The following is a 69,600-nucleotide window of genomic DNA, read 5'->3' as shown; positions in this document are numbered from 1 at the left end:
ATGCGGGCCACTCGTTTGGATAAGAGCAAAGCTGAGGCTGTGAATACTAAAGAGCTACAAAGAATATACCTAATTCGATCCATCACATGATTCACATTTTTTTTTTGGTTAAACTCTCATTTTTGTTTTTCCAAATTATTGTTCGTTTGTTTTCACCTGTTCTTCCCCACGTGACACCGACAAGCTACCTTCGTTTTCTCCTTTTTTCTTATTCTCCTTCTAATTACAGAGTGGTGCATATTAATAATTTTAAAGAAACTGATTTGTCTATTTAGATCATCAAGCTGTTCTGGTGTTGGACCGGTTTTGATAGAGATTTTTGGTTTAAGAATAATGGTTGAGAATTCTTTACATATCTATGTACATAGGGTTTTCACACCTTGATATTACATGAATATATAATCCTATACTATTATTTGGGGAGTACAATTTATTAGAAACCCCTTACTAACCTTCTTTTTTGTAAAAAATTACATGAGAATGCCATTACAAAAAGCTCATTTTAGAACAAATTCATTAAGGTTATTATAGACAATTAGCACACTATCCATTTCACTAATCATGGGTCAACGGGTTTACAAACGGGTTTAAGAAGATTCACATAACAATAAGATCTTTCACGTTTTTCCCATAAACAACAACAACTACCAATTAATTCCTAATTACTTACATATATTACAAAACACCCTATCTCATAAAAGTTTTTAAAGGAAACGTGGAATATATTCCGTGCCTCTTCATATCGAGTCTTTGTAAACGTGAAAAGCTTTTCTTACATATATTCTATCACATTCGAATAATTGTATATTTTTACGTTGTATGTTATCGTATGTTTTTATATTTTTACATATTTTATGTCTTATAGACATGATTCGAATATTTGTATATTTTTGTTTAATTTATATGTTAAAGATTGACTATTTCATCAATGTAAATCAAAACAAAACTAATCCAGTATATATATATAATATATATATATATAATTTCATATTTAAAAGAGAGCTTTATATAAGTTTAAAATCAAAACAAAACTAATCCAAAACTATTAGGTATTCGGTTCATTTTCTAACTAATTTTAGATTGTATTTGATATTTGAAATGACATATACGATATGAGGATGAAGATCTAAATCTTATCAATACGGTTTCGATAGTGATAAGATTAAAAACCATTTATTTCTTTGATGTTAAGAATAATCCGAATTGAAACTAATAAAAATAAAAATTATCATTTATATTTTATAAACTAATATCTTTAGATTAGTTTCAGTCACAATATTCCACCTAATAGAGAATATACCTATATGGATTAAATTTCACAACTAATTTTAATTAGCTAAAAAAACATTTCGTAATATTTTTCGGAGATACTATATCTAACAAAGCCCTCCTTCAATGCTTTTAAATTGAATTAACTACGAGACTGCTTTAGTGCATTCTCACAAAATCACCTTAGTACACGAAACAAAACCCTTCAAAATGGCCATTGTCAGTCCCTACACTCCTATCAAAGACTTGAAACCTTTCAAGACTTCCTGGCGTATTCAAGCTAAGATTCTGCATACGTGGAATCATTATACTCAGGGTGCTGGGATGTCTTTTGAAATGGTCTTGGTTGATGCTGATGTAAGTAGGATTTTGTTTGTCAACAATGAATAAGTGTTTAGCAAACTGTTTTAAGTATTTATGTTAGTAGATTGGTTTACCATTTATTTCTTATAAACGCAGGGTAACAAGATTCAAGCAGGAATTAAGAAAGAACACCTCCAGAAGTTGCAAAGGAATATCACGAAAGGAGAGTGGAGAATATTTGACGAGTTTTCAGTGAAGAAGGCAACAGGAATGTATCGACCAACAACTCATAACTACAGAATTGTATTTGAGTACTCTACTGTCATCTCCCCCTCTGAGAAGATTTCAGAATCGATTTGGCTAGATTTAGTTCCTTTTAATTCAGTACTAAGTGGTACCTTAGATCAAAACAAGTTGGTTGGTGAGTTTTTTTAAAAGCTTACTTTTTTGTGAGTTTTTGTACATGTATATTGTACTAAATAATGTGTTTTACCTTTGCTATAGATATCATTGGCCAACTGGTGAATGTTGGGGAAATCCAAAGCGTGGATGTCAAAGGCAAGCCTACCAAGAAGATTGATTTCCAACTAAGAGACACTGAGTGAGTGTTTTATATAATATCTATAATAAGTCTTTCTTTAGAGTTTATTTTGATCATATTTACTTTTGATTTTGAATTTCTATCTTTAGCGATAACCGTCTACCATGTTCACTGTGGGGAAGATTTGCTGATCAAATTAGCAAAGTGTCAAAAGATTCTATTGGGGGACAGGTCATTTGTTTGATCCGGTGGGCTAAGTTGTGCCATTACAAAGGTATTGCATGACATATTTGTCGGATAACTCCATATATTACGTAAAATATTGTTACTGATTGAAAACCATTCTGTTTTTCAGAAATTAGAAGTATTTCAAACTCTTTTGATGCTTCTGACGTTTTGATCAACCCTGTCTTGACAGAGGTGGATGATTTTAGGCAAATGTGAGTGTTGTATTTTCATCTAACTGTCTCTTTATATATCTAAATATAAATTACGAAAACTAACTAATTCTGCGTTTCTCAGGCTTCCTTCTGATGGACTTGCATTGACAATAATGGAACCTAAACCTAGATTCCAGCCTCTTAAGGTGCGTGAAGAGAGATCCAAACAATTCCCAAGGAAGACTATTGCTGAGCTAAAGGCCTCTCTCGAGGTATCACAGATTTAATATTTGTTGTCTTTTATTATTTTTATCTTAGTTAGCTAATTTAGCTGACTCCTTCATCTGTTCTAAGGTTGAAAAGGTCAAGCTCATCTGTACCATTTTGTCAATTGACTTGGACTGGTCCTGGTATTATTTTGCCCACATCAAATGTAACAGAAAAGTTCTCAAAAGCAATAAACTTCTTAGCTCTGGTGCCAAGAAGATAATTTGGAGGTGTGATAAATGTAATACAAACGTATCTTCTGTTGAAGCAAGGTAATTGTTGCTATACTATTTGGTATCTGCCTTTACTTTTATCATATTCTACCATAAATTTTTATTTATATTGAATATAATTCTTAATTGCATAGGTACTGGCTGCATCTAGACGTTATGGATAACACAGGGGAGAGCAAACTTATGTTGTTTGATAGTTTTGTTGAACAAATCATAGGTATTCCAGCTTGTGATCTCGTGGATCCCACAACTGAAGAGGTATTTTCTAATTGTATTCATTACATTTCGTTTTATTTACTTTTTGGTAAATATATGCTACCCTTCCTGTATACTATTAAATGCAGCTTGATGATCCCCTGCCACTCCCTGATGTTGTGAAAAACATCATTGGTAAAACATACCAGTTTGCTCTTTGTGTTGAGCAAGATAATATCTCAAGAGGAAATGATGAATACAAAGTTTCTGAGGTTTTAACAAGTCAGAACCTTAATCACCCTGCCCTTGAACCTGAAGTTGATTATCCTGTTGATCTTTCATCCATGAGTTCCAGTGACCAGGTAATACATTTTCCTCATTTCAGTGTGATTTATATGATGTGATAATCTTTGTTGTTCCTTACTCGCCTAATTAAAAATTCATAATGTTTTTAGGTTTTGATGCTGACTAATAGTTCTCATCATGATGACACTACTAATACTTCACTGTCTACACCATCATCAAAGAGAAAAGAAGATACTTCGGATAGATCTGATCAAAACTCCACAAGCAAGAAACAATGCACTGGAACACAATCTGATGTGAAAGACAATGGTGTCATTGATTTAGACACTCCGGAGAAAAATGATCAGTCTACTGATGTTAAAGTCGATGGTGTCATTGCTGTAGACAATTCGAAGGAACATGATCAGCCTAAGTTCATACACAAACTTGATGAGGCAGGTCTAGAAGCCATCAACAAAGTAACTGAAGCAGAACAGAAGAAAGTTCTTTTGAAGAAGATTAAGGTTGAGAAGCTCGAAGGCCAGAAGGGAGCAAAGTGAGTTGAGGGAAGACTCAACTATTTAAAATAATGTTGATCTCATGGATTGTTTTTTTTGTTTTCTTTTTCTATTAGGTTTTTTTCTTACATTTCTATCCTATTTTTTATGTTCTGTTTTTTCAAACAACATCTTATCAAACATTTTTTCCTTATGTTTAAATTTCTATCTAAGAGTTTTATTTCAGAAGGTTTATCATTGTTGTGTTACTTATTTGATTATTTGTTCTATCCTCCTAACAATAACGATTCCAGAACCACTATTTAAGCCAAAACTTATAATAGAACTCTTTAGTATGGCCTAATTACATATGTTCATATCAGATTGGATCGTGGAGAAGAGACCAAGCCATAATCATATGCTTTCTCCGGTATATCTAACAAAAGACATATCTTATTTATTCTACTTTAGAAACTATCCATAATCCTAAAACCATTATAACTCAAATTAAACTATAGCATGATGACTTTAACAAGACTTACTTATTTTAATCGCTTTGTCCAGACTGATATTTATCCAATTTTTTTTAAGTGTTTTAGCATAATCCTGCAAATAAATCAACAAACAGTTAATTAATACACAATATCAGTTGAATTAGTTGTATGTAAGTTTAGATTCTTCATAAATTTGTTAATATAATTTTGTAATCTTAATAACAATAAAATATCTAAATTATATCCAAAATCTAAAACAAGTTCTACAACAGCTTCCTAATAATTTATCTTGAATCCGGATTCAATATTGAGTATCTTGAAGACCTAAATTTATGGAAACTGTGATTATATGCAATCATTTTTAATCATTATCTACCTCATATTTAAATAATCATAAATGAGATATATCAAACAAACACATCGAAACGATTCATATTTCCATATCTAATCCTAACTATATTCTTTGAATCTGTTCACTCATATTCGTTTATATATACCTATATTTTCTTCTCATATCATCACAGAAACCATCGACTCCTCTACATTCAATGCAAAGAAACAAACGTGTATATCCCATGGAGTTGGTTCACAATGTATCTGATTTGCATGTACACTCTACAACATGGAGGATTTATGTTAAGATTATGTGTATGTGGGAAGAGGATTTGGGTTCTGCTGGATCTGAAACAATCATGATGTTGGGAGATGAAAATGTATCAAGCTTTTACTTTCTATTTAGTTTTATCTTGCAATAAAACTATTTTTATGTTTATCATACAAGTACTTAAAATGTTTTTGGTTCTGTAGGGTAGAAGAATCGATGCAAGGATTCCATCTGGAACATACCTTTGGAATTTTCGACCATTACTGAAAGAAGGATTCTGGTTTCATCTGTCTGATTTCCAGGTTATCCAACCAGAGAACAGAATCAGATATACACCATCTCTATTTGAAATCAGGTTTATCTCGGAAACAGGAATGTGGCCTGTGAAACAGAGATCATGGAGTAACTTCTTTGAGTTTGTTTTTCCTATTGAAGTCCAGTATGCTATGGAATCGAATAAAGAATTTGTGACTGGTAAAGATTTCTAGAAATTTTTTTAATGTGGAATCCATATATTTTATATTACTGATTATAGTTGGTTTTTATTGTTCATTTTTTGAGTTTAGATGCTATTGGTGTGATTGCTGGTGTCAATATTGATCGAAGATTTCCTTATGTGTGTCCTCGGGGAGGGTCAGACAATGAGTCAAGATTTGTGGCTTTTAAGATAAAGGACAATATGTAAGTTTTTCTCTTAATATATTCTATTCTATATGTAAGATCAAAGATGTTTTTTGATATTTTCAGAGCATATAAGCATAATGCAATTCATGAAATATCATTTAGGGGTGGAATAATTGAGTGCATTGTTGTTGGTACGTGTTGTGATTTCTTTATGACCAACTGGTCTGCTAAGGTCGACTCGGTGATTTATAATTATGAACCAATCGTGGCTGTTCTTCGCAACTAGAGAATTACAGAGTTTGATGGTTAGTTCTAAAAATTCTTTGTTTCCTTTTGTTAATTAGACTATCTTATGTGTTTGAAATAGTTAATATTTCTAAATTATATATTTTATAATTGTTCTATAGGAAGAAATGTCTTGATGAGTGAATTTGGTTGTTCCCGTTTGTACCTTGATTCAACTTTTCATGACTTGGATATTCCACAATACGTGTAAGTGTCATTTTTACCAATTATACATTTGACTATTAATGTTACAAGGAGACACACTAATTTGGTCTATGTTATTTCACAGTCGTAGCTTCACTGATGAAGATGAACATGAAGATGATGATGACTAAGAGAATCTGATGATGGAAGTTCCCTTGATGTTTTATTTTCATTGGTTTTATCTATTTAGGTTGTTATGATTCAAATTTCGGCTTGATAATTTTTTTATTTATGTTTCAAACAATGTTATCCTACATTTGCTATCAAGTTAATCTCATGAATTGCTCTATAACATTTTAATTTCATAACTCTTTATAATCTCCTTAACTCTTTATATTCCATTGGTTTGATGTTTTCTAAATTATTATCATAAGAGCTACTAAACGACAAAGTATATAGATTTCTTTTGATTTAACAGTTCACTCAAAATCTTCTCAAAACCAATCAAAAGCCTTTTGGAAAAATGTAGGTTCCCCAATCTATAAAATATATTATTAGCTACTATCGAAATGATTTGTATTCATCTATATATAGAAATACTTCATTGGGAAGTAAAACTAATAAAATCCTATACTGTAAAACAACAGTCATCATTCAAAACCGGATTTTTGGCTTTTGATATACCCAATGTCTATCATTTCTAGCTGACATAAAACGTAAACAAAACACTTGAGTAGTTTTTTGAAAGGAATGTTATACTTATTAGTATTTGTTTAAATTATCAGAATCCAGCCTATAAAAATTTTTAACCAACTTATATTTATTTTGTTTGCTCTCTAATTCTCTTCTCTTCCATTAACAAGACAACCGTGAAGTTAAACTAAACCTAAATGTCAAACTCTTCCTATCCCATGGATTTTGTTTCTGATTTGAACAACGAGAGAATGAACTGGAAGGTTCATTTAAAGATCTTGAGTATTTGGAATCTTCATTCCACACCAAATTCGAGTATGGTTACAAGCATGATTTTGGTTGATGAGAAGGTATGTGTTACTTATGAGTTATAGTTTATTTTTAGTTTTATTTGTTTTATCACAGACTTAGTTGTGGACATCTTACAATATCACAACTCTTATAAAATCTCTTATGTAGGCAAACAAAATCGATGCTGTAATCCCAAATGGTCTCTACAGACACAATTTCAAAAAGAATCTCAAAGAAGGTGAATGGTACTTCATGTCTGATTTCAACGTTGTTCCCCAAAATCCCATTTCTAGATACTCTTGGCACCCTTTCATGATTCAATGTAAGTGGGAAACAAAAATGGTTCACATAACTCCTAGATCAATCAACAATTACATGGATTTCATTGATTATGATGAAATCAAATATGCTGGAACACAAGAAAAGGAGTATGTAACTGGTAAGTTCTATATACATAATTTAGATATATTGTCAAGAGTCATTAATCTGAATATATTTGTTTTCCTGTGTAGATGCTATTGGTTTGATAACAAGTGTGTCTCCCATTCGAACAGTGCCTTTTGTCTGTGGTATAGGACAAACTGATTATGAAGCAAGACATGTGATGTTCAAGATTAAGGACAATGAGTAAGTTTAGCTTCTCTGTTTATTATGTTTACTGTTACATTAGAATTTTAGGAAGCTAGATTGTATTAACCTGAATAATCTCTATGTTATTTATATTTTTAGTGGCAAAAAGATGATATGTGTTGCAGTTGGAGAGTCTTGTGAGATGTTTGTTAACAAATTGTCTACACGTTTAAGTTCTCTTAGATACAACAATGATCCTATCGTGGCTGTTATGCGATTCTGGAGGATCTCAGAAATAAAAGGTGCTTAACTATATTGAATTACATTATTTCTATTAATTTGATCAAAAACTATATATGCATATTTATTTAATCTAAAACTCTCTTTGTTAATTCCTCTATAGGGTCACCTTGCTTAATGAGTGTAGCTGGCTGTTCAAGGGTTTTTATTGATGAACAATTTTCAGATTTCGATAACTACAGATACATGTAATTTCATACTTTATGGTTTTCTTATATTTTAATTAATATGAGATTAAGATAACTAATATTTCCTCTTTGCTTTTTATAATTTAGTCGATCATTTGCAATCGCCGAGGCAAATGATGATCAGATGGAGGAAGTGGATTCTAACTAAGACAAAGCTAGGAGGATAAAATTGAATCATCTGTTTTATCAGTTTGTACTTTGATATATTCCTGTTATCTCTTTTTGTTTTTTGTTATTTGACTCTCTTTTAATTTTAAGATTTGCAGAGACTTTTAATTATGTTTAAATGTACTTTGCCAAAAATCATTTGCATTGTTATGAACTTATATCATTCGTGAATATGATGGACCTTTAATGTCAGTACGTTACAACTTAAATAAGTTACTGAATAGTTTTTTTTTTGTTAACCAAATAATCTTTCTCTTATAATCCGTTATGAACTATATTGGAAATGAAAATACTAAAAAAACTGTTTTCCAATGCAAAGATTTTAAAAAGTTGTAGCATTGTGATTCTATATATTCTATATTGAATGTATTATTTTGTTTCGTAAACCCCCCCTCTCACCCTCTCCCCCTCTCCCCCCATTCTTACAAGTTTTAAGCTTATTTGATATTGTATTTTAAGCTTATATTAAGTTTATGAGATGTCATAGAAAACATTAATTTTGAAAACCAAAAAAGCTGTTAACTTTTGCCAATACATCAATCATATGCAATGGTCAAGTTTTGCAAATTGGTTCTCACATATAATGTTTTGTTTTCTCTACTTTAGTAATATATAAAAATGATTTTTTTGGCTTTTCTATATTGTTGCTATTGGTCATGCAATAGGTTTGGCCTTTCCAAGATGTGTATAAATATATATATTGATTTCTACATATATCACACTCAAGTTCTCCCAAGAGTTTCCACAAACAAAAAAATCTCTAGCTTTCATCCTTTTCAGCCGATTACTCTAATCGTTTTCAAATGAAAAATTTTTTAACTGATTTAACTCTTCAGAAGAAGGCATGGTTTGTAGTTGTTAAGATCTTGACCATTTGGAATCATCCTCCCAAGCATCCTAATGATCACACTACCATGATTTTGGTAGATGAAAAGGTATATGTTATTTTCTCCTTTTTATATCATTTTTTATATAGATTTATTATAGATAATGAGGGAGACAAATCTTTTTAACGTTTTATATTTCAGGGTACCAGAATTGATGCTGTTGCTCCTCCAGATTCATACAAGAGGGATTTTCCTAGAAATCTCAAAGAAGGAAAGTGGTACTTTCTTTGGGATTTTGATGTGATCCCACCTTCATCCCATGAAAGGAACTCTAATCATCCTTACCAACTTTCTTTTAATAAGAAGACAACTATGGCTTACTACAAAAAGAAATACACTTCCGAATTCCTGCAGTGTCTTGATTTTCCAAGGATCAATAATCCATCAGAAGAAGAGAAGCAATTCGTTGTTGGTAAGATTCTGGATTAGAGTTTCAAATTTTTTATATTATTTTTTATTTACTCTTATATCCTAATTTTTGACTTATTCCCATATTTAGATGTTGTTGGAGTGGTTAGGAGTGTCTCTCCTATTGGAAGACTACTTGAAAGAGGGAGTGATTTGGATTCAAGCTATGTTACTTTTACATTAAAGGACCTTGCGTAAGTTTTATTGGAAAATCAATATAGTCTACGTCTATATGAGTTGTATTAGTTAACAGATTTTCAAAAGTGTCATTATATTTTTATTATGTATCATTACATGTAGTGGCCATTCCATTAATTGTGTTGCAACCGGAAGTTTCTGTGAAGAATTTGTTAGGAAGTATTCTAGCAGAATAAGTGATGTGAATTATCACAATCAACCAATCATGGTTGTTCTGCGTTTTTGGAGGATATCAGAGTTTGGAGGTGAAGTTCTCCAAACTAATTTTATGATTCCTAATCCATATTTGACTGTATTATGGATTATTGTATCCATATATAGCCAACAAATTTCAGTACATACTAATTATGGTATTTTTGTGTGTTTTTAGGTAAACCTTGCTTGATTACGAAAGGAGGTTGTCCAAGAATTTTCATTGATGAAAATTTCTCTGACATTAACAGAGACTGCTACATGTATTTCCACAGTCTATATGAAATTTAAATTGGTTTATTTATACATAAGTTTTTATATTCTTATGTTAGTTATATTTATTCTCGCAGCTGCTTTTTCACTGCTGGAAATACAGAAACAGCATCCTCAGATAATGACAATGTTTCTGATGAAGACGGTGATTCTAACTAAGATTTGCAGCTGTGTGGATGGCATCAAGAAAATTCCACCTATGTTATGATCTATCTTGGACTTCCTTTAATGCTTTGTTTTGTTAACTCTTTTAAGCAATGTGCTATTCCCGTATCTGTAAAATTAGACTCTTAGGTTCAGTTGTTTTTTATTTTGCTTATCTGTGTTTTACTTTTATTTTGCTTAATTCCTAAGCTTTCTGTGAAAAAAGCATTGCTTAAATCGATTATTAGCACAAGCTATGGAATATCCTTTTTTATGTTAATTATGTTTTTAAATTTCAGAGAACAGAAAGAATTTTTTATATTGAGCAAAATATACTATAAGCTGATCCTTCTGAATGACACTAACCTCAATAATAGGTTGATGATCCGAGATCCTTGCTCCCTATTGTTTGATATTCTTATCATAATATATCCTGTCAATCATGAAAGTATATAATTTAGTTAGTAACTACTTCTAAAAAAATTTAACTTACTCAAAAATTTAACTTACTCAACTATCAATCATTCTGAATGATGCTGACCTGAATAATAAGCCAGTGATGCTCCGAGATTATTGCTTCATGTTGTTTGATCTTCTCATTTAGTATATCCTGTCAATCATGATAGTATAGAATTTAGTTACTAATTACTTATAAAGAATCTTAAATTACTCAATTTTTAAAAAAGATAGTTTCAGATATTGAATATATCGACAGATCTAACAAGATTTTATTCTCATATCTGGTACAATAGTATTTATCCAAGCTTTAGTCATTCTCCAACTCAGATGCATAAATTCTCATACAGTAAAAAAACTCGCTTTGTTATATTCTTATACTACGGAACAAATTCAAGAGTTTGATAAGGTAAAACAGAGCATAGAAGTTATACTATCAAACATCTACAATTATATTCCTACAAATTTTGTATATCATCACATCTGTGTTACAATCTATCCTATTTTTTCCTCAGGAAATCACATTTTCATGAGGAAGAAGAAAGAAGCAAGGGGTCAAATTGATCCTCATGTCACTCAAACTCCTGTTAGAATAAGACCAACATCTACTGTAATCGATGAAAACAATGTTCCAGGTTCAGGAGAAAGTAATGTCAGCAATAATGTTGCAGTCAATTCAGTTTTTAGAAGAGTTTTGGGAGACATATCGAACTCACCACGCAATACCTCTGGACAATCACCATCTGACCAAAGAACACCGTTGTCGTCCACTGCAATAGACAATTTAAATCAGAGAAGCACTCCTTATCATAACCGTAATGCAAAGAGGCCAAGAAATATCTCACCTATTTCATGTAAGTAATAATATTGCTGTGAGAATTATGTTTAGAACCTATTTCATTTATTTGACATAATATAGAGAGCTAATTCTATAAACAGTATTTAAGGAGTCAGGTACTAAATCCAATACATCCCAGATTACCTCAACTCAAATCAATGATTCTCCTCTCTTGAGTCAATCTTCTTATACGCATAATGATGATTATGCTCATGCATCTTCTGCCAAAAAAAGAATCAAAGGAAATTTATCAGGTTATAAATCATTATTAGTACTATATCACATTATTTTTTTGTGGATGATGATGTCTTAATAGATACATGTTAATATCTATGACTAATACATATAGGGATTTATCATTTGGTATTTGTCTACATGTACTACAAGAGGATCCGGATCATCAATACAAAACAATCAGTTTTATGATGATCTCCTTCACTCTCATCAGAGTTATGTAGAAGATAATGGTAACAGTTCAGATACAGATGAAGATGCTGATTTTTCAAATTATGAAGCTTCCTCAGAAGGTAAGACCTTTGTCATGTTTTAAAAATCTTATAAAGAATCATATTTTTAAAATTTGTTTCCAATATTAACAGGAGACTATGAAGACAACAACCAAGAAGATTTCTTTTTTAGTAGTGAAGAAGATTATTCATCAAATGCATCCTCAGATGAAGATGACCGTGTTGACGACGTTTCTCAAATCGCAGATGACATTATTTATCAAGCTAAAGATAAATTTGACATACTTACTATGTTTGAAAAGGCTTTTGGAAAACCAAATCCTTTACCTACTAATCGTCAGAACAGAAAGAGTGGTACAATATACATATTAACTCAATCATGAGACTCAATTTTAAAAATTCAGTACAATACTATAACCTATATTAATTTTTTGGTTTTTTCCAGCTTATGTCGATGAAGGTGATCCAGTTCATAGTTGTGACAAATGTGGTGCTATTTTTTGGTATGGGGAACGCCTAAACAAGAGGAGGAATACCAACAATCCTAAATTTTCTTTGTGCTGTATGCAAGGTCAAATCGTATTACCATCCTTTTAGGATTCACCTGAATTATTATGGCATTTGCTTACCAGTAATGATGAACTCTCAAGACATTTTAGAGAAAACATCAGACCTTACAACATGATGTTCTCATTTACATCTATTGGAGGTAAAATAGATCATTGTCTTACTAAGGGTCGTGGGCCGAAGATGTTTGCAATTCAAGGTGAAAACTACCATCTCATAGGTGCTCTGAAGCCTAAAGCTGGTGACTATCCAAAGTTTCAACAGCTTTATATTGTAGATACTGAAAACGAGGTTGACAACAGATACAACATAATGAGGTATTTTCTCTCTTACTCACTCTTCTTTATAAGCTAATTTACTTTAGTTTATCACTAATATATCTGATAACCCAAACTATGTTTATTTAGTAAAGGGAAGGAATCTGAAAACGACCAGGGAAAGAACAGGTTCAAAAAGGAAATCATCGACAGTATCATCAAGCTTTTAGATCAAGTCAATCCTCATGTTCAGGCGTTTAGAACTGCAAGAGACAGATTTAATACAAACGCAGAAGAGCCTTTTCATATGAGAATTATTGCCGCTCACACCGGTGATGGCAGGAATTATAATATGCCATCAACATCTGAAGTTGCTGCCTTAATTCCAGGGGATTTTGATGAAAATATGGATAAACGTGATATTGTTCTACAGAAAACTTCTGGGAAGTTAAAAAGAATAAGTGAACTGCATAAATCCTACCTTGCTCTACAATATCCTCTGTTATTCGCACGCGGGGAAAATGGTTATACTCTTGGTATCAAGAAAGCTAAAACAAATGGCCGTGGCAGTGACAAGGAACAGAAAGATGTAAGTATGAGACAGTGGTTTGCATTCCGTCTTCAAGAAAGGAAACATGAGAAACATGTCTTACTTCGTTCCAAGCGCTTGCTTCAGCAGTTCATTGTTGATGCTTACACTATGATTGAGTCAAACAGGCTCAGATATATTAAGAAGAATCAACCAAAGTTTCGGAGTTCTAACTTAGAATCTATTCAGAATGCGTCTAATGCTGGAAACAATGATTTGGAAAATCAAGGTAAAGAATTTAGGATTCCAGCTTCTTTTACAGGGGGACCACGGTACATGACCAACAATTATCTGGATGCAATGGCTATTTGCAAACACTTTGGATTTCCAGATCTTTTCATAACATTTACTTGTAATTCAAAGTGGCCTGAAATAGTTAGATTCTGTAAAGAGAGGAATTTGAAGCCTGACGATAGACCAGACATCATTTCTAGGATATTCAAGATGAAGTTAGATAACCTAATGTATGATCTAACTACCAAGAAGCTACTTGGGAAGACAGTTTTAGGTATTTATTATTTGAATCTGTTATCTAAATTATTAGCACCTGTCATTTATATATCCTAAATGTTTAATGATTTATATGTTATGTTTTTTTTTTTCGCAGCAATGTACACAATTGAGTTTCAGAAAAGAGGCCTTCCACATGCGCACATATTGTTGTTCATGCATGCCACCAGTAAGTTTGCTACAGCAGAAGACATTGATAAAGTTATATCTGCTGAAATTCCAGATAAGGTGAAAAAACGAGAACTGTATGAGGTCGTTAAAGACTGTATGATTCATGGGCCATGTGGTGCTGGTTTTCCTAATTCACCATGTATGGTGAATGGTAAATGCTCTAAGTTTTTTCCAAAAAAGATTACCAACAATACTAGGGTTGATGATGATGGGTTTCCAGTTTATAGAAGACGTAACAATGGTATTTACATTGAGAAGAATGGTTTTCAGTGCGATAATCGTTACGTGATCCCATATAACGAGAAGCTATCCCTTCGTTATAATGCGCACATTAACGTTGAGTGGTGCAACCAATCAGGGTCAATAAAGTATCTGTTTAAGTATGTTCATAAAGGTCATGACCGTGTCACATTTGTTGTTGAGCCACGTGACAAGGATACTGCAAATGCTGATTCTAATCCAAATCCGGGAAAGACTACTGGTACCAAGGGAAAGGACGAAGTTCAAGATTTTTTTGATTGCAGGTTATTTCATTATTATCGTCATTACTTTAGAAGTCATATATATCATTCAGGCAACTATATGAATTGTAACTTATTTTGTTGTATATTTTTTACAGGTACGTATCTGCTTGCGAAGCTATGTGGAGAATTTTCAAATTTCCTATACACCATCGGACTACACCAGTTGTTAAACTTTTCTTCCATGAACAAGGAAAACAACCAATTTATTACAAGAAAGGTGAAACAACAGAGAGTGTTATGACTCGATTAAGTACTGAAGCTACACAGTTTTTGGCGTGGTTTCAGCTTAACAAGAAGATTCCAAATCCAATAGTCAATTCAAATCGGAAAAAAAAACCAAAGAAAGCTCCGGATCCAACAAACCTTTTATATGAAGAAATTCCAAATATGTTCACTTGGAATGGCAAAGAGAAAAAATTCTCACCAAGAGAAAGGGGATTTGCTATTGGAAGAATTAACTTTGTTCCACGTGCAATAGAGGATGCTTATTATTTGAGAATACTGTTAAACATCTGCAGAGGTGTTACATGTTATAATGATCTCAAAACTGTGAAATGTGTTATTCACGAAACCTTCAGGGATGCGGTTTTCGCTTTAGGTTTGCTAGATGATGACAAGGAGTACATAAAGGGTATTAAAGATGCCAATTTTTGGTGCTCTGCAAAATATGTTCGTAGGCTATTTGTCATCATGCTTCTTTCAGACAGCTTAAGCAAACCAGAGATGGTGTGGGAGACAACCTGGAGGATTCTATCAAAGGATATAGAACGCAGAAAAAAAAAAGAATGGAAACGACCAGGTCTCTCTCTTATATCATTTTTTTTTTCTATTGTTGTGTGATTGAATTGGATATCAATTTCCTTTTAAACCGTTAATTATTCGTATGATGGATTTCATATCTATTTCTAATTTATCTTATTGTTATGTTTTTATTAAATTTGCAGATCTTATTCTAAGTGATGAGGAAAAAAAGGAATTTTGTTTACAAGATATAGCCAGGCTGCTAACCAAAAATGGAACTTCACTTACAAGATGGAGACAGATGCCACAAGTTTCTTCGGAAGATGTACAAAAATGCAACCATTTTTTGTTGGATGAACGCAAGTACAACCGTGAATATTTGCAAGAAAAGCATGACAAATGGTTGGCTAAGGTGACTTCAGAGCAAAAGAAGATATATGATGAGATAATGGATGCTGTGACACATGACAAAGGCGGAGTGTTTTTTGTTTACGGTTTCGGAGGTACTGGGAAAACTTTTCTCTGGAAGTTACTCTCTGCTGCTATTAGATCAAAAGGAGACATATCTTTAAATGTCGCATCTAGCGGCATTGTTGCTCTGCTATTAGATGGCGGTCGAACTGCACACTCAAGGTTTGGAATTCCTTTAAATCCTAATGAGTCGTCTACATGTAACATTTCACGTGGAACAGATCTTGCTGAGTTAGTTACAGAGGCTAAACTTATTATTTGGGATGAAGCTCCTATGATGAGCAAGCATTGCTTTGAGTCTTTGGATAGAACTTTGAGAGATATTATAAATAATCCAGATGATAAGCCTTTTGGTGGGAAGGTTATCGTTTTTGGAGGTGATTTCAGACAGGTATTACCAGTGATCAATGGTGCTGGTAGGGAGGAAATTGTTTTTGCTGCATTAAATTCATCTTATATATGGGAGCATTGCAAAGTTTTGGAGCTAACAAAAAACATGAGACTTCTCGCAAACATTAGTGAGCATGAAAAGCGCAATATCGAGGAATTTTCAAAGTGGATATTAGATGTTGGGGATGGTAAAATTGCTCAGCCTAATGATGGAATTGCTCAGATTGATATCCCAGAAGAGTTTCTCATTACTCAGGATCATGATCCGGTCGAATCAATTATACAGGCTGTTTATGGAAATAATTTTATGGACGAGAATGATCCTAAGTTCTTTCAAGGAAGAGCTATTCTTTGTCCTACTAATGAAGATGTGAACTCCATAAATGAGCATATGTTGAACATGGTGAATGGTAACTACTTCCATCAACATCTGTTAGTATTTTTTAAGTTAGCTAATTAAATTTCAAAACAGCTTTATTAGTTATTTACAATTGTTTTCCTTCTGTCTGTAGGTGAAGAAAGAATCTACCTAAGCTCTGACAGTATAGACCCCGCTGATACAAGTTCTACAAATAATGAGGCTTATTCTCCTGATTTTCTAAACAGTATCAGAGTTTCTGGATTGCCTAACCATTGTTTGCGCCTTAAAATTGGTTGTCCAGTCATGTTGATCAGAAACATGGATCCTAACAAAGGTTTATGCAATGGGACAAGACTACAGATCACTCAAATGGCAGATACAGTTATCGAAGCTAGAGTTATTACATGTAATAAAGTTGGTAAGACTGTTCTTATTCATAGGATGCTCATAACACCATCAGATGCAAGACTGCCTTTCAAAATGAGACGTAGGCAATTTCCCCTATCTGTAGCTTTTGCCATGACCATAAACAAGAGTCAAGGACAGACACTAGACAATGTTGGACTTTATTTGCCTAGGCCGGTTTTTTCACATGGGCAACTATATGTGGCAATATCTAGAGTGACGTCAAAATCAGGTTTGAAGATTCTTATCACCGACAAGAAAGGTAAACCTCAGACCAAAACAATGAATGTTGTTTTTAAAGAAGTCTTCCAAAACCTTCGTTAAGCCAGTACTGAAAAAGAGAAGATTTGATAGCTTTTCATTCAGGTAACTTTCAACACTAATTATAACTTATTTCTGTATTTTAGTTAGTCTAATGTTTTTGTGCAGATTACAACTGACTAATTATGCATTTAGGAATTAAATTTTATTATTTCTATCATTTGCAGGTTTTGAACATCATAGCAGTGCTTAAACGATAACACAGAAGATGCAGTCATTAATCTTTTGTTGAATAAGAGTTGGAAACAAACTCATTTCAAATTTCTTTAATTCTTTAGATTTCAATTGAAACTCTGATGTTATATAAACTTTCCTATAACTCTGCTTAATTTTTAAATTCATTGAACATTTATTTCATTATTAATCAAATGCATCAAATCAACATGTTTTGAAAGACTTAATGAGTTATGTTTCTAAAAGCTTTATGAGTTAGGTAGCCGTACTAACCTTAATAGTCTGTTTCAACAGAGCTCATTGCATGCCGTCTCATAATTTTTGGTTAGATTGTCTTCATTAGATTGATTTACTCTTTCTCCATGTACATGTCTGTACCAAAAACCTGCACATAATTTCATATTCAGATTAGAGATGTAATTTATCAAGCTTGATCCTTAATTGATATCAATTGTTGAATCTGAAAAAAGTTAAGATTGCAAAGCATATGGTTTATAATCTATATTTGAACCAATGTAAAACACAGTCATAAGATTAGATCCAATCCAGATTTTCCATATTGAATTACATTATTTTGAATCCACGATAAACAAATTGTCTCTATAATTTGTTGAATTCCTTACAACTTTCATGATTCAATCACTAATCAATTGAAGAACAATATTCATCGACTTTTTTATAATAGATACGATTAAACCTGAGAATTCGATGTACCTTTAAGACGAATTTCTAATTCCACTGATCTGGAACATAATCGATGAACTATAGTTCTTGATTTCTTCAATTCCGAAATTGTTTCAGAGGAATGAAATTGCATGGATTTATCAATCTGGGAAGCTCAATTAAGAAGAATTAGAAATCAAAATCGTCGAAAGATGTTTATTACAAGGATGCCGACTTCTCTCCGTTATCAGAAATCGGAAACGAAGCAGTAGCGGTCCTTTTTTTGTTATTTCATTTTTTTGCTGTCTTTTTTTTTTTTCGAAAACATTATTTTATGTTTTTTAAATCATTTATGCTATTATTAAAACAAAACCAAAGTGGATTACTTAAAGATTGGGCCTATTTTTATTTTGCAACTTTAATATTTTGAACCCAACTTGGCCCAATTTTATATATATCTCTCAACATTTTTATATACTTTACAATATTATCTAATCTTTTATTAAGAAAATAATTTTCACACATAAATAAATATAATACAACATTTAATCCTATTAACAAATAAAATTACACATGCTATGATATAAATTTTATAATTTTGATTTTATTATATTATTTGCTTTTTAATACACCTTTATAATTTAATTTTAAAAAAAAAAATTCACACCCGTGCTATAGCACGGGTTATGATCTAGCTTATAGTTATATATGAGGTACATGAGCCAAAAACCCAAAAAAACATAAAAAGAAAAAAAAAACTTTGGAGGCAGCAGAAGCTTGGCTGTGAAGTTATGTCGATCCTTGTGGATGTCAATAGAGTAGTATCAGATATGGTAGCTCAAGATGAAAATCTCTGTGATAGTTTGAGTAGGAATGATAATATCTTAGAGAAACTAAAGAAGGCGGCTCAAGATGGGGATATAGAAAGTTGATTGAATGTTTACAATAATAATTTGCAATTTGTATGTTTTTTTTTGGGTATAATACGTAACTTGAGAAAATCAATGTATTCATAACTCATAAGTATACGCACATGCAATTAGGTCAAAAACGATAATGGGTTTATGGTAATTAGAGATTATTTGGTAGTTTCATTAAAGTGAGAATTTCAAACCATCTTCTTGTCATTGCTTTTCTCTTTGCAACATGATAAAAGACCAAGACTTTTAAAGGTCGGACAAAGAAAGCTAACCACATAAACCTTGACTAAGTAAACGTGATGCGACAGAAGATCAGGCCAATGACTAAAAGTTAATGGGATAATCATCACTTTTGTTGGCAAATTCGACTTAAGAAAAAACACCAAAAAAAATAAGTTACTTTAATTAATTAATTCCATCTGCACAAATGCATTTATATTTTAAATTATAAATTTTCACATAACAAATACAGAATTTTAACTAGAGGCGGTAAGCTAGTAGTTCTAGTATGGTAGAAGAGTGGCCATGTTGGCCTAGGGCAGGGATCGATTCTCTCCCGACGCAGAATTGTTCGGCTTTATCCTTTTGGCCACATGGGAGACGCAAAATTGTTCGGCTTTATCCCTTTGGCCACATGGGTATGTAATGTACCCATTGTTTACGGCCCATTTGAAAATCTGGGGGATCTTACCCGTAGGACACTCTCTCCCCAGAGATTAGTCCTAAACCCCTCCATAAGTATGGAGATTTGCCTTGAATTATATATAAAAAAAAACTAATACATAATTTTTTCTATTTTCGTGAGAGAACATCACAGATTTTGTCTCTTTCTCTGTTTAATTTAGAATTGTGAATGTAAACTAAGTAGTGGATAGAGTAATTCATCAAACATGCATTTATGTTTTTGTGATTTTTGGCTAAGCAGTTATGTACCAATATGGTAAAAACTCGTCTCAAAATTATTTAATAAAGACATTAAAAGGCATTTGTATTTTACATTTATACATTTTCACATAATTAGAAGAAAAACAACAAACGAGAATCCTCTCTATCCGCACAAATCCAACTTCCCAAGGCTTCTAAACAATTGCTTTCTACTTTTACTACATAAATATCAGTGTTAATGGTCATATATAAAGTGATAAATCAAAGTAAATCCACAAACTTACAGTTTATTCTCTTAACCAAATCCATATAGTTTCTCTAGCTAAACACTAACAACAATAGTAGAATAAAAGGTAAAGAACAAGTTCACAGAGTACTTCCTGAATTGGATAAAATTGACAACATCACATGTGAGATCCAATTTTGGTCTTTGCAGATCAAAATATGCATCAACTTGTTCATGCACCTTCTCGAGAAGCGTAGCTTTTTCAAATCCATGATTTTCTAAGATAAATTAGCTACGCTTCTTCGAGCTGGTGCTTGAACGAGTTGATGGAATCAATCAGTGAATTATACCAAAAGTAACTAAAGAAAGAACAAGCAAAGAAACAAACATGGTTAGATTATAAAACGTATATAATCTTGAAAACTAGAACTACAGAAGTCTACAAGCAAATGAAACTTCATTTGTTTTAATTGAGTGATGATGCTACAACTAGCTACTAAGGGATAGATTTTATAGAGGGGAAGATTTCAAGAGATAGATAGATAGATAGGGTTCACACTGATTTTCTGATTTTTCTCTACACCATTCACGTGTCACATGTCCCTCAATTTGGGCTTTCAGAGGATTCGAGGCCCAATATGAGCCACCGACACATCTTTCATCTTTCATCATATAGTTTTCTCGACGAAGACCACCTTGAAGACAAAGTTTGTGCGATTGTTGGAGACAACGAATCAAAAGAATTTTGCAAAGTATGGTGATATTAAGTATTAACAATGGTGCTCTTTGTTTCTGCATTCGGATGTTCGGTTGATGTAACACAAATAAAACATCGTATTAATTCAGACGCTGCATTTGGATGCAAAGCAAATTGAACAACTGTATATTTTTAGCTTGCCACAAAAGGAGAGTTTTTATGTCATAGCGAAAGAAGACATGGTTCAAAGATCACATAACATGAAAAATTGCACACAGAATGCAACTAAAGTTACAAGCAAACTCATTACAAATCTTTCCCTTATCTGAAAAAATGATTTGTACCTCTGTATGATGCCTGCTGTTAAGTGGACTTCATCTTTTCCCGCATCTTGTATTGCAGTGTTGCGGGTGCACAATCTAGCGGTGTTTCTCCTGGTGACGCATAACAATTTATATACTTTAGGCGAAACCAGAGAAGTTCCCATGTGAAAGGGAAGTATTCACAACTAACTACACTTGTTCTCGTCAAAATGTTATTTACAGGTCATTGATTAGACACATCATGAAAGGCAAGATTTGTGTAGCATGAGAATTACCTTGTGCATTCTTGTACTCGAGGCTTGCTCCATGATCCATCAACATCAATGCAATATCAGTTTGGTTGAAAAGGACAGCCTGAGGAAGTCAAAGTTTATGTTATTACTATATTTAAACTTACCTAAGCAAATCAATCACACATGAGGAGCGGTATGTTTACCAGATGAAGCACTGACATTCCCTGCTTGTCACGGTAATTTGCATCTACGCCCTGCAACTCCTACAGTTTTAGCCTCTCTATACACTTAATTAAGCGCAGCTTCTTAATTGGAGATTAAGTACCTCTTTTAGAAGCTTTTTCACACCAGCAATGTCACCATTCTTAATAGCTTCCCTTAATCCCTTTTCACAAACAAATTCCCCAAAATCAATGAATACTCTGTCAGGAAAAATAAACCATAGTTTATTTCTGTAATGAAATGTCAAGAGTTACCTCCCCACTGGCTTCATAGTCTCTTTGGGGGGTGTCTAGTCCAGGATTAAGAGCTGATCTGAGATTTTCAACAGCTTAATAACATATCAAAATACTAAAAAAGATGGCAGCGAGTGAATTTTAAATATCATTTGTCAGTTGCCACAAAAACGAATATCGAAAGCAAGTTTTCTACACAATTGCACGAAAAGCAGAACCAATTACACAAGAAACTTTGAGTGATTTGATCGGTCCAGTTGAAGTACAAGAGCACGCAAATTTCTCGTTGATACTTCCGTGCAATAATCAAGTAAATGAAATCTAATGTAGTTAAATCTAGACACAAACTTTTGCCTTGATACTACGACTAAATGCTAACATACCTAGCATTGCTGCTGGAAGTAGAACCTTTACTTTTTGCTGAAGTCTCTGACTTTAACTGAGGGAGAACCACAGGAGCAACGGTAGCCTGTTCCAAAAGCATCTTCAGAAAATATATATTGTAAGGAAAACATGTACCGAAATGAGTATTTACCGGTGGGTTTGGTTTATCCGTTGATTTGGAAGAAGCTACACAGATGCATAGGGGCATACCACACTTGCATTCCATTGTTTCACTACCTCCAAGGCCCATATCGTCGTCAATATCCAATCTCGAAACTTGTTCGATTAGAGAATTAACTTTATTGGAAAACAGCATGCAAATGACTCCTTTACCTCTGTGAATGCCACAAGTAGAAATAAAAAGAACGTAAACAGAATTATCAACTAGTTTCTAATAACCCTAACAATGATTAATCTACCAATATCTCCTTATATATCTGAAGTGAAATGAGTATAATTGATCAATTTGTGTGATAATAATCTCCCAAATCGGATTCCAAGTAAAATTGGAAACGTGTTTTCGCCTTGCCATAATCACAGCACTAAGACCAAGCCTCTCAATCACAAGACATATCATGATCTTTCACTATATGGATCTTATAAGGAAACCCTAATTCCTTCAACGGCTTAGCTAGATCCGCAACTTTGGTTGAAGTAAAAGCATCAAAATGCTCTTGACTAGGCTGAGACTGAGCGTTTGGATCTTCAATTTGAGTTCTGAGAGGAGGAGGGAGTGGTGGTGAGAGCGACGTGGAGACAGGATTAAATCTAAGCGCCATAGTTGAAGAAGGCGATTCACTAGATCTCCGGCGTCGGTGATTTTCTCGACTTCCTTCTTCCTGCAGCTTGAAGACGAGATCTCACTCAAGTTCTGATCTCTCTGTATAAATCGATCGAGGTTTCGTATGTTTCGTTTAGATCGGTGACTCAGATCAGAATTCACAAACCCTAAACAACACAAAAATTCATATGGAAAACCAACGAAAATGGACTATCATTCAATTCACCTCTAAAAGATGCCGACGCCAAGGAGAAACTAAATCGCCCAAGGAGAAGAAAAGATGATAATATTTAAAAACTCAGATAAATATTGGGAGAAGGAAAAAAAAAGAAATGAAAAATTATTATTTATTATTTGTTTTTATATTTTGAGAAGGGAATTTGGCTAAATGTACCATATTTTTCAAATCCATTAGCATCTCTACCACAATAGAGAATGGTTTACCACTTGTACCACATTCATGTGGTATTGTGATATGAAAAAGACAGTTTTGCCCTCGGTTGATGTGGTAGATAAAGTGTAACATTTAGGGACAAGTATCCGGGAGACAAAAAACCCTATTCGGAGACAATAATCAAACGAAATATAAACATCAAACAAAATGAAAATACCACAATTAGAGTTTACATACTAAAATCCAAGAACAATGAATTAAAATTGAGGGACAAAAATTAGCAAACATGCAAAAATAAGATGAAATTATGGAGAAACTCAAACTTCGGGGACAACTGTAAGTAACCTTCTTTTTGTGTGCTTAAACTATGAATTTTATCCCCGAAATTTGAACAAATAAAGGAAAGGGCAATTAACGTAAAATATATATATATTATTATTTTAGTCTACTAGAGTACAAGTTTCTTATTAAAAAAAAATTGGATTTATTGCGGATTTAGGCATTTTTTTGAACATATTTGCGTATTTAGACATTTAAGAAGTGCAATGCAGTTGACAAAAAAAAAAAAAAGTGCAATGCACTTTGGATAAGTTATTTGACACATTTGCCCTTTAACTACATCTCGTTTTCGTTACAATTTCTTTTGATTCTCTTATTCTCATATCCCTTCTCTCTCTCTGCAAAGAAGAAGGCCAAGTCCAGCTTCTTTCTTCTTCTTTCTTCATTCTTCAACAAATCATCAGCTTTCTAAAGAAAGAGAGATTGAACATTCAGATTCACCTTCTTAACTTCAAGGAGATTTTTTTCAGACCACCAACTTGAGAATCTGTCCGATCTGGCTGGTTTAGTTACCTGATTCGCTGAATCGGCTTTCTGTAAACTCGTGTCTCTCTTGGATGAGTTTAGTGGGAAAAGAGAGAGGATCTTTTGGAATAAAAGAACTGCCATGGTAGTATCATCACAGCCTCTTCGTTTTTTTCCCATTGGTTATTGTTTTTGCTCTTAAATGATTTATCTTTCGATTTTATCAAATTAAAGGATTGATTTTTAGACAATTGTTTTGTTTTATTTGGTTTGGGGCTCCCCCTTTTTTCGATCAATACTAATTTCGAAACGAAGAAACGTTAATAGAAAAATCGATTCTGGGAAATTTCTTAGCTCCATCATCCAATTTCACGAATTTGTATGCATCTGCGTTGATTAGTCACCGAATTTTAATTTCTGAGTTTTTTGTTTGTTTCTCGCTAGAGTTTTGCTTTTAGGTTCATAAATTTTGCTTCTTTATGTTTTACTTGCTCCATCGAAGGTAGATATTTCCTATAATTCGTTTCTAGAAATTGGGGATATTTGAGTTTTAAGGTTTGGCGTCTCTGTTTTAAGTATTGTGTAATCTTCGAGCCTGGATTAAGACTTCTGTGATTATACTACTTCACGCTCATACTCGTTCTTGAAACCTTTTAACTATAATTAATTTGGTTTCAGTTAAAATGTAATTTGTTAAGTACCAAAATGGCTTAACAAGAAAGTAATAGAAAGAGATGAGAAGTAGAAGAAAGAGATGAGGATTAGAAGAATTCAGAAGATTAGAGGAAGAAGAATGGAGAAGATGAAAGAAATAATTGACATTCTTTGTGATCTTAATCGATATTGTTTACAGAGGCAAAAGACACTGTTAAATAGCAGACAAACTAAAGAAAAGAAGGCTTAAACATTAAGCCCATTACGAGACCCACGAGGCCCAGCTCGTGATACTATCATAATACTTTTCCATGTATTTAGCTGTTGAAGCTTATTAAGGTGTAGAAATAAGAAAGCTACTCTTACTTGTTTTCTCTCTATTTTTGTTTCTTGCAGATGGTGTATGTGGTTGTTTTAACAAAGAAAAAGATGGAGATGTAAATCCCAGGTTTGTTTTAGAGCTCTCTATTTTTGTTTCTTGCAGATGGTGTATGTGATTGTTTTAACAAAGAAAAAGATGGAGATGTAAATCCCAGGTTTGTTTTAGAGATCTTTATTGAATAGACAATGGAAGGCTCTCACATCTGAATCAATTTTAGTTTCGTGATATGTTTTTATTTGAGTTTGGTAGGGCTTAGAGACTTCTCACCTCAACACATCATTGATACCCATAGAAAAGAAACGTCCTCAAAAACAGAGAGAAACAAGTAAGTGTTTTAGGTGCAAAATACACACTCACTCACTCATATCTAAAAAAAATCAAGATTGAGACCTAAGATACCTAAGAAATCAAGTATATCTCGTTGCTAGCTCTGTTTCTAATCAACATGAGATGGAGAGAAATAACCTAAGATGTGGTTTCTTAGCTATTGGAACCGTTGCGATCGTTTCTCGTGTTAGCCACTATGAGGAATTCAACTTTTCAGGTTGGTTAATCAACTGTAACAAGTGGAGTAAAAGTAGTTGTGTGCAATACCTGAAGTGAGAAGGTGGTGTGGACAAATTTATGTGGACTTATTATCATGGATATGTTATGGACAAATTAATATTTGAAATTGTAACTGACATTTGTGTTATGGACTCACCATTCTCGTAACATGATTATAATGAAACGAGATTGACTATTGACGATTGTGTATTTATTAAACCTTGGCACCGGTGAAGAGATGAGTCCCTTGAACTCGTGATCATTTATGTTATATCTTGAGATGTTTGGTAATTAAAATCAAAATTGGACTTGTATTTAGAACTTCAAAATCCAATCGAGAAGATCTAAAAAAGTAAATGAACAGAGCTTCGTGGACAACGTTTTTCGGACACGTTCTTCTTTACCTTTTTCTCCGTGTTTACTTGAACTTCTCTCTAAGTTTGCTGTCAAATTATAGGAAAGTCGGTCATTTCATACCCATCCTAAACAACAGTGTTCAATTCATACGTGACAGTTTACTCTGTGCCAATACATACCCAACCTTTTAAAAAAAATTCAAATTTCATACTCAAACTTATCAAATCGTGTGAAATCACACATCTCTTGTCTCTACTGCTGACGTAGATGCCACGTCGTTGATGACATTGATGACGTGGTTGTCACGTCCTTCATGACGTTGTTGCCACGTCATCATCATTTTAAACAAAAATAAAAATTAATTTTTTTTCTTTTCTCATTTTTTTTCCATCACTATCATCCGACGGAATTGTGAAAAAAAATTATATATTTAATGTAAGAATTTAAAATCTTCATTTCGAGACTTATAACTAATATTTTAACCGAAACTAATATTTAAACCAAGTTTATAAACTCAAAATTCACAATTCTTCTTCTAAAAATCTTCAAATCGCTTTCAATAAAAAACAACCTACAATAATCTTATATATTAATCTTTGAAGACATTTTTTACATTTATTGTCATTTGATAATTTTATTTTAGGAACAAAATATAATTTCTTATAACTTAATTATTATTTGAATTTTTTAAAAGGTTGGGTATGTATTAATATAGATTTAACTGTCATGTATGAATTGAACACTGTTGTTTAGGTTGGGTATGAAATGACTGACTTTCCTCAAATTATATGGCTTTTAGAAAAGAATGTCTAGATTTCGCCCAATTTCGTTATCATGGTGTGAATATAGGTTTAGCCACTCATATGAACCATTTTCTTAAAAACAAAGTTTGACGATGGACTTTGTATACGAATATAATAAACCAACAGTTTGGACAAGCTATATGCGGTTGTTTTGCTACGATGTTGTGGCTGTGAAGCGGTGGTTACAGAACGGTTACTTCAAAGCGGTGGCTACGATGTTGTCGCTGCAAAGCGGTACCTTTGGAACGGTGGCTGAAAAGTGGTGGCTAGAAAGCGGTCAAAAAACTATGTTGATATTGTCTTGTATAAACATTGAGATTTATGATGGTGCTAAGACTTTGATCGAGTTGGGCTCCAATGTTAATGTTCATCGTATTGGTAAAAATTGACAAATGAAGATTATGTATGAAATTAGGTATGGGAGTTTTTGCAAAGATTGTGATCATGAATTTTTTTATAAAAACGAAAAAATATTTTTTATACCAACGAAAAAATAAGAAACATAAAGTATGATCATGAAACACCAAAATGTAGGGTTATTGGGATGTATAAAATTGTGGATAAAGAATAACATTTATTTAAAATCTGTCGTATTAGTAAGAAGTTGGACTAAGACACTATTTATTTTTCTTTAAGAAAATTTGTTAATTTAAATAACTACTAGAGAAAAAAAAAACAGTATAAGGCACGTGCCTACCGTCCTCTTGCTTTGCGTCCGCCCCTGATTACATAGGTTTTACAAGAGTGTGATCGATATTATAATATTTTACATGTTTTTCTTACATAATCATATTCTTATGGCTTTCTACTTCTTATCTTCAAATTCGGGTAGAGACCGCAGAGCTCTTCTTTGTCGACACAACTCTTTTGTAGATGCTTATTTCCTCAATCCACAATACCAAACTTATGACTAGAGTGGCATATCACTGCGGGAATCCTATCTTCAGACCATCTTAAAGGTACTTGAAAACACATATATCTACAGTTTGTAGGAACTATTTTGATGATGATTCCAAATACTAAATATATATATTGTGTAGGAGTTGGAGATGGGTCTAAGAGAATCAAGAGCAAAATGAAAAGCTGTGGTAGGTCACCATGCTATAAAGAGCATCTACAAAAGAGTTGTTGTGGATTGAGGAAATAAGCATCATTTCCACATACATTACACGCTTGTTTTCCATTCACTTTACATCTAGATAAGGTCCCTAAGGCAGGATAGTCACTGATACTCCACATCAACATAACTTTAAGTGTGAAATTCTCTTTCAAAAATGCATCGTAGACCTCAATACCCTCATTCCACAAATCCTTTAAATCATCAACCAATGGTGCAAGATACACATCAATATTGTTGTTGGGAGCTGTTGGACCAGGAATCAACAAAGTCAACATTATATTCTTAGCCTTCATACATAGAGTTGGAGCCATATTGTAGTTCACTAACAATACTGGCCACGTAATATACTTGGTGTTCTGAATGGAGAAAAGGTTCATTCCATCTGTAGAAAGACCGAGACGAAAATTTCTTGGTTCAAGAGTAAACTCTGGCCATTTATCATTTACCTCAGCCCAAGATAGAGAGTCAACAGTCGCATTGTACCATCTTCACTTGCATTGCTAGAATGCCAACGCAATTCCTCAGCAATTCTTTTTTATCTAAAAATCCTCCTAAATTTGTCTTTGATTGGAAAATATCTAAGGACCTTCACTGAAATCCCCTTCTTTTCCTCACCACTATGTTTATCCATTTCCCATCTAGGGCAGCTTTCCATCTTATCAAACTGTTTTCGATAGAGGATACAATCATTCTTGCATGCATGAATGACATCATATCCAAACCCAAAAATCTTCAAGAATTTATTTATTGCATCTGTAGATTTTGGCAGCACATTGTCTTTAGGAAGCATGTCATGGTCTATCGTCAATAGCTGATCAAAGTAGTTCTCTAACATTCCACTTTTCACTTTTATTCGATAAAGGCCTATTATTGCAGAAACCTTGGTGTAATTAAAGCACGTCGAGTACAATGGAGTTTCAGCATCTCTCAACTTATTCCTAAACTCAAAGTCTTCTGTAGTTTCACCCTCCTCGGTTTCTCCTACAATGTGGTTTGATGGCTATGGACTGCCTTCACCCGTAAAATAAGCCGTCCTTAGCAAATCATAAGCCTCAGTGTCTGATGTTGGAACACTATCAGAAATATCAGACTTTCTTTCACCATGCATACTCCAACACGAATTCCTCATGTATTTGTTATCCATACCCTTGATCACAAGATGATCCATTACTGTGTCTACAAGTTGATGGCAAACATTGCGGCAATTGATGCAGGGACATAAAATTTCAGATGGATTCCCCAACATCCTTGATGATGCAGTCACAAAGTTTGTTGCTCCTTCCACATACTCTCGGCTAGCCCTATATGTTTAATCAGACCATACAAAGTTCATATCAATATAATCAAACCACAAATGTATTTGTTATCAATCAATGAATGAAAATACAAAAGTTCATATCTCAACCAGACTCATACCTTGGAAGCCACACCCATGCCTGGTCCATATCACAACAATGGGACCACAGCTCCACCATCGATTTTACAATTTGTGATGATAAATTCAAAGAATAAGGCACTCAACTAACTTTCAATCAAATCAACACATACTTGCAATGAAACAAATGAGTTAGAAAATAAGAGCTTACAGAGTAAAAACAATCGCCAACAACAAAACCTTGCAGCTTTGAAGACTGTCTGCAAAACAAAATCGACATAATCACTACCTTAGAATAAAAACACAACTCAAATTATTTCAGTTCGATTAATCTTAAAATCTTAAAATCAAAATCTCACATACATGTTACTTCTTCTAGTGTGAAACTGAATTGCAAAAACTGTCAAATATATACAGAGAAATTAGAAATCGATTATCAAAATCAAAACAATTAAATCTAATTCCCAAATTGAAAATCGATTAACTAAAATTTCACTGATCCGACCAAATTTTGAGTTTAAATCTAAAAATCCAACCCTAATTACCTTAAATGCCAAATTCGACCAAACAACTTCGATTTACACCTGATATGTCTATATTTTACCTTTTCCAGCATACATTTCTCATACATTTAGCTTAGTATTCACTCATGTTTCATGTCATTAGTAGTCATTTTGCATCACTTTGCATACTTAGAGCATTCTGCATTAGCATAGCATGCATTTTTGCATTTGGAGTTGATTACAGGTAAAACAGGAGCTTATGAGCATATGTTGGGACATGAAGGTTAAGAGAGGATGCTAGGAAAAGGATCATGGAGCTGAGCTCAACCGGCATATCTCGATGGTTGATAGAGCAGAGAAGAAAATGAGCCAACCCGTGAAGACTAACCTGCTCGACCGGCCTATCTCGATGGTTGATCGACCAAAGAAGAAAATGAGCCAACTAGTGAAGAATGATCGTGCTCGATCGAAGGTGCTCGATGGTTGATCGAGCAGGGACCAGTCGCCTTACTATTTTGTCCTATAGTGTATTAGGGCTTCCCTCTTTTCCTATAAATAGTATCCTTAGGTTATTACCCAAGGGATCCATCTTTTATTCTCTGTATTTCTCTCTGCCTCCTTAAAACCCCTAAACTTTGTAATTTAAATTCTTCTTAATCCATTACGTTTTTGCTTTTGATTCCTTCTACAATCTTTTTTATCTCTGTTTGATGTACAACTTATGAAGTTTTTATTAATTTCTGGGTTTTTAACATTTTATCGGTTTGTGTTCTTGATGATTTATGAGTAGTTCTTAGGGTTCTTGAGGATGTGATAGATTTTTAGTAGATTCAAAACTTAGGTGGTTAAGTATGGAATTGCATGCAATCTGATGAGCAAAATCTCAGCAGAAAGGCCATGCCTAGCAAGAAATGAAAGAAGCAATAGTAGTAGCAAAGGCAGATCACGCCAAAAGCTTCTTTTAGTCCAATGCGGAACATGTATGAGGAATGTAGATGCTAAGGAAAAATGGAAAGAATATGATTTTATAAAATTGTATTTATTTTCCACATAAGAAAAAGGAATAGAGTATTTCTTTTTGGATACAATAATTAGCATATATCATAATTATCAAAAACAAGAAGACAACAAACCTAATTTCTATTGCGCAGCTTCTTTCAAAAGTTGGAAGAAGAATGAAGAGGATGAGTATGTGCGATCATCTACCGAAACTAGTATGGGAGAAGATTCTTCACCAAGATTCTGATAGCATCTCTGATAGTTTTGAGATCCACTTGCAAATTATGAAACAATTTATCCAAATAGTGGGTTTTGGGTAAAGCGTCAGCGGTAAGGCATCAGTTTTTAGGGTTCATGATGATGGATTCAAAGGTTTGTTCAATTAGATCCCATCTCTGCCGCATGAAGGACAAGGAAGACGAAGACTTGATTGATATATCTATAAAGCAGGTAGATTGGCTTAATCAAATCGAGATGTCTAAAGTGTATCACTGCGACTACTTACTGTTATGCAACGTGGTGTGGAACCCTTATTTGGCGCAAAATAGGTGGATTAGAAAACCTTATTTGTTTCTTGCATCTATTACTATTCTCAACTCTTTCTCTCTCTTAAGTCTCCTATTTTATTACTATAGCGTATGGTGTTTTAGTAGTTTTACTACAATCGAATTTACCAAACTACACCAAATAGAAAAACTGAAATGCCCACAACCATTTTTTACGAATTACGATAGACATAACATAACGTAAATCACCATAGTTTTTCTGACATTTATGATAAAAACAATGTGAAGATGACAAGGAACATTTTGCATTAGCAAACATTATTACACAGAGGCACTAATCGAACATAACTGATTAGCTGATTTCTCATTCAGGCGAAGTCTATGTCAACTTCTCAGATTCTTTTTTCTCTACGAGTTTGATGAAGTTGCCGACAATTGTTTTGCCTTCAGTTGTTATAATACTCTCCGGATGAAATTGAACTCCCTGTGAATAATTGTTACAAGACTTCAAGAGTTTAGTTCCTTTTTTAATAGAGGCAAGAAGATACATGAAAACACTTGCGTGGATTTTACCTGTATATGCTTGTATTTCTTGTGACGGGCAGCCATAACCAGACCATCTTCTGTCCATGCTGTAACCTCGAGTTCATCACTAGGAAATGAATTTTTTTCGATAATGAGGCTGTGATATCTACCTACAAGGAAAGGGCTAAAGAAGACATACCAACAAAGCTTTGTTTTAATACGCATTTACGGACATTATTATGGTTTTCACAAAGCCAAATTATTGAACACATAGAAAAATCTGATTCATACTTAGATAGTCCAGAGAACAAGCCTTCTTCTCCTCTCTCATCATAGTGTACCATTGAGCTTTTCCCATGCATAACACCAAATGGTGCCCGCACAATCTTTCCTAATCAATGTTCAAAACACAATTGCATTTAGGTTGTGTGGATACCATGTTAGAACAATGATACGGGAAAATAAGATGTCCTCTTTATATGCAACTAACCTCCAAATGCTTCTCCTATACACTGCAAACCCATACATACTCCAAATAAAGGAACAAATGGTCCGAGTTCCAAAACGGTTTGCAAAGAAATCCCAGAGTCTTGAGGTGTACCTATCAAATTTGAGAAAGGTGTTATCATCTTTTCCAGCGCTTTAAAAAGATAACAATCCAAAATTTCAACACTACATACGCCAAAATATTTACCAGGTCCAGGAGAAATCAATACCCCTCTTGGATTTTTTCTGCAAGAGGAAAAGCATAATATAGGAATCAACACCAATTGATTAGCCACATTACGTTTTAAAACAGAATGCACATAGTTTCCTCTTACCTTTCAAGCTCCTCTATTGTAAGTTCATCATTGCGGTATACTTCAAAATGACATCCTAGCTCTCCCATATACTGTAGAAAAATATAACAATTCAAAATTTTGTTTATATTAAAGCAGAATAAACCATATCAAGAGAACAATCACGATATATAGTATGCACCTAACACGATTCTGCGTTGAGAACTAGAAGTAAGACATGATGAAATTGTATATTTGGGATATATGTACGTTATGTGAGATATTCAGAGCAGCCAAAATTTCATGAGAAAGCGAGATATTCAAACTACGAATAACCAATCTAATGTCAAAAATTGCAACTCACAAAATTGAACATGATTAAAGATTCTACTACAGGCAACAAAGAAGTGATGTATTCGATTCTCTGATCACATTAACAAGAGAGAATCAACATTACATAGTCTTATCTATTAGCATGTAGACACTAGATTGGATTTTGAAATAATGAGATTCTAATAATCAATCACGATGCATACTTGAATAAATTTCTTACAAAATGAAATTCAGCTGCTTTTACACCAAACAAATTCAAAAACACATAAAAAATCTTAACAGATGTAGTGAAGATTTGAGATAGTGTTAGAAATGAAACCTGGCAGAGATTGTAAGTGAAGCTGTCGTAATTATCAATCACGATGATAGGACCATTCTGCTTAGAGGAATTGACAACGGAAGGTATCGGATTCGATTCCGCCATTTCCATCGAAGCCTTCGCAAAGACATCTCTACGACTCTTCCCCAAAACCGAAACTCCTATCACAGAGGAAACAAAAATAAATAAGAATCGAAACTTTGATTCGAATAACGCCTTCCAAACCAAGATCAGCTAAGACTTACTTGTCGAATTCGTAAGAGGATTAACGAGAGAAGGGTTTAGTCGGCTTGTGGTGGAGCCAGACTTGGGTTGAAGAAGACAAGACTTGAACTGTGTAGTAGCCGCCATTGTCGGAGAAGCAAAGATCCTTGTTTGATTCCAAAAGATAAGAGTTTATAAAAAGCTCTGAGAGAGAGGTTGAGAAATTTGACATGTGAAACAGTGCGTTTTTGTGGAACATGAACCACATGCCTAATCAATCAGTAGGTGAGTAATTAATTAATTTGATAGGACTCTGGTTTGTTTGGTCAAAGTCAAAATCATATTTATCTACAATGGCGGCAATCGTCGCGTACCTACCTAAATCTTTAGACTGAAAAGTTTGGAGAAATATATGAACAAAATTAGGAATTGTTAATTTTCATTTCTTAAAAAGTATGAATATATATAGGAAGATTTAGATTCCAGTATTTACACATCCTTTATCAGTCTTGGTATAGTTAAAAACACAAACATAAGCAAAAACATTGGATCTGCAGGAAGAAGAAACCCACAAAACTTAACCCTATGATACAGTCTAGACAAGTTCGGAGACAGAGAAAGGAACGATTTTTGAACAGATTTGACTCAGAATCACAAAGAAACTGGTTCGTTCAAACCAATTCACCTAGCTAGACGCTAAGAATCCGTGGTATAGAGGAAATTTCTAGCGGATAACAACGAATGCTTAAAAACCAATGAATAAATTTGAAGAAACTTAAGATTTTTATTGCCAAATTGTTGCTTCCGTGAAGAATTGTGTAGGTTTTCGCTATCTCTCTCTCTCTCTCTCAAGTTGTGCGAGAAGAAGTAAAGAGAATTCGGTTTTTTTAATGGTGTTCAACTATGTTGGTTTCGGGTCAATTAAAGGAACCAAATGTATTTTCACAGAGCAGATCAAAGTTGACAATTTCACAAACAATCGAGGCAAAACTCAAAAATCCCCAATTAGATCCAATAAAAAAGGTGAAATTAAATCGAGAGTTAGGGTTGCGAGGTCAATACCTGAAAGGGAGAATTTGAAGCTCTATGTCGTGAACTAGAGGTGACGGAGGAATCTAGCCGATCTCCGGCGGTGAGGGAGAGAGAGAGAGCGAGAGAGAGAGAGGCTAATTGGACCTTTGGATGAAAAAGCAGAGAAGGCAGAGAGATAAGTTGTTTCGATGGTCAGGCTTACCGAGGAGTAATATTTTCGTCACTTTTCTTTTGCTCATGACTTTAGAAACAAAAGACTATATCGGAAATTACATGTAGTTGGTGATGAAGTTTCCTAGGAGTCGGTGACTCTTGGAGAATTTTGAAGCAGTTTTCATGTTAGTTTTTTGGCGTTTCTTTGAATGGAATTGAGATCAATATCAACATAAAGGAAAAGACTTTTAGTCGCATTAGATTTAATTGATCGGAACTTGGCGACGACAATAGACGAAAGTTAACAGCGGTTTTTGGATCATAAGACGCGTGGCTTCGTGAAGGTTCTACACGTGTCTTATTACATAAAACCCCGCATTACGCGGCAAAGATTTTTATATAAAATAATTTTTTTTTAATATAAGTATTATTGGAAAAAATTTAAAACTCTTTTAAAATTTGATATCTTGCATTTGCTCATATTTTAGTGGTTTTTATTTTACTTGTTATTTATTTATGTATACATTAACAAATAATTGTTATATATTACTTTTACAAAATAAATGTCCTGTATAGTAAACACATGTTATATAATACTTATACAAAATATATTGTTGATATAAACTCACACATAATTAGGGAAATTGTTAAAAATACCCCTTTTGGTGTACCCCTTTTTAAAAATGCCCATTTTAGATGTCCATTTTCAAAAATGCCCCTTTTTAAATCTGAAATTTTTATAAAGTTTTATTAGGTTTATAAGATACTTATGGATTGTAACTACTACTTGAAGACTCGATCCAAGTATTTATAAGGTTTTACAAGGTGTTTTTAAAGGTTTTACAAGTTATTTTAAAGGATTTTTAAGGGTTTTCAAATGTTTTACAAGATATTTTAAAGGTTTTTAAAGATATTTAAAATGCATTTATAAGGTATTTATAAAGTATTTATAAGATTTTAGATACATAGAAATGTAGTTTGTGTATGTTTTAATAATATTACATACATATTTGGGTAAATCTTATATTTTTAAGAGCATTTTTTATAAGGTTTTTAAAAAGGGGTATTTTTGAAAAGTGGCATTGAAAAAGTGACATTTTTGCAAAAGCTCCTAATTTGTTTGTGTGTTGATATAAACTCACACATAATACAGGTTCAAATTCATATTATTTTGTAAATGACAAAGTAAATTCTTTTTCTTAAAAATCATATGAAGTTCAATCTAATTTTTTTAAAAAACTCCAAGGAGCGCTTCTATCTTATTCTTAAATTTTAATTTCACTCATCAATTTAAATTCTATTGCTAGATTTCATACTAATGGTTTCATCCTTATAGGATTTAATAACATGACTTTGGTTTAATTATAGTTTTTTTTCTTCTATATTCCACTCTATTTAAGTATGAGTGATAGGTCAAATTCTAATTTTTTTTCTAACTAAATTTAATTTCATCATAAAACATATGATTTCAATTTTTTAATCTTAAAGACCAAATTTTTTTGATGAAGCTCTTTTTGTTTTCAAAAAACACTTAAACCTCAAATTTTAAATAAAATACATTATAACGATCTTTGTATAATTATCTATTAGATCATAAAACTAAAGATAATGATACATATATTAAGAATGAATTACAACAATTTATTTGAGATAAGAAAGATGTAAGAAAAAATTATTTGATAAATGTATTATAAGAATTAAATTTATTAAGTATTGCATAATTAAAAAACAAGTATATGAGTATTTTGGAAAATAATCAAACATCCAAAGTAGAGAATGGAGATGGATTTGTTCAACTTCATTTCTTTGTTGTGCGATGTTTGGAAATTTGGAATTGATATTTTTAACTCTCCATCACCAATAACCTAAAAGTTTTGTTATAGCCTTCAACACTTTAATTTTACATATGTAAATTTAAATTAAAAATATGAAAAATAAAGAAAAAATAAGTTAATAAATAAAAACTGAAAACAATGTTAGATATATATCATATTTTCTAAAATAAATTTAGAATCAAATTTTTACAATGATGTTTTTATTTATTTTCAACTGATATAAGAACATAAAAAATAGATACATAAATATAGTGGAAGAGGATGAAAGAATGATTACTTATACGATGATAATCTAAAATTGACAATGGAGATGAATATATATATGATTTGTTGAGCTTAGATATGTTTTTAGGACTATTAATTTTTGTTTTAATTATGTAACTGCTGTCCTTTCTGTACTAGTCTATTAGGCTTTTTAATAAAACCATTGGCCGCTAAAAAAAACCATAACCGTATAATAGTTATCATGTAAACTATAATATATACTATTTTACTCCTTATAAAATGTTTTTTTTTAATTAATATGTACGAATATTAATTTTGTTCTATATGATGTTATTTTTGTTATTTTTCGTATTATATTTTATATTGAAGACGTCGATAGCAGAAAAGCTCCTAAACATAGCTAGAAACTCTATTAGTTCGAGTAGTCTCTTCAATGGGCGGTATTCCAAAACGGGTCGCCATGGCGATAGCTCTGACACATCGATTTCTACTTTTAAATCAATTAATTTTAAGGTTTATTAGAAAATCCAAAACCTTATTATGATGGAAAGCATTGATTTTTCTCATTTTTATTTTAATTTATTTTCTTTCTATCTTAAATCCAATGGTTGTATTGTAAATATATAATTTTGGTGAAGGTAGACATGTAACAGGTATAGTAAAAACTACTCAATACCAAAATCCTAAAGAAAACTATCATATTTGCTAATTAGAAACTTAAATATACTTTCCTACCCAATTTTTTTTTTATATAATTAGCAGAGAAGAGTAAAATTATGGATCCGAATAGTGACAGCGTATTAGTGCATGGTAAATGAATTAAGAAAGTGGTACGGTTAAACTGCGGTACATGCGTAATGCGGGACAAGTAGTGTATAATAAGCGGTACAATATGAATTATGATTATTATTCTGTTTTTATAAAATACCTATTAAAAAAATTATATTATGTAAATTTTGTAGTTTGTATAAAATACCTATTTAAAAGAAAAGAATAACAAATTATATTATTGTACAAATCTAAGAGGATGCGGATTAGTGAGTGAGAGAGAGTTTTTCTTTTGTTTTGCAGGTGTATATTAATAAAATATCAAACAAAAAAGAAAAACACAATTTGTGTATTATCCGAGGCGGTTTTCTTTGGACCGCTGGGTAAAAAATGCTTTTGATATTGAAAGCAGTCTATAATTTTATCAATTGGTTTTAATTCCAAGATATTATCCTCTTCTATTTATTTATAGAAAACGGCAATTTGTATAAATTACATGGAGAACATAGATGCGTTATTCAAAAAATGTTTGAATACCGCATGTTGGGGTCGGGTTTAACCCATTCCTTTAGACCGAGCCAAACATCAAGGATGAAAACACCTCGTGGTCATCGCCTCGGGGTACACTCTGTTTGACTTCATCACCGCAGGACGTAATCATCACCTCGGGGTAAACTATCATCGCCTCGGGGACCCTTTTTACCACCTCGGGGTACACCTTGTTTTGCTTCGTCGCCTCGGAGACATTTTCGGGACAGTTCATAATCGCCTCGGGTACAAGACATACCATCACCGTACCCCGAGCCGACTTCACCAAGTGTCCCGAGGTCGTTTCCCGAATAAAATCACCCGAGGAGAAGTCTTCAGGGTGGTCCAGGGTGGTCCGAGGAGAAGTTTGTCGGATCACCCGAGTCAAATACTTGGTAAAATATTCATTTAAAAAGATCACTTCTGAATAGAACGGTATCTTTTCCGAAAAAGAATAATTATTTCCGGGATACTCGGAAATGATAGGGAAGAATCTTGAAGGATCATGGCAAATCGGGAAATCTTTCAAAAACTTTCGAAGAATAAGGAAAGTATCCTTATCCGCGATATTCTAAGCCGACTCCGAGGAAAATGTAAATCTTCCGAGAATATCGTTGGTGAGGCGGTTTATCATCTCTATATAATGCGACTCTAGGACTTCGCCAAAGAGACAGAAGAAAACGCTCTCGACTTCAGAGTACACAAAAGCTCAGATATTCGAAGGCAATCACCACAAAAACAACAAACACTTTTCTTTTCGAGATCTAGTTCTTTATACGATCAAAACCTAATCCTATCATTAATAATATCAAGAACACCATCTTTGGTTACAAGTTTTTCTGTTGTTCTTTGAAATTCTCGCGAAATTGTATTCCTAAAAGAAACCCTATACAAATTTCGATTGTGCAAGTTTCGGCTCCCACACCGCACCGCCTTTAGGTCTCTTTGCATGACGTATATATATATATATATATATATATATATACAAAAAAAATATGATAAATTAGGTAAAAGACGATTACAGTTTAACCCTTTTGCACATATTCTTATATTCTCTATATGCTCCCTCAAGATGGAGGCCTTTGAGTGACTCTAATCTTGGAACTTGCTCGTGGCAACACTATAGTGAGGGCGTGAATTGAAATTGACAAAAACTATAAACTTTAATTTGTATTTAGTGAGTATTTAGTAAAATAACCATTTACAAAATTATACTAATTAGTACCAAGTCTTGAATTCGATTTTTAGAGTTTACTTTTTGCTGATTATTTGATCAAAGTTTATCAGAAATTCTAGAGTGTTGTAGGCAGAATTGTTTATTGTGGTATGAAGTTTTTTATCATGAGTTTTGCTTAGGCCGAATCCTCAGTTAGAGATCCAAAATATTGCGGGGATTGATGTATGTCTTGGAGTTGTTTGTGGAACCATTCATCATAATCGCATGTGCTAGAATATGATGATGTAAAGCAAATAGATTTTTGGTTGGGAGAGGTTCTTACTGAATGAATCTCTTAAATCTGGGTCGACCTAGAATCTTATACGAAAAATACATATTAACTAATGCAACTGATTTTTATGAAAGAGAACAATTTTTTTGATGTATTAGATGATAAGTTATTAATGGACGAAATGAAATAGGGGAGTAAGATAGATCTTTCATATTTAGGAAAAAACAATTGATTTGGTTGACTTTTATAAGATTGTTGTACCCTATAATAGTCTCTAATGCATTTAGAGCTCTAGAGTTTGATTTGGACAATGCAATTTTTTATTCGTACAACACGTATATCATTACGAATTTAAGGTATATGGTCACAATATATATATATATATATATATATATAGTTAAATCCGATAGATGAACCGACTTTCTTTTAGATTTGAAAATATTTTGTTGGTTCTACAACCACTCATTAATATTTTCAATATGTTTCATTATAAGTTTCATTTAAAGTATCTTACACATATTATAAAAACAATAAAGTTTGTATTTTCACCTTTTATAGGATAATTCAGTGTAGTAGTAAAGATAAATCTGAAACTTTTATCAAAAACCTGCATTAAAAATATAAAACAACACTTATTCTAAGAAGAAATATAGACGTTGTATAATTGTCTCTTGAGTGCCTAGCGCCTAAGAAAAGCCTAAGTGACCGTCTAGATTTCTAAAAGTCTTCGTATGTTCTTGTCGATAGGTGTTTGACAACTTCCTTAGCTGTAACACCGTGGTTTCAGAAAATATGGTAGTGGATGAGGAGAGCTTAAAAGAATTGGTATGACCAGCTATGTCACCAAAGTGCACTTCGGTCAAAAATTCTGAGAGAACTCCACAGTTAAACGTGTTTTAGCTGGAAGAATTCGAACAATGCATGTCTGTCATCCTATATACGTTGGATGACTACCTTGTTATAAAACGCGCTTATTTGGCAGTACAATCGCCGACTATTCGTTTGGCGGTTATCAGCCGCCGGAATTTCACCTTGTTCGGTCAAGTAATAAAAAATGTTATTAAAAAAAATAGCGTTGAAAGTTTGAAATCAAATGTTACAATATAGATCTGTCATATTTGGGAAAAAATTATGAGAATGGCAAGCATAAAAGAGAAAAATCGTGAAAAATAAGAAGATGCGACAAATTATGGTTTGTGGTCTCACTCATAATTGGAACCGCAAATTATGGTTTATTTTGTTAATTTTATCATTTGGACAAATTATGGTTTATGCAAAAAATTTAGAACGTTCTATATTTCCTTTGTAATCGGAGTGTTCCCCATTGTTTTGTTGAAGTTCTTATAAATAAGAAATGGTTTTGGTTTGAATCTTACTTGAGTTTTCTGTGAAAATATATTGTAGTTTGGAAGATATATATATATATATATATATATATATATATATATATATATATATATATATATATACACATGCTAGTTTTTTCTGAAAAAATACATGTTATTTTTTCAATATCTTCTATAGAAATAAAACAAAACAAAAAAATGTGGGATGTGAAAACTTTTGAGGATATTTTAGAACTTTTAAAATGTGATTGGGAACTATAAGACTAACTTAAAAGTTAAAATTCCTTACAAACAGCTCCCTTAGCCTTTTTAATGCACTTTTAGGCTTTGAATGGTTAGTCCATATGATGCGGACTGAAGAATGCATATAAATATTTTAGTATGCAAAATGTCGGACTGTAGTATGGAGCAGACAATTGTATGTTGGTATGGAATTTATATTGGTATGGAGCTTTTAGAGAGTAGAATGAAAAAATGTAGACAAACATTGAATTTATGATGGTATAGAGTAGTATGTTCAGCGGCATACTAGTTTGGAGATTTTTAATATGCAACAGTGCATACTAATCCGGAATAGTGAATGGTGAATTAAATGCGGACTGATCCGATTTTAGTCTGGTCTGCAGCATTCTACACAACCATTCAAAGCCTTAATTTATTTTTGTAATCGTTTCATACCCAAAAAAACTCACTGCTCATAGAAGTCAGATTCTTACAGTACAAAGAAAAAGATCACCCAACGCAATCCACTGATCAAGGATACATGTATAACATTCATTGATTAAGATTCAATGAGAAAAATAAAATAAAAACTCTATGTAATCAACACTTGATCCTCCACCCCATAGTTACTCCATCTGAAAGTAAAGAATATGCAACGCAGAACTTGGGATTTCCGCGACCAAATCCTTTTCGGAAAACCAACTGTCAATGATGTTCCCAATAGGAGATTCCATTGAATTCGCAGCCCATCTGTCTGCAAGCTTAAACCCATACTTAGATGCAGCTGACAGGAGAGAAGGTTCATCAACCCTTCTGAAAACATGGCATAGAATCAATGCCGGCTTTTCTTGCATCTCTAAGTCTCCCATTTTCCGTAAGATCAATTCTTTTGCGGTTTCAAATAAAGGTATAATGGCTTCAGCTACATAGGTAACATCTGTCCCGATGATAACTTCAAATCCCTCACAAGCCAAACGCTTAATGCTTTCTGTATGTTCTTTGTTACCCCATTCAAGTACACCTGTTTTCAGTTTTCCAAGTAAAGAAGATTGGAGGTTCATTGTGATGTTCTCTGTCAGTAGTGTAAGTGCCTTCGTGTCTGCATCGGTAGCTACCACAAGGTTAGCTGATCTGGCAGCTACCATCGAGCAAATTCCTGTGCAGCCACAACCCAATTCCAACACCCGTTTTCCAGACACAATGTTTGGGTTCCTGTCAAGAACAGAAGCCATAAGCCGAGCAGACTCCCAGAGCATCAACCCCGTAGATTTGCAAGTATGCTGATATTCTTTGGACAAAAGTTTGATTTTAAAATCAGAATCCCTAAGCTTAACCACGGTCATCTATGATAAGAAATCGGATAGAAAAACAGAGATGAACTTGTAAGCGTAGAATCAAAATAATAATACTCTTCGACGAAATATGTAAAAACAATGAAATTACCGAAGTCTCTTACCTCATGACTTGATGGGGAGGCTCCAAACATTTCCATAGCCAGACCATCAGATATGTCAATGTCAGTGTTATCGATAATCTCTTTTCTTTCCTGCTCCTCAGATTTAGACTGAATGCTATCATGTTGTTCAGATTTGTCTAATTTGGCAGGAGATAAACTATCGCCAGGGTTTTGGTTGCCATGCGATCGACGAAATGTAGCTTGGACCCAGCGCCGATTCATGACCAGTTCGCGTGAACGATTCTCAACTTGTTTGCAGCAAACATCAAGCTTCTCAACTTCAAATCCTTGTTCGGAAAACAGAGTTTCTAGGAATTCATTAGAAAAGTAGAATGCACGCTGCATAGAAAAGGTAATCATCACAGATCTGACAAAAAATAGAAATGTGTACAGCAAAGAAATAGCACAGAAGAAAGAAAGAACTTACAGTGCCATCACCTCTCACATAAAAGTTCTCGCTGATCTTCTGATCCTTCCCAGAAAACCTCTCCTGTTGATAAAATACTGAAACACATAATGGGTAACCATGCCTTCGTATTCTAAAGGATACTAAATCTCCCTAAAACTGGGTGTTCTTCTTAAAAGGAAAGCCAGACCACAATGTCTTTTTTTTTTAAAGCATGAAACTGTAGTGGAAGGTTTTTTCTTTTCAACAAAAAATTCAAAGTTAAAGAGACTCGTTTCAAGTGCATCAAAATGGGCATCCATATGAGAAGCGACAACTTTGAATTTCTGAAATAATAAAAGGTGGATCAAACCTGAGCAAGATCACCGACAGCATAGTCACGGAAAAGGATACACCCATTCGGCTGAAAACAGAATAATACGAAAGTAACTCAACATGAGGAATTCAGTTTAACAGAAGAAGATGGATGCCCAGAAGTACATGAGAAAGGATGTGTTTGATACCTTAAGCACTTTCTTAATGTTCTGCAATACTGAGGCCATCTTCTCTGGGGATACCGCAGATAAAACGAATATCTGTTCAACAAGTATTGAACATGAGAAATAATCCATGATGAGAAAAGAAAAGGCCTAAACATTATATACTCAAAGAAACAAAAACCAGGGGCGCAATTAGAGAGGAGTGTTAATCTTTTACTAAGATAATTTGATGGATCCTTATCTTCTACCTAGTTAACACAATAATATAAATTTGTTAGGAAAAATACCATGGTCACAATATCAACTGAAGATGGAGAAATATGCTTGTCAAGACCATCCCCTGTCAAGTCACAAGCAAATGCACACACACGCGTCTCTGTGTATTCGTCATGAGCCTGAATGTCATAACAAGTTAAATACAATCTGATCAAATTCAACAGAGGCCAGTAAACAAAAGGTTATGAAGCACATGACAAATCGTACACTATTCCATCTGGTGGTGAAAACTACTCAGGTATAAGTTAAGGTGGACCTTTTAAAAGTGCTTAAGAGATGCAAAGACTTAATAGACTATTACTATAAATCGCAAGATTATCAGTACGTTTAAGGTACTCATTCATAATGCAGTAATAAGTTTATCAGTTATCCCCAGCAAATTAAAACTTACATCATAGAGCTGAATAAATTAACCTCACTAGCAAAGACAAATCAAACAACGAAAAGCAAACATTAGAGAAGAATAATGAGCAACCTTGACCAATTCGACGGCTCGTGGTGAAAAATCACATGCATAAACAAAAATGTCTGGATATGTGGCAATCAACGGAAAGATGGTGTTTCCAGCTCCACAACCAACCTGCAAATCAAGACCAATTGCTCACCAGAATAACAAAATAGCTAGATATAGATGAGTAACAGCTTGAGCATTTGTGATTACCTCAAGAATGACTTTTTTCCCACTACCCTGAAAAAGTGAATAAGTCAAACTCAGGTTAAATACTATAATAGGTAATGCAGCAGATACAAAAAGAACTAGTTTTGATACTCACGGAAAAATAGCTATTCCATTCCTTGTCCAAGTAGTGGCGGTCTTTGAAAAACTGATGAAGTACAAGAAATTTTTATCATATAAAGTACAGTAATATCATTAGCATAGTGAGCTCACACTCAAATTTCACAAAGCACTAATGTCAACGTTATGATATGACCTAATAATAGAACCAGGAAGGAACTTAGATTATATTGGTAAGAAAAAATATAACTAAGGGCTGAGGCAGTTGAAGACAGAGCCCCTCACACTCCTTACACAAGATCCGGTCAAGACTCGGCCATAATTCCGTTTCTCCTATAGAACCACCGTCCAAACAAACACCTAACTTACTAAACACTAACGAAACAGCTCTACTTGATATTTAGTATCAGTAAATAACTTGAGTCCTCAAACCCATTAATCACCCTAACCAGTTCAGAGGAGTGGCAGCTTTAAAAACTCTTCACTTTTATACTTCTACCACAAAATCATCAAAGAGAGGGTCTTAATAGTTAACATTCATCTTAAGGGTCCTTAAAAGCATTTACCAAATAAAATAAAATAAAGTGAATCCACCGTATGTTACACACTTATATGCATCAATATTAGCTCAATTACATGTGAATTGAGAAAGAAAGTAACTGATAAAAAAGGCTTACTCTGTCTCCATGATGCTTGTAAAATATATCCCAATACTTTTTAGCATCCCTTTCATACTTCTCTGATAGATATGAAACAACTGAATATAAGTAAAAATTCATACTTGTCAAAAAAAGATATCAAAATCAGCATAAAGATGTAAACTTTGACAAACCTCGCCAAAAAGGAGAAACACCGGCATTAGCCGTCGGATAAATCTGCAACTTCTGAATCGGTTTCTGCTGTTCTTCTATGATTTTCAAGCCAGCAGACATTATTACCACACGCCGTATCTTCGTAAGAACAAAAAATTCATGAATTTGAGTAAATTAAAGAAAACCCAAGTAACTCAACAAGTAGAAAAGGAACACTAAGTAACCTGTGCTTCGTCGACGGTAAACGCTCTGGTTCTTCTTCTTCCCTGAGAAATCTGAAGAAGAACAAAGTTTTTTAAGTGGAGCGATTAGGAGATGACTATGAAGCCCATTAAGCTGCTGGGTTTTAAGTTGCTCGGCCCAATCGTGGATCTAAATGAGTAAAAACAATTTTGTCAACTTATTAATACTTCAATTTAACTTACTTTTTTTTCTAACTGGGTAAGTCTGTAAAAAAAAACCCGAGTTCTTTATTTTTTAAGATGTCTATATTGATGAAGAAAAATCCATAACGATATGTCTAGATAGTGATATTTGATCTTTATCGATTCCCCTCAATGTAGATGTGATACTTACAGCATGTAGATGTGATACTTACATATCCCTACTTTTTACTTAATTATGGAGATATATGATTCTAAATCATTCAAATTTAGAGGTTTTTAAGGGGAGAATTCTCCCCCACTTTTTTATTTTTTTATTTTCTATTTATAACTATTTTTAGTTAATTTAAATTGTGGGAGACTTAATGAGAGACTCACATGATGTACATGCTCTCATGTGAACAATATGTCAAAAATTTGATCTAGAATATATACCAATTAAAATTTTCTATATACTCAACTAGTAATTAATTTTAAGCTTTGCTTACCAAACAAGAGATAATTGATTTTGTGATGTTTCGTTCACCATATCAAGATTGCTAACTAAGAGCCTTAAGACCATCCTCATTGATGGGCTCTTAGGACAAATCTTAGATTTAAAGTGATTAAAATTAAATCATTAATTGTTTAAAACATTAAGAAAGGTCTTTGGTTAGTGTTAAGAGGCGCCACATGTCGGAATTCTATTGGTTTTAGGGTAAAAATAAGAAGAAGAAATTGTATTAAGTTTTATGTCCTGTATGTTATAAATCGTATGTCATGTATGTTTCAAATTTTATTATTTGCAATAATTATTAAGTTTTCTAAAATTTAAATTGTTTATCTTATTTCTTTTTTGAATTAATTGTTTTTTCTCTAAGAACCACAGCTAAGTAGCAGGAGTAGTACCATCAGCATTAGCAGCAGGAGTTGGAGTTGGTTGGACCTCTGAATGATCATCCGCAGCAGGAGTTGATTGGGAATTGAGGAAGGCCAGGAAATTAGGGTCAGTTTCACTCAGGTACTTCTTCACCATCGTCAAATGCTTGATCTCAGCTGCTTGTGATGCTGCGACCCGCAATGCCTCTGCTTCACGTGCAGCTTGTAGAGCTGCTTGTTCCTCTATCTTGCGGTTAGCATCCTCAAGCTGTGACTGCAGGGTTGTGAAAGAAGAGCTGCTTCCTGCGTACTTGCGCTTCCCGTTGATGTAAACCCCTAAGCTTCCAATTCCAAAGTAATCCCCTCTATCATTTGTGACAGTAGACTGCAAAACAAAGTAAAAACATTAGTGCTTAACAGATAAAAGTAGACTACAGACCAAAAGACAAGACTACTACCTGAAGAAATATCTCATCATCCTCCTCATGAGACAGCTCAGACCGACGCGAAGTACCATCAGACTGTTCATCATTCTCATGCAGGGCAGCCAACTTAGCTGCCTTGTTCTTGAGATATGCCTCATGGATTTCCTGCGCCTTCCTATATACAAATGTCCCATCCTTCTTGGTATGAGTTCTGATGAACACTTCTCCAATAGTAGGAGGTCTTCCCAATTCAACTTCCTGAAATATAGTAACAGAGATGTCAGCAAGTAATAAAAAAAACAAGTATTTAAAACAGACATGTAACTTACCATCTCTTGCTCCACTTGTAAAAAGGACTTTGGACCAGAAACATGCTTGTGAGGACCAAGACCATTACGGTCAGACATCCTAGCTGCTGATGTGGTTGAACTCTTGGCTTGGGCTTCTTCAGTATCCTAATACTGACACATCTCTCTCCACGGTGTTTTCTCAATTCAATACGGCCTCACTCTTTTTGTCCGTGCCTTACAAACCATGTCTTTCATACACACTGCAATGATCTTGTAGAACTTGGCTTCAACCACACCTGTCAGTGAGGGATGCCAGGTGTGTGTTTTCTATCAAAACAAGAGGAGAGTGAAGCAGATGTTAGTTATCAAAATACAATATGAAAATACAGTAGTAGAAGAGGGATAAAAGCTTACAGCAAATTCAAGAAAGTATCTTTCTCTTCTTCCAGTTGGCACACAGCTCCAATTGTTGTATGGTCCATCAAACTTGTTTGTAAAACACTTGGTGATTTTCCGGGTCAGCTTACCCTGATCCTTACCAAACCTACAATCAAATAAACAAAACAAAATAGTAAGCTGTACACAAGAATACAAATTAACCTCTACACAAACTATACCTAAACAGACCTAAAAACAAGAACCAGACCTATCGACAAGTATAATCTATACACAAATAGCCTAAAAAGAAGAACCAGACCTAACCACAAGTATAATCTATACACAAACAAGAACCTATACACAAACCATACCTAAACCCTAAACAAGAACCAGAACCTATACACAAACCATACCTAAACCCTAAACCATACCAGAACCTATACACAAACCATACCTAAACCCTAAACCATATTTAAACCTATACACAAACCATACCTTAACACAAACAGACCTAAACCATACCTAATCCTATACACAATTCTAGACAATCCTACACAATTCTATACAAACAATCCTATAAACATGTGAATCCTTACCATGTCGTCCCAGGCTCTAAATTCGGAGAGATGACAGTTGTATAGAGCTCACGGCCTGGCATCATCAGCAAGTCATTCAAAGTAGCAAGCACTTCTTCCGAGAGCGTTTAATCCCTCAAACCTTCTTCCTCCGATGTAGCTTCATCAACAGCTTCTTCATCCGATGCAGCTTCTTCTTCTTCAACGTTTTGAGCTTGAGAACTGTGACCAGACATAGAGGCTCTTGGTGGTCGTTGTTGACTAACCACTGGAGAATGAACCGGCGCTGGAGGCTGAACTGGAGCTGGAGACTAAGAGGCGCGAGGAGATCCGGATGCTAAACGATGAACAGAGGAGACAGACCCTCTAACTTGAGTCGATCCGAATGCTCGAAACAGAGTCGTTCCAGAGCCTCGAGGAGATCCACCAGAGCCCCGAGGAGATCCACCACCACCACCTTCGCCCGACTGGAAAAGCTGCTGCGGAGGTGGATAGTCTCTCAGACTCAGTTGCGGTAAAGGCTGGCGATTCGGAGGTTGCTCAGTCTCTTGATTTGGATCTTCAGGATTCGCCGGCGTGAACTCATACTTTGACGGAAGGCTCCTTGGTCTTCGACTCGACACACCGGAAGATGTGGATCGAGTAGGGACGACAGTGGGTCGCTTCACCGGAGACTTCGGTCCCCTTTTCCCTCTTCCTCTTCCTCTTCCACCGCGAACACGAGGAGCCATCGATTGAGATGATAATTGATGAAGATTGAGAGAGAGATATTGAGAGATTGGAAACCATGGAAATTTTTGGGTGGATCTTCAGTTTTACAAAGAAATTGATTTAACTCCTCCTCAGCACAATGATGAAGCCTCTCCAAACAAGTTTAAGCCTCCCGTGAACAACAAGGCAACAAAATTTTAGCTACAATCAATGGAAATATTAAGATTACATAATTAGTAAATGTTTCTGTACCAAAATTGACCTTGCAAATACTCGAAAAATTGTCGTTCAGCTTGTTCATGCTTAGGTAGGTAGTATCCATATGCATATGTCCATTGCAAGACTGTCCTACATTTGATTATCTGCAACAGTAAAATCAGTTGCATTTCATTAATAATGTTATAATTAACGAAAGTCTAATTAACTTAGAGTTCGCATAATGGTGTCATTAAATCATCATTAAGATGGTTTTTCCATTTAATATAAAGCTTTCCTCGTTTATTCAACCATGTATTGATTCCATTATGTTTCGTTGTTACATTCCACATATATACTTTAATTTGTGAACGGTTTCGCAATGCTACTATAATCAAAGAATTATTTAAATACTTTTACTAACCTAAAGCCATGCTTCTATGGTGAATTGGAGCTGATTTTCTTTTATGTTCTGCTTCTCACTAATCTCCTTAAGCTGCACTGATGGCCATATCTCCAGATCTTTCATAGCCTTTACCCTCGACGCTCGATTAAATGCCCATCTTTCATAAAAATGTGTGTACCTATCGAGATACAAGAAAACCTGCGTTTTGCAACTAAACTTTGCGACCAAACTTTTAGTCGCAAACTTGTGTGACTAATTTACGACTGTTTACCGACGAATTCAAACGCAGTTGGAATTTAGTCGCTATTTGGCGACTAAAACAAATAGTCGGTAATTGGTCGTTCATTAACGACGGTTTTGCGTCCGATTGCAGACTAATTTGTTTTAGTCGCAAATGAGTCGCATCCGATTGCACATGTGCGACTGATTTGCGACTCGATATTTGGTCTGAAATTATGGTCGCACTTTAGTTACGCTTTCGTTGCAAACTAGTTAGAAAAAGTTGGCACAAAACACGTTGAAATGCAGAAGAGGTAGGTGTACTAAACTTTTGTGACTACATGAAACGGTCGTAGATTAGTCAAAATTTTAACCCTATATATACTAACCTCATTCATTTAATTTCTCCATCCCACTCTCTTCCATCCTTGCAAATAGTCACAAATTTCTTTTTTTTGTTTGTTGTTGATAGATTGTGAATGGAAATAGGTGTTATATATGGAGAATAATAAGATAGTACATAAAGAGACATCAAAGATTAAGTCGTTGAACAATAGAGAGGTTTTAGTGGAGAAACGAGGAGTGTCAGTTTTGGAGAATGGAGGTGTTTGCAAGATTGATCGTATGACAGGGCTAAAGTTCAAGCGCCGGAATGTTTTTGCTGTGAGGGATTTCCCACCGGGTTGTGGGACCGGTGTGGAGCGGTTTGGATTGAGAAAAATGGAAGATGAAGAAGAAGAATTTGAAGATGAATGAGTTTTATAATTATGAGATATTTTTATTTGTTTAATAAATGTATAAATATGTGTTTTGTAAGATATTCTAGCATGTGTGTTTTATTCAAAAAAGAGGAAAAAATAATCTAAATCAGTGACTAATTGTCTTGTGACTAATAGATAACAGTAGCAAAAGTGCCACCATTTTGTAACCATTGTTCATTTAGCGACTATTTTGCGACGAATATTGCAACTATTGACCGACCAATATTGCGACTATATTGGTACTAATTGTGAAATTTCTAAGATTTTTGCTAAGTGTTTGGTCGAACTTAGTAATAAGATTCATGCACACCAAGTGTTCGTTAAAATGTCCTAACCAATGACATCTACATATCCATTTTAAAACCAAATTCAATTGATGAAAATACTACAAGACAACATTACACAAACTAGAATTCTTATGCAAATACTCATATATATTACAAGTTCAAGTTGGAGTTGCTTAAAGTCTCATAAACAATATTACATTACAACATTACACAAACTAGAATTCTTATGCAAAGAAGACATAGTACACCATAGCCATGACCAAACCACCACACACAACCATATTTTTGAAGCTTCGTAACTCTTGTACCTCTTTCTCACACAAACTGACGACATCTTTGAGATATACAATCTCTTTCTCACATCTTTCTGCCCTTTCTTTGATAGCTTCAAGCTCATGTAATCCTTTTGCTAAGCGTCCCACATCTCCTTCTATCTTCTCAACCACACTTTCAACCATTTCCATCTCTTCGACCATGGATATGTCGGTCCACCTAAACAAATGATGCTTATTCTGCAACAAAAATACACTCATGAGGACAATTTGCATATGTTCATACAACTTGAGAGCATATCATAACCAAAAAGATCACATTTTTACAACGTACAACAAAACCTAAGCAGCTAGAGAATGTGAAACTAAGATCAACGTAGACAAATTACGAAAGGTGAGAGATAAACCAATGTCTCGAAGCAAGATCGAAAGCTAAACGAAAATTCAAATCAAGAGAAGCTTTGTGTACCTTAAGATTCTATAACTTAAGAAAACATTACCTCACCAATGTCTCGAAGCAAGATCGAAAGCTAAACGCAAATGCAAATCAAGAGAAGCTTTGTGTACCTTAAGATTCTATAACTTAAGAAAACATTACCTCCTATGATCCGAAAGGACAACAATGAAAGAGTCTCCCCGCATTTTTCAAAGTGTTTGAAGTCTTAATCACAGAGAATTGACCACATTTACATTGTCTTGGGATCCCTCTTCCTCTCACAGAGAACCTATCGCTCACTCCTTCACCAATCCGCAAGAAATTAAGTATCTATCAAAATCTACAGAAAATGAATTTAACACCTTACATTCTCGATTACTGACCTGAAGAAGCTGATGAAGACATCGGGATCAACACTTATGAAGCTCAGCAGAAATTGGGATCTTTAGAACCCTAGCTTTTCCATAATCCCCAATTCGATTTTATGTCGCAAGGTTGAAGAAGAAGAAGACTAAATGAGATGACTAAACGACGTCGTTTTACCCATTTGTCTTTCCTTTAAAATCAGTCGCAAATTTGCGACCGTTTTGCGACAAACGTATATTGAAACGTTTATTCTCCACCAATTTTCTCTTAGTCGCTAACTAGTCGGTCATTTGCGACTAGCACCTGAAGATTTTGCGACTGTTTTGCGACTAGCACCTGAGATTGCGACCCATATGCGACTATTTGCCAACTCTCGATTTTTGTTTTCTCACTTTTCACATTTTAAATTTGCTTACATATAAAGTTAAACATTTCTACACTTATTTGATATTACTCATCAAGAAAATCTTAACCAAAGTCATAAATACTGATGTTTAGAAACAAAATATCAAAAACAAACAAATCTCTTTATGATATTACATTACTCATATGAGTAATGTTTAGGGATTTAGTAAAAACTCTACATTACTTGAGTTTTGCAAAGTTTTGTAACCTTAAACTAATATATGTCCTCTATAACCCTAATATGAGTGTTATAGAGTGATATATGTCACCATTTTGGATCGAAATGTGTAGATTTCAAAATTTTGCCTTGTGACTAATAGATCACAGTCACACAACCGTCGCAAATTTGCCACCATTTTGGAACTATTTGCCTGTTTGCGACTATTTTGTGACAAGTTTTGCAACTATTTACCGACCATACTTGCGACTATTTTGGTACTGAATGTGAAATTACTTGAGTTTTGAAAAGTTTTGTAACCTTAAACTAATATATGTCCTCTATAACACTAATATGAGTGTTTTTGAGTGATATATATCACCATTTTGGATCACAATGTGTAGATATATAAATTTTGTCTTGTGACTAATAGACAAATGTCACACAACGGTCGCAGTTTTGCCACCATTTTGTAACTATTGTTCATTTAGCAACTATTTAGCGACGAATAGTGCAACTATTTGCCGACCAATAGTGCGACTATTTAGCTACGGTTTGTGAAATTTCTATGATTTTGGCTAAGTGTTTGGGCGGTTCCGATTCCCCCAAATTTTTTTTCTTTGTCACTAATTTGCGACTAAAGAGCGACCAATACACTTAATTATTAGGTTAAAACAAAGTCGATTCTTCACTTTCTCATTTCCCCTAATTTCGATCTAGGGTTTTCTTATTCTCTCCACTTCACTACGATTTTCGTTTTTCTTCTCAAATCTCCTCAAAAGTCTTCAAATCTTCTCATTTCTTCGAATCTCTGTCTCAAATCACTTCGTTCCTTTCCTCTGGGTTCAAATCGATTGTCTCAAACCCTAAATTTCGACTCAAACTGCGATTTTCATGGCTCCTAAAGGTAAATCGTCACGCGGCCGTGGTGGGGGCCAGAACACCAGAGCAACAGCCGCTGGAGGAGGCCAGAACTCTAGAGCAGTAGCCGCTGATCCAGTCGAGAACACTAGACCAGCAGCCGCTGGAGGAGGCGAGACCAGTCGCCGCGGAGGGGGCGAGACCAGTAGCCGTGGAGGACACCAGACCAGTAGCCGCGGAGGAAGCCAAACCAGTAGCCGTGGAGGAGTCAACAGACCAGTAGCCTCTCGACCCCGAACCTATGTTGGTCACAGACTACCACTCACTACGAGTGGGGTCGGAACATCTTCTCACTCATTCAACCCTCACTCATCGAACCCATCAGCGACACAGTCTGCGACCCAATCCCATGCGAATCATCCTTTCGGTAGACAACCTCCTCCTCCTCAGCCGCATCATCAGCCACAACAACCGCTTCCTCCTCTCCAGCCTCTACCGGAAGATGATGCGAATCTCCAAGGCATACCTGAACAACAAAACCAACTCCATGGAGAGGAAGAGGACGACGAAGAGAACGCTGATCCAGCTGGAGACTACGAAGACATGCTGGATCGTTTGCTAGCCCTTCCAGGCCGACAAAATCTACCTCTTCTGTCTAGACACCCAATACCAGGCGTTAAAACACTCTGGTATTAACTTTGTCCCTCTTATAGTAGTTAATTTTGTTATTTGTTGTTTTTCTGTTAATCGCAAATTGTTATGAACAAATTGTTAGTTGTTGTTTTTCTGTTTCTAAAGTGACAATTGTTATTGCATTGGTCTAACAATTGTTATGATTAGTTTGCGATGATTTGATACTTAGTTCTTGAAAACCATCACTGTATCTTAGCTTTAGAGAGTTAAAATAGCAGATGTTTGCGATGATTTGATACTTAGTTCTTGAATGTGTTTTTGTTGATTCTTTTGCTAGTGAATGATTCATTTAAGTATCATCTAATTTGAATGTGTTTTATGGTCTCTAAATAGAGATGTTTTATGGTCTTCTGACTGATTGTTATTGAAAACCTTCACTGTCTCTCTTAGCTTGAAATAGAGGATTGAAATATAGACGTTTCAGTCCCAAATATGTATGCTATGTTTGTTCTGTGAGAATCCTTTTGCTATATCTGATCTCTTGTGATTGATTTATATGTTGAAACAGAGATTGGGTATTGTTGTTTGCTATATATGAAAGCTGCTTTATATAGACTACTAAGAGCCTGTTATTGTAACAGGTTTAACCGGCATAAGGGGGTGCTATCCCGAGCAATTTCCACAATATTTAGGAGGAAGTTTGATGGGCCTTACTACAACTGGAAGGTTACTCCAATAAACATACAAGAGAGATATTTCAGAACCTTTGCGGTAATGATGTTTATATATTAATGTCATTCTCTGTATGCTGTAGTATATAGAATGTTACTAACTTACTGTTTTGTGTTATGTAGCGGCAGTTTAATTGGGATTCTGGGATTACTGGCCTTGTGAGAGCAGGATTTCTTGTTATAGCCAAGAAACGGATGAAAGGGATTGTCAGTCAAGTAAAGAAGACAGGTGTACAACCAACTTGGATTCGTAAGACAATTTGGGCTGAGATGCAGCAGTTTTGGAAAACCGCTGATGCTATAGAGAAGAGTGAGAATGCTTCACAATGCAGAAATTCTGATCGTGGCAGACTTGGAGTGCACAAACACTTAGCCGATCAGAAATCTTTTATCCAAGTTCATCAAGAGATGGTAAGATGTTTCTTTCCATCCAAACACTTTACTTTTACAGAATTTCTAATATTTCTACACATGATAATCTATTTGTCTTTCATTTTAGGAGGAAGAGTTGGGGCGTCCAGTTTCACTTGGCGAAGTATTTATGAGAACGCATACTAGAGCTGATGGATCTTTTGTGGATCAAAAGTCTGAACAAGTAGCTGAGGCATATACGAAGACACTTGAAGAGAGATTGGCTGAACTGGAAGAAGAGGGTCAGGATACTACAGAGATTTCCTCTGAACATTCTCAGCATCCTAGAGAACTCAGCATTGATGAAATGAATGATATCTTCCTTAAGGTAATTCATTTATGTCTTTAGTTTACTGAATGTTTGTTTTTGTCTTTACTCTAATGAATGTTTACTTTACTGAATGTTTGTTTTTTTGTTTCAGTGTACTCATATAGATGACCAAGGCAACCCTTATGGTCTTGGATCTCTTGCGGAGACCCTACACAAAGGAAAAAGGAAGGAGAGTTATGCGAGCTCATCTTCTACAGTGACAGTTGTTGAGCTTCAAGAGCAGCTACGGCGCAAGATCTCTGATCAGGATGCTGAAAATGCAAGACGTGATGCGGAGCACCGCACATCTGAAGCTCGGATCGCCAGCTTGGAGAAGCTCATCCTCTTTATGAAAGAAAAGGATCCTGACTTAGCAGCCTTCATGTCTTCTTCTCCAATCCTGCAACCAGAAGTCATCATACCACCCAGCACACAAACATGCACCCTTCCAACAACCACAGAAGCAGCAATCCAACCAGCTGGACTCGCACCTACTGAAACCACACCAGCCTCTCCTATTTCTAACTCTGATTCAAACCCTATGAACTAGTTTTTTATTTGCTTATGTTTTGTACTGTATAATACTTTGTTAGGATGGTTTTAATTAGTGTTTTTGAATGATGGATTATGAGTAATGTGAAATCAGTATTGCAGGTTTGGGATTATTTGCATTTGAAAGCGATTTTGCAGGTTTGGGATTATTAACGTGTAACCAATCTGTGACCAAACTAATTAACAAATGTGACCAATCTGTGACCAAACTAATTAACAAATGTGACCAATCTGTGACCAAACTAATTACAAGAAACTCCAAATCTAGTATCAAAATGGTTACTAATAGAAAACTCTTTTGCTACACAACAATAAGAGTCTTAAATTGGTCGCAAACTATTAAGACTCTTTTTCGACTAAGGTGGTACTAAAAGATATATCGTCTGCGACTAATGTGGGACTAAATATTTGATCCAAGAACTCTTTCGTTTGAACCGAACAAGTCGCAAACTAGTTGCTAACTAACATATGTCGCTCTTTAGTCAGACATTTACAACGACATTAGCCCGTCGCTCTTTAGTCGTTAATCTGCGACGCTATAATTTATGTTGGAAAACCGTCGCAAATTAGCGACTATCTTGGGTCTGGAAAAATTTGCGACCGTTTTTTAGCGACTATCTTAGTTAGTCGGGAAAGCGTCGCAAAACCCTATTTTGCGACCGTTTTGCAACCAATATGGGGGTCGCAAATGACGTGTTTTCTTGTAGTGGTTGTCTTTAAACATGTCGCAACCCTCGTGATCTTACATTCCATGAAAACAAAAAGCAAAACTCATATCCACAAGGATATGAGCATATCGTATGCATTGTCGGCTCAAACATTTCAGATGTCCTGGGGAAAATTTAAAAGATATGCCCCTTAACATCAAAAACAAAAAAAAAAATTCATTTATTTCGATAAAAAAACAACTAGTACCATTTTATCAAAAACAAGCAAAACACACTAAACAAAGATTCAGTTTGCAATATTTGTTCTTTGAATATACAAAAATTTATGCCTCTTTTGCATATACAAATTTTTTTTGTGCCCATCGTTTTACAAAAATATTTGTACTCTTTTGGCATATACAAATTTTTTTTTGAGCCCCTTCTATATATACGAAAAAATAATTTTATGTGCTCCTTAAATTTATGGACATGGGATGGTTACATTGTCGGCCCCTATACTTAAACTGGCCCTGAATTCATATGTAAACATCCTTTGCTCTTCTCAATCTGACGATTGCATTTAGGACAAAGTTTTGTCTTAGCCATGATCCAATTAATGTTCTCGGACTCATCCTGGTTCTTGAATATCCATTTTGACACCGTGTCACAATCCACAGGACGGTGAGCGTCTTCACTGCAACTTCAACAAAACCTATAAGGATACAAACCATCAAATCAAGATCGTCTTATCTTGATGTAGTCGCTAAATGATTCAAGAAGTAATTCAGCAACACTATAACTTGAAAGATCAAAGAACGACTTTTTTTTTATTGATTTATAAACTTCTAAAAACTAAATATCTCTTAAGGTCTTAGGTCTTTTGGAACAAGTCTCCAAAGCCTCTTAACTCTCTTATTTCTCTCTTATAGAACATCTCTCCATAAACTCTTATTTATATAGAACTTAGCTGCTCCTAATTATATTAGTAAAATTAAATCTTACAAAACTTTATCCTACTTGACTTTTATTTGTATTTTCATTTTTTCTATCTCTTTTAGCATCTTCTAGAAAGAGATTTTTTCTTCTTCAAGTATTGGAATTATCCAACATTTTCTCCCTTAATTCCAACTTGAATTCCGGGAAGCTTAGTTTCTTCAACTCCGATTAGACTCCTCATCTCTATGAACTTGATTCTCGCCAACGGCTTAGTAAGTATGTCCACCTTTTGTTCCACATGCTCCACTTGAATTTTCTCATTCTCCACACACTCTCGGATGAAGTTATATTTAGAGAGTATGTGCTTACTCCTTCCATGAAACACCGGATTCTTGGTAGGAGCAATGGCCGACTTGTTGTCAATCTTTAGTATGAAATTCTCGTCAATACAAAGAATCTCTTTCATCAAATCCTTAAGCCATATAGCTTGATTTTCTGCTTCCACTGCTGCCATAAACTATGCTTCACATGACGATAATGCAACGGTGAGTTGCTTTTGTGAAGTCCATGTGATTGGTGACGAGACAAGATAGAAGACATGTCTTGAAGTGCTTCTACCGTCATCAACACCGATATTGTGACTACTATCACTATATCTCATCACTCTCGTTGACCCGTCTCTCTTGAAATGCAAGCCTAAGCTAGTCGTTCCTTTCACATACCTTAGAACATGTTTGAGAGCTTGTCCATGCGACTCTCTTGGACTTTGCATGTCGGGTCTCGTGTGTAGAAGATACCTTAAACATCCAGTGGCTCTTCTATACCCTGTAGCATCAATCTCTTGCTCGTTCTCAGCTTTTGAGATCTTCAAATTTGACTCCATTGGCACATGAGTCAAATTACATGAATCCATCTTAGTATCCACATGTATTCCTTGAGCATATCCTTCTTGTTTTATTTGAATCCCATCTGCTCCTTGAAGTACTTCAATACCAAGATAATATGTTAGTTTTCCAAGATCAGACATCTCAAACTCTCTCGACATATCTTCCTTGAATTGATCAATGACTTTCCGTGTAGTTTCCATTACAAACAAGTCATCGATATAAATCACCAAGATCAATATGTTTTTCTCTGTTTTCTTGAGGTACACCGATGACTCCTTCACGCATCTCTTAAAGTTCATCTTCTTCAAGACGTGATCAAGCTTCACATTCCAAGCTCTAGGAGCTTGTCGTAGAAAATATAACGCCTTATAAAGTCTATACACTTGGTTCTCTTCTCCTTGTTTTATGAAGCCTTCAGGTTGACTTACATAGACTACCTTATTTAGATCTCCGTTTGAGAAGGCCGTCTTGACGTCTAAGTGATGTATCTCTCAACCTCTTGTCGATGCAAGTGCTATAAGTATTCGTATAGTTTCGATCCGTACTATGGGTGCAAACGCTTCTTTGAAATCTATACCTTGTTCTTGTACATAGCCTTTTGCCACAAGTCTCGCCTTATATTTGTTCACTGAACTATATGCCTTCCTCTTGATCTTGTAGATCCATTTAAACCCTATAGGTTTCACGCCATCCGGTTTTTTAACATGGTCCCAAGTCTTGTTTCTTGTGATAGAATCCAACTCCGCTTCCATTGCTTCTACCCGTTCTCGCAATTTGATGGCTTCAAGGAGATTTTCCGATTCTCCATCTATTGTTAACAAAAGCTTCTCGCTCTCTAGATCAGCTAGTAACACATAATCATCGAGGTACCTTGGTTTTTAACCACGCGACCATATCTTGTCACGGTTTATTGATTTTGTGCTCCTTGGTTTGCCCCTTGATCAACATTTACGGCTTCTTCTTCTTCTTCTTCTTGGTTTTCATGTTCTTTCTCTGGATCGTGATCATAACTATTGTTGTTTTCACCATATCCATTTCCATCTTCAATAGTCCCTCCATGAGATAGCTTGAACATTCAGGGTTCTCCGGTTTCTTTTGTTGATGTAGACGACCAGTCCCATGCCTTTTTCTCGTCAAATACCACGTCCATACCCACCATTATACCTTCATTGTTAGTGGATCATAGAGTTAATATGCCTTGGTTATGTTCCAAGATTAATTACGCTTCTTGACCTATCATCTAGCTTCTTTAGATGTGGTCCCGTGATCTTTGCATAAGCAAAAAATCCAAAAACCCTTAAGTGTTCGATGTTGGGTTTCTTGGACCAATAACTCTCATACGGTGTTTGACCTTGCAAAGCTTTTGTGGGAACTCTATTGATGAGATAGGTTGAATGACGTACGGCTTTTCCCCACATATCATTCGGAATCTTCATAGCTTTAAGCAAGCTTCTTATCATCTCCATTAGTGTTCTATTTCTTCTCTCGACCACACCATTCTATTTAGACGTATAAGGTGCGGTTAGATGCCTAGAGGCTCCATTCTCTTCACAAAATTGATTGAACTCACTTGTAGTAAACTCTCCTCCTCTATTGTTGCGAAAGGTTTTAATAGACATCATGGTTTGCTTCTCCACAATTACAAATCCTTTAAACCTTTTGAACCGATCGAAAGCTTCACTCTTCTCCTTTAATACCATCGTCCACATGTATCTTGAGAAGTCATCTGTCAAGACAAAAACATACGGGATGTTTGCTGATATTGGTGGTGAAATTGGTCTGCACAAATCTCTGTGAATCAACTCTAACGCTTGAGTAGCACGGTAGGTAGCTTTGGTTGGGAACGAGTGTCTCGTTTGTTTCCCAGCTAAGCATTCATCGCATACACTCATCTCGTGTGAAACTTGCGGCATTCAGACGACCATATCCTTTTTCACCATGTTGTTTGTAACAGCAAAACTTATGTGTCATAACCGAGCATGCCATGTCCATGTAGCTTCATCAGCAAGTCCATCAGTAAGTCCATCAGCAAGTCCATCAGCAAGTAGACATGTCGGTTTTCTTATCTCCATTGGCGTTTTGTAGAGATGATTTCGTGATCTTATGAATCTTACAAGCATCCTCCCACATGGATAGTTAAGTATCAACGAGTCTCCTTTCATGTATACTTCACATCCTCTTTCTGTTGCTTGTCCAAAACTTAGTATGTTGTGTTTTAGATCCGGTATGTTGTAGATCTCCTTGAGGGGTCCTCTCTCACAAGTATTACCCACAAAACCAATGAAACCTTTCCCTACAATGTTATCCAACGAGCCATCACCAAACTTTACTCTTCCTTTGACGTTTTCTTCTAAATTCGAGAAAAACTCTTTCTTTCTCGTTATATGGTTGCTTGCTCCGTTGTCGAGATACCAAAAACTTGCATTGTTGGTATTGTTGTTCTTTGAGAACACCTTATCTTCGATCAAGAACACACTTTGTGAATGTATAGAGCTTCAGCTTCTTGCGTCTTGTGCAAGTTTGTCTCTTGTCGTCGCGTTGCTTCCTCGACCCCTGCCTCTACCGGAACCGTCCCTCCAAAACTTCCTCTACCATAACCACCGCGATTATAGCCTCCTCTGTTATAACCGCCCCTGTTTCCTCCTCGAAAATTTTCGTAGCCACCACGGTTGTTGTTGTTTGAGTTCAAAAACATTAGTTTTCTTGATCTTCACTTTGAGTTTCTTCCCCTACACGTTCTTCACAAGCCTTTATTCTCCCAAAAATGTCTCGATAGGTCAAGAACTTTTTCAAGGGATGCTACAATATGAATGAACTTGGTTCGTGGAAGTCCCTTCAAAAAATTCGTTAGTAGCTTTGTTTCATCGAACATCTCCCCTAAAGATGTCGATTGAGCTGCAAGGCCTAAGATCTTGCACGCAAATTCGTCAACAGAGTCGGTGTCATTCATCTTCAACCGATCTAGTTCAGCCATTAGAGTTTGAAGCCTTGCCTCCTTTACCCGGTCCGCTCCCTGGTGTCGAGACTTGATGGCTTCCCAAAGCTTCTTTGTTGGGTTATGTTCTCTGACTTGAAGTATAAGTGCCTCGGGGATGGATTGGAACAAAAGTGCTATCGTCACATCGTTTTTCTTTGGATCTTCTGACCCTGGATCGATCTTATCCCATACTTTACTTACTCGGAGAATAATCGTCATTCGCATCGACCAAACCGTGTAGTCTGTCGACGTTAACATTGGACAATGGATTGATGGAGCCCTAAGGTTCTTCATTCGAGGTTGTGGATTCTCGCCCACCATTCTTGCTTACGAAAGCCACATAACACCGTATTTGGATCGAGTCTTCAACTTAAGCTCTGATACCAATTCAAATTAAGATCTCCTTATCTTGATGTAGTTGCTGAATGATTCAAGAAGTAATTCATCACCACTAGAACTTGAAAGAGTAAAGAACGACTTTTCTTTATTGATTTAGGAACTTTTCAAAACTAAACTCTCTCAAGGTCTTAGGTCTTTTGGAACAATTGTCCAAAGCCTCTTAACTCTCTTATTTCTTTCTTATAGAACATCTCTCCATAAACTCTTATTTCTATAGAACTTAGCTACTCCTAATTCTATTAGTAAAAGGAAATCTTACAAAACTTTATCCTACTTGACTTTTATTTGTATTTCCTTTTTTGTATCTCTTACATCATCTTCTACAAAGAAATTTCTTCTTCTTCAAGTAATGGAATTATCCAACAAACCACTTCCACTCCAAACACAAAAATCAATTGCGTATTCGCATCCTAGTGATGGAAAAAAATATCTATTATACTTCTCCCTAATCTTCTTTCCATCTTCAACATAAGACCTAAGAAAGTATCTATAATACTTATCCCAAATTTTTCTCTTAGTAAACTTGTCGATCATATCTTGACCAACCGCAGCGGAACAAGAAGGCTCATGATAATTACCCTCAAATATCCCGAACCCTCTTTAATTTTTTTGTGATGTAACTTGTCTAGCAAGTTTTGCAATAAGGATGACCACAAGAAACTGTTGTGATGTTCTCTCGAGTGTATGATTCAAAGCAAATTTCACACTGGATATTTTCTTCTCTATCATTAAAATCAACTACAAGATTCTTCAGTATACCAACGGTTTTACGGATTCTCTCTTCGTCCGAAAAAAAATTATCTTCGAATTTGCTAACACTCCAATGATAATGAAGAAGCAGAATAATCACTTCGTCTTGATTTATGGAGAGAACCGTGGAAACTCGTTCGATATCGTTTATTTGATGCTTACGATCGAATATCTTCTTCCTTGAGAAGTAATTATGTAATCGTTTCATGTCTCTCTCAGCGAATCCGTAAGTATTGGATTCTCTACCATCATCGCTATAAAAATTCCCCTCCCTTGATTCGATATCAATGATGTAATCATCTAAAACCCCCTAAATCGGACATTTGGATTTATAGGTAGCAGACGAAACAAAATTGGAAAATTAGGACATTCTTTTTTTAATATTGATTTTTTTTTTTTTTTTTGCATGTACGCTGTCTTCTAATTATAGGTGGTGTGGCCCAGGGAAATGGCCTATTTCAAACTGTACTTTTTCGATCGTACTTTTTCATGTATGAACATTTCAACCATGCTTAATTCAATATAAACAATCAAAATATTCAAAAAAACCCTACACAAACATTAATTCCAATGTCTAAATCTAAATTGACGTAAACAAAAATTAGTCAACTATATTATCGGCTGACTCGATTTCTATAGTGTCGCTGACGTGGCAACGATCTGAACCAAAACTACGTCGTTTTAGTATAATCAAAGTCAAAAAGGAAAATATTATTTTTTTCATTTGAACCCCTCACGTGTAGTGTTTAATTACAACTACACAATTGCTAAAATTTATCGCTATATATTTTTCAGTCATAACTATATATGTGTCATTAATATTACAATTTTAAAAATTAACAATCAGGTGACTGAAATCTTCTTCTAAATGTTTCCAACTAGGGATTGACCCGCGGTACACCGCGGTACACCGCGGGACTATATATTTTTTTAAACAAATTGAAATGTAAAAAATTTAAAGATAATGTATTAATATAAACGATTACTTTGTATTTTTAAATACATATACATATATATATAAATATATATATATATATATATAAATCTATATATATATATATATAAATCTATATATTATTATTATATAGTGTACGATTTATATATTTTTAGTATTCAATTTTTAAAATATAGATACAAAAACTTACATTTCTTTAGATGTATAGCGGATTTAAATTTGAATATTATATGTTTTTGTATTTCAATATAATGTTCTTTAAATTAAATAGTTAATTTTATGTATGTAAATGAAAAACTATTTGGCTTTGTATTTATTTGTCGAATAAATTTAAGTGACGAAAGTGATTATTTTGTTTTGCATTATTATTATAAGATTTATTGTATATATGTGTCCTTATATTTGTACACCTTTGTCATTTGCCCCCTCTCATCGTTTTAAGCTCTAAACTCTAAAAAATCTATAAATTTGCCAAGGTTTAAATTAAAAACAAAAACAGACACATATTTATGAGAAATGGCTTAGTGCAAAAAATTTGTAGACCAACTTAAATGCCTAATACTTGTAGCCTTATTCTTAGTTTCGTTTACTTCCGTTTGAACTACCTTTACCTCTAGAGTTAGGTGAAGAAGTCATAACAGAGTATCTGGACCGTTTCTTCTTATAAGTTTTCCAACTATGTAATGGCTTCTCATTTTCTTCTGCACTCTCTTTCCCACTCTCCTCCTTTGTCTCTTCTTCTTCTTCTTCTTCTTATTTTTCCTTTTTGCTTTCACTCGACTCTGCCTCTGCCTTTGACCCATTACTCGTTGGTGTCTTTGTGTCCCTTCTCTTTCGTTTCTTAGACTTTTGAAGCATCTTCTTCTTCATTCTCCATCGCTTTCATCCACTGCAAATCGCTTAAACGGTGTACACTGCTTCTTTTTGTTCATGTTTACCCGTGAGGCTACCAAAATGATTTCTCGAATCGTTCTTGTCTTCTTGAGTCTCTGAAGTGAAAGCCCACTCAAGAACTTCCTTCTCTTCTCCTTTTTCTGTCTTTCCTCGTCCATTTGTTAAAACATCCAAAACTCTATTTAGAAACAAATTAAATGAAGTGTGTTAAGGTCAAGAGATTTGATAATTATATCCGTCAATAAAAAGGAGAAACACTTAACTTACTTGATCATAGCAATAACCATAACGTCAACGTATATTAGGTTTCTAAAGATGAGATTGCACCTCCACTTTTCTATAATGCTACTCATGACAAAAGGCTACTTAAGCAACTTCCCAATTGTAATCTAATTTCATCAATAAAACAAATTTAGCCATGAAACAAATATATACTTATTTACCAGAAGTTAAATTAATTATATGAACTTTACCACCTTATTATAAATATCTCCAAAGGATCCACCACCAACTATGTAAGTTCCTTCATTGTTTGATGCAAGAGCCTTTATTGACTCCTCTGAGAAGCTCCTTACTTCAACTTAATGCTACAATCAACATATTATAATCCATAGAAACGTAAAAGTGATTTAAGTCAGAGAATGAGCCGGATAAATCTTACGCCAAGACCAGTAGAAAATTGAGCCAGGCAAAGCGGAAGCGTCGCAAAGATGAGAGACAGCGAAGAATACTTCTATTGCTTTCATTCGAGCTTCTTTTGGCTGCAAGAATAATATTGTACGTGCAAATAGATTCACATAAATTTAGCTTACATTTATTATCACAGATTCACAGTCATGTTACATTTTTACATCTCGTTTAGATTTCATTTCTGCTCGAATACGTGCCATGACAAATTTCTGAGAAAATATAGAACTCTCTTGAACACTCTTACTAATAGAACTCTCTTGAACTAAATGAAGAAGTGATTTTAAGTTTTGTGGTTACCGAAAATCCAAACGCACACCCCAAGTTTGTGAAACTCCCATTCAATTTTACATACAACCTGACACAAACAGAAAAATTAAAACTTAGTTATAAAGAAAACAGTGTGCCCCTATAAAAAAATTTCATATAGACCTGCCACTCCAACATAACATTCATTGCATGCCAATTAACTTACGGTCAATTCAGAGGATAGCATTATGTCGATTGTAAGACTCTGTTCAAGTTCATCTTCTTCAAATGGTTGGTAAAAACCTGCAAAGCAAAAGAGAAAAAAAAGATTAGATTTTGTCATTGCATGGAACAGAGATAATTAGAAGTAAAGATGTCTAATCCACAATTGAACCAATATGACATCGTAGATTCCACGAAGTGGAGTAAACTCTTACAATCATATAACATTCAGGGAGCAAAGTTTATATGATTGAATAAAAAATCACAATCAAATGAAAAGGAAGATAAAGATTGAGATGGTGATTCACGATCAATCAAGTGAGAAAATCTTATTTATAGGAGACTGTAGATGTTTATGGTTAGGTTTGATTGTAAAGCGAGAAAATCTTGGTGATCAAGCTCAAAATTTGGAAAATATTAAAATTTGAAATTAATGCTAACTATTATAATTTACTCCATAAATTATATTATGCATATTCTTTAAATATGGTATAAAGTATAATTGTAAACGAAAGAAGATGTAAGGAATATGCCATTTGTTAGATGGATTGTTGTAATTAGTTTCTATTTTTCTTTAAATTCGGGATTGTAGCTATAATTGTTGAGATTTTTGAAAAGATTGCGTCGATATTTTAGGCAAATATTTAAGGACCGAAATTCATTTCCAAATCTTTACTTAAATAAAACAAATCTAAAATTAATGTCGATATTTTAGGTAAATATTTGAGGACCGATTTCGTTATTTATGAGTTTTGTTTGTTACTATAAAATCGTTTTTATGTATAAAATCGTAACTAATTATTTTTTAGGTAAGGGAATCAAATCACATATCTTTAAAATGGTAATTAGCAATTGGTCGAATATAGGTAAGGAAAGGTCGTAATATCTTTAAAATGGCAATTAGCAATTGATCGGATATAGCTTATTTTTATTCGTACGTAATATTTTGTTGACTATTTGTTTAATTGGTAGTTTCTTTATATATGAGATATGAATTTAAATTTTGAATATTTATTTTATTAGATATCGAGTAGTTATGGTAAGTACGTAAAATCACAGCATTATCAAACAATGGTAATTAAGATTTGATTAGGATTAGCTGTTCTTATTAGTTTATATTTAATAGGTAAATCCCGAAATTATGGTAATCAATTGTTTTAATTTCGCATATTTGACTTCCATATGTTAGGATTTGATATCTCGTAACCATAAAAATAGGAAATGTTTTAAGAGTTTATTTATTGATTTGTAAATTTGATTAAGACATATATTTTTTCCAGATTTTATTTGTACGGACTAAATGTACAATATTGAAATTGTAAAAGGATTTTTGAGGCCAAATCTTCACCAAAAATGTATATATAGATAATTACGTATTCAACTATAAGAAGGGCTGAAGAACTTCCAAATTTTTTTATTCATATAGATTATTAAGGAAAATATTTTCTTAATTATAGAACATTATTATTTTGATTTTGTCAGTTTAACAATTATAAGTACACACACAATTAGGAGTTCTACCGGCTTTGGATGCAATACATTTTCCAACTCCATTGTACCCCGAATAGCAGTTTAGACGACAGTCAACAAGATCACATGGAGTTCTTGGATCAAGGATTATAGTACAATATTTATCAGTTTGATATCCCTTAGCCTTCTCAACCACTGAAAATACTAAAAGTAAAATACCATATGTTATGATGTGAAACGATATAGTGTATATTTTATGTAATGTAAAGATGAAACCTATTTTTGATGTTTGGAAGTGGAAAACATAAAATTACCTGATAACACAAGCATGAGTATGAGGAAATGAGAACATGATATGTTGGCCATGATCAATATATCAATCACAACAAAAGAAAGCTATGTACTAATGTTTTGTAAATTAGAGATGATAAATGAAAAGTTACTTTTTTTTTTGCTGTATTGTTATGTTAATGTTTCTGTTACTATATATACTGGTGTACATGACTTTTCTTTATTATTCACATAATAAAAACATCTAGGCAGAAATAAAAATAAAAGGAAAGTATATGAATGTTGAAAAATGTAGGGTTGACTACATTGATTACTATATGCACCTTTTCACCATGTTAAAACTTCAAATTATACTATTAACTTAATTAATAGAATTTTTTTTTCTTTTCCATATGCTTCCTTCATGTATAAAACATTGGTACATTTTATCTCTATTATTAGATTAATCAATATCACATGATTCTCTAATCTCTATCCATTTCAATACTTAAAAAGTGTATTCCAATTCAAACAAGCAATTATTAGATTAACATTATCACATGATTCTTTATCCATTTCCATACTTAAAAAGTGTATTCAAAGTTCAAACAAATAATTAGTAAATTAACATTATCAAATGATTCTTTATCATATTATAGCAAAACTATTGTGTTTTCTATCTATTCATCACCATATCTATAGATTAACACTATCCCCTAATTTTTTTTTTTTTGGTAAAAGGTGAAATTTTATACTATTTTGAATTTGTGACAGAAGTTACAGAGAATACTAGAAACAGATTAAAGCACACTACAGAAAATTAAAAAACAACATTACTACTCAAAATGATTCGGATCGAAACTGAGCGAACAAGGCGAAGTTATGAGGGAAAACACCGATTCCGAGATCGCGAAGCCCGGAAATTTGCGTGGTTGCCACAGGACCGAAGAACTGGAGTCCTCATCGTTGTTGCCACGAGCCAATCTAACCGAAGCCCGTCCTCAAAACTTCGTGATAGAAGCCTACAGCTTCTCCGAGAACTAACACAAAAACGCATAGACCACCGCGGACTTCTACACTAGTTCAATGAGCTAGCGATGCCACTTAGACCTATCCGCCGCCTCTATTCAACCCTCGTAAAACCTTGCCAGACACCCAAAAGCTCACCTGCACAAAGTGAACCGTCACCGACGACAACAAACCACAAAAACTCCACCTGAAAGCAACCGGAGCCGAAGCGAAAGGGCCAAGCGAAAAGGTCATGGAAACGCCATAACCATGGCCGAGGAGGCTGCCACACTAAACTGCCCACTAATGGAGGAGAGACGTTGACCACGTGAAACAAAACCCACAACGCCACTAACCGCCACGAACAAACCACAAGAGCAAACGACTATGTGACTTGCCTCCACAAGAGCCGCTTGACAGATTCCAAACCAACCACCTCCGGAGCGGAGAAAATAAGGTGGAGAGACCCAAAAAGAGAAGAATCGCCACACCAGAGCCACAACCGAAAGAGCAGGAAGATACACCGCACGAGGATAGATCAAAGCCAATCTCGCCGGAGGAGACAACCGGAAACAACACCGTCCTCAAGCGTTGACAACCAGGGCTCACCGGGAGAGCGAGGCAATCTGTCCTTGCACCGTGCGAGGGTACTCGTCGCTTCACCACCACCACTAACTCTCATCTAAAACCCTAGCTAAAAGGAAAAGGTAAATATACAAAATAGAGATTTGGTTATATCTACAAGATTAGGAAAATATCCTCAAATATCCTCAATACCCCCCCTCAAGTTGGAGCGTACAAGTTTCGGATGCCCAACTTGAGAAGGAATGCATCAAACTCTTTACGTCCTAAAGCCTTGGTGAGTATATCCGCAAGCTGTGCCGTGGTAGAGACATACTGCGGTTTGACGACCCCTTTAATGATTTCATCCCGTACAAAATGACAGTCCCGTTCAATATGTTTCGTGCGTTCGTGAAAGACCGGGTTAGAACTGATGTGAATAGCCGGCTTACTATCACATTGAATAGTCATTGGTTCACGATGATCAAAACCTTTGTTA

At 34.4% G+C, this 69,600-nt stretch overlaps 7 protein-coding genes and 1 long non-coding RNA gene across 13 annotated transcripts; 3 read left to right on the top strand and 5 right to left on the bottom strand.

Annotated features, from left to right (window-relative positions):
• Positions 1–1,462: 1,462 nt before the first annotated feature.
• Positions 1,463–4,094, top strand: LOC9316836. Its single transcript, XM_021029478.1, has 10 exons — positions 1,463–1,626; positions 1,729–1,993; positions 2,077–2,173; positions 2,263–2,387; positions 2,469–2,553; positions 2,636–2,765; positions 2,848–3,032; positions 3,128–3,251; positions 3,338–3,550; positions 3,644–4,094. The coding sequence occupies exons 1-10, from the start codon at positions 1,480–1,482 to the stop codon at positions 4,031–4,033; spliced, it is 1,761 nt and encodes a 586-aa protein (XP_020885137.1). The 5' UTR covers positions 1,463–1,479; the 3' UTR covers positions 4,034–4,094.
• Positions 4,095–21,238: 17,144 nt separating this feature from the next.
• LOC9315016 (palmitoyltransferase AKR1) lies at positions 21,239–23,570 on the bottom strand. Of its 2 annotated transcripts, XM_021028872.1 has the most exons (8): positions 23,469–23,570; positions 22,593–22,796; positions 22,461–22,541; positions 22,099–22,156; positions 21,948–22,007; positions 21,826–21,876; positions 21,665–21,743; positions 21,239–21,500 (listed from the first exon to the last, which is right to left on the bottom strand). In XM_021028872.1, the coding sequence occupies exons 2-8, from the start codon at positions 22,775–22,777 to the stop codon at positions 21,430–21,432; spliced, it is 585 nt and encodes a 194-aa protein (XP_020884531.1). In that variant the 5' UTR covers positions 22,778–22,796; positions 23,469–23,570; the 3' UTR covers positions 21,239–21,429. The 2 variants fall into 2 exon arrangements, with proteins under 2 accessions (XP_020884531.1, XP_002878949.1); XM_002878903.2 differs by having other exon boundaries at positions 22,461–22,546; positions 22,613–23,524.
• Positions 23,571–24,260: 690 nt separating this feature from the next.
• LOC110229564 lies at positions 24,261–26,276 on the top strand. Of its 2 annotated transcripts, XR_002332990.1 has the most exons (4): positions 24,261–24,585; positions 25,119–25,542; positions 25,726–25,801; positions 26,021–26,276. It is a non-coding gene; the product is annotated as an uncharacterized LOC110229564 (long non-coding RNA). The 2 variants fall into 2 exon arrangements; XR_002332989.1 differs by having other exon boundaries at positions 24,262–24,585; positions 25,726–26,276.
• A 5,595-nt stretch (positions 26,277–31,871) lies between these two features.
• On the bottom strand, positions 31,872–35,251 carry LOC9315014 (anthranilate synthase beta subunit 1, chloroplastic). The gene is made up of 9 exons (XM_002878901.2): positions 34,908–35,251; positions 33,887–34,011; positions 33,642–33,802; positions 33,032–33,102; positions 32,905–32,942; positions 32,701–32,811; positions 32,502–32,601; positions 32,259–32,394; positions 31,872–32,169 (listed from the first exon to the last, which is right to left on the bottom strand). Exons 2-9 carry the CDS (start codon positions 33,990–33,992, stop codon positions 32,065–32,067), a joined length of 828 nt encoding a protein of 275 aa, XP_002878947.1. The 5' UTR covers positions 33,993–34,011; positions 34,908–35,251; the 3' UTR covers positions 31,872–32,064.
• Positions 35,252–41,834: 6,583 nt separating this feature from the next.
• LOC9315013 (uncharacterized methyltransferase C3H7.11) lies at positions 41,835–45,923 on the bottom strand. Of its 2 annotated transcripts, none has more exons than XM_021029450.1 (12): positions 45,792–45,923; positions 45,588–45,705; positions 45,433–45,494; positions 44,793–44,843; positions 44,681–44,707; positions 44,495–44,599; positions 44,031–44,138; positions 43,768–43,839; positions 43,617–43,667; positions 43,286–43,348; positions 42,859–43,197; positions 41,835–42,745 (listed from the first exon to the last, which is right to left on the bottom strand). In XM_021029450.1, exons 2-12 carry the CDS (start codon positions 45,685–45,687, stop codon positions 42,029–42,031), a joined length of 1,695 nt encoding a protein of 564 aa, XP_020885109.1. In that variant the 5' UTR covers positions 45,688–45,705; positions 45,792–45,923; the 3' UTR covers positions 41,835–42,028. The 2 variants fall into 2 exon arrangements, with proteins under 2 accessions (XP_020885109.1, XP_020885110.1); XM_021029451.1 differs by having other exon boundaries at positions 42,108–42,614.
• A 606-nt stretch (positions 45,924–46,529) lies between these two features.
• On the bottom strand, positions 46,530–47,883 carry LOC110229455. The gene is made up of 2 exons (XM_021029683.1): positions 47,563–47,883; positions 46,530–47,491 (listed from the first exon to the last, which is right to left on the bottom strand). The coding sequence occupies exons 1-2, from the start codon at positions 47,638–47,640 to the stop codon at positions 47,240–47,242; spliced, it is 330 nt and encodes a 109-aa protein (XP_020885342.1). The 5' UTR covers positions 47,641–47,883; the 3' UTR covers positions 46,530–47,239.
• A 5,171-nt stretch (positions 47,884–53,054) lies between these two features.
• On the top strand, positions 53,055–56,689 carry LOC110229521. The gene is made up of 5 exons (XM_021029953.1): positions 53,055–54,241; positions 54,827–54,956; positions 55,040–55,327; positions 55,416–55,655; positions 55,750–56,689. Exons 1-5 carry the CDS (start codon positions 53,586–53,588, stop codon positions 56,185–56,187), a joined length of 1,752 nt encoding a protein of 583 aa, XP_020885612.1. The 5' UTR covers positions 53,055–53,585; the 3' UTR covers positions 56,188–56,689.
• Positions 56,690–64,217: 7,528 nt separating this feature from the next.
• On the bottom strand, positions 64,218–67,876 carry LOC9315009 (putative defensin-like protein 158). Of its 3 annotated transcripts, XR_002332461.1 has the most exons (5): positions 65,797–67,267; positions 65,622–65,679; positions 65,111–65,395; positions 64,902–65,023; positions 64,222–64,812 (listed from the first exon to the last, which is right to left on the bottom strand). XR_002332461.1 is itself a non-coding variant. In XM_021027399.1 (4 exons), exons 1-2 carry the CDS (start codon positions 67,626–67,628, stop codon positions 67,276–67,278), a joined length of 243 nt encoding a protein of 80 aa, XP_020883058.1. In that variant the 5' UTR covers positions 67,629–67,876; the 3' UTR covers positions 64,218–64,812; positions 64,902–65,023; positions 65,111–67,275. The 3 variants fall into 3 exon arrangements, 1 of the variants encoding a protein (XP_020883058.1); XM_021027399.1 differs by adding an exon at positions 67,577–67,876 and having other exon boundaries at positions 64,218–64,812; positions 65,111–67,466; XR_002332460.1 differs by having other exon boundaries at positions 64,219–64,812; positions 65,111–65,679.
• Positions 67,877–69,600: the final 1,724 nt, after the last annotated feature.

This window comes from Arabidopsis lyrata, assembly GCF_000004255.2.
Source record: "Arabidopsis lyrata subsp. lyrata unplaced genomic scaffold ARALYscaffold_4, whole genome shotgun sequence".
Lineage (NCBI taxonomy): Eukaryota > Viridiplantae > Streptophyta > Magnoliopsida > Brassicales > Brassicaceae > Arabidopsis > Arabidopsis lyrata.
This window is presented reverse-complemented; position numbering and strand designations above follow the sequence as displayed.

Excerpts from the sequence above, each read along its gene's own strand:
- LOC9316836 (XM_021029478.1), top strand. The coding sequence starts at position 1,480 with ATGGCCATTGTCAGTCCCTACACTCCTATCAAAGACTTGAAACCTTTC. Across the intron at positions 2,174-2,262 it reads TTCCAACTAAGAGACACTGA|CGATAACCGTCTACCATGTT; the intron begins GTGAGTGTTTTA and ends TTCTATCTTTAG. Across the intron at positions 2,766-2,847 it reads AGCTAAAGGCCTCTCTCGAG|GTTGAAAAGGTCAAGCTCAT; the intron begins GTATCACAGATT and ends ATCTGTTCTAAG.
- LOC9315016 (XM_021028872.1), bottom strand. The coding sequence starts at position 22,777 with ATGCTGTTTTCCAATAAAGTTAATTCTCTAATCGAACAAGTTTCGAGA. Across the intron at positions 21,744-21,825 it reads GAATGTCAGTGCTTCATCTG|GCTGTCCTTTTCAACCAAAC; the intron begins GTAAACATACCG and ends TGACTTCCTCAG. Across the intron at positions 21,501-21,664 it reads CGAGTACAAGAATGCACAAG|GAGAAACACCGCTAGATTGT; the intron begins GTAATTCTCATG and ends ATGCGTCACCAG.
- LOC9315014 (XM_002878901.2), bottom strand. The coding sequence starts at position 33,992 with ATGGCGGCTACTACACAGTTCAAGTCTTGTCTTCTTCAACCCAAGTCT. Across the intron at positions 33,803-33,886 it reads TCCTCTTACGAATTCGACAA|GAGTTTCGGTTTTGGGGAAG; the intron begins GTAAGTCTTAGC and ends CCTCTGTGATAG. Across the intron at positions 32,395-32,501 it reads TTGTTCTCTGGACTATCTAA|CCCTTTCCTTGTAGGTAGAT; the intron begins GTATGAATCAGA and ends TGTCTTCTTTAG.
- LOC9315013 (XM_021029450.1), bottom strand. The coding sequence starts at position 45,687 with ATGTCTGCTGGCTTGAAAATCATAGAAGAACAGCAGAAACCGATTCAG. Across the intron at positions 45,495-45,587 it reads TGTTTCTCCTTTTTGGCGAG|AGAAGTATGAAAGGGATGCT; the intron begins GTTTGTCAAAGT and ends CATATCTATCAG. Across the intron at positions 44,600-44,680 it reads GGAAAAAAGTCATTCTTGAG|GTTGGTTGTGGAGCTGGAAA; the intron begins GTAATCACAAAT and ends CTTGATTTGCAG.
- LOC110229455 (XM_021029683.1), bottom strand. The coding sequence starts at position 47,640 with ATGTCTGACCGTAATGGTCTTGGTCCTCACAAGCATGTTTCTGGTCCA. Across the intron at positions 47,492-47,562 it reads TACAAGTGGAGCAAGAGATG|GAAGTTGAATTGGGAAGACC; the intron begins GTAAGTTACATG and ends ACTATATTTCAG.
- LOC110229521 (XM_021029953.1), top strand. The coding sequence starts at position 53,586 with ATGGCTCCTAAAGGTAAATCGTCACGCGGCCGTGGTGGGGGCCAGAAC. Across the intron at positions 54,957-55,039 it reads GATATTTCAGAACCTTTGCG|CGGCAGTTTAATTGGGATTC; the intron begins GTAATGATGTTT and ends TGTGTTATGTAG. Across the intron at positions 55,328-55,415 it reads TCCAAGTTCATCAAGAGATG|GAGGAAGAGTTGGGGCGTCC; the intron begins GTAAGATGTTTC and ends CTTTCATTTTAG.
- LOC9315009 (XM_021027399.1), bottom strand. The coding sequence starts at position 67,628 with ATGGCCAACATATCATGTTCTCATTTCCTCATACTCATGCTTGTGTTA. Across the intron at positions 67,467-67,576 it reads ACTCATGCTTGTGTTATCAG|TATTTTCAGTGGTTGAGAAG; the intron begins GTAATTTTATGT and ends TTTTACTTTTAG.